Source organism: Pholcus phalangioides, unplaced genomic scaffold (assembly GCF_987345545.1).
Source record: "Pholcus phalangioides strain wild (caught in Gottingen) unplaced genomic scaffold, Ppha-v1.0 ptg000017l_1, whole genome shotgun sequence".
NCBI lineage: Eukaryota > Metazoa > Arthropoda > Arachnida > Araneae > Pholcidae > Pholcus > Pholcus phalangioides.
This window is the reverse complement of record NW_028301610.1, coordinates 53,407,958-53,480,046: the sequence shown is the minus strand read 5'-3', so window position 1 is coordinate 53,480,046 and position 72,089 is coordinate 53,407,958. Positions and strand designations below refer to the sequence as shown.

Genomic DNA, 72,089 nt, shown 5'->3' with positions numbered 1-72,089 from the left:
AGACCTTAAACTGTTGAAATCAGAAGCAAAGCGATGCACGTGATGGAAACCGAGTTTCGAGAAAATAAAGTTTACATTTATCCTTACATTAGGAATTCCATGTAGTACTCGGACTAGTAGCCGCTAGATAGCTGCCCTAGTATATACAGTAGAATGAGTCTGTCCCTCTGCCAGTAGTAGAGAGAGCGCTCCCCTCCCCAAATAAGAACTGCGGCGAAACAGCCGTTAATTGGTAGTCCCCTAGCAAACTCTCGTGGGTCTATTGGCCACGGGAAATTTAACGAGTAGGCGCGAGTTCACGCAATCGTATTTTTGTGAAAAAAATTATGTTTTTTAATGAAATAAATAATTCCATTCAAGAAAAAATGTACATTAATAACGCGGTTTGCATTGACATCGATTATTGTCGGTTTTTTGGTTTTCGTCTATTTTTTCCACGAAATTTTGTCTCGGTTTTAGGGGTTGAATTGGATTTTGTTGGTGTGCTCACGTGACCTCGCTACTAATTTTCGTTCTCTTGCTCATTGTGGCCATGTTTGTCACCATGTGAGCATCACCCTGAGCGTCTAGCCAAACAATTCCATGGGGCCAAAGAAAGATTTCAGAGCCAGCAACCCTTTGATGTTTGAAGAAAGTCAGGAACACACTTGGAGTTGAAGAATGAAATCATTGAAAAATACGAGAGCGGCATTAAGATAACTGAAATCTACTTACTTAAGATTACTGGCCTAATGTACGGAAAGTCGCAAAAAAAGAAACACTGAAGAAGGCTAATTCGGCGAAAGGTGTGAATGTGCTAACGAAACATGTCGAACAGTTATTTGGATCATTCAAAAACAGTTGGATGGCGATTCTGTTTCGGAGACTAGCATATGTGAAAACGCCATCATATGCGAAAACGAAAGACTGTAGTATGTCGATCTCATTAAGGAAATGCCTAGGACATGTGCTACTACTAAACCACACATGCACGTCATCAATATTCCTATTTGGAACTTCTAACGAATTGGCACATGTTGGAATGTGCGTGTATGTTTTGTGAACCTAACGTAAAGTACATTTCTGTGTGATGCTCGTTATGTGCTTTGTGCACTGCCATCTATTTTTCTAACGATGGTTGAAGTGTGATGATTGAATAATTGTATTTTTGTAGCCCTGTTGCTCTCTGTGGCGAGTTTCCAATGGGGAGATCGGGCCGCATTTGCGCCTCGAAGTTGGGAACCAACGAGCGCTAGTGTGGACCACTGGGACGAGTACTACTGTACTTGGCGATTCTAAGGTCAACAGAGGCTGGTTCGAAAAATTCAAGAGGCGCACTGGCATACACAGTGTTACAGGCACGGCGAAGGTGAGACTTTGGACAAGGCTGGGGCCGAAAAATTTGTGTCCGAATTCAAAGATCACGTACAGGCTGAAAGATTTATCCCCCAACAAGTTGCGATGAAACTGCCTTCTTTTGGAAAAAAATGCTAAAGAAGACGTTCAACACACTACAGGAAAAGACACAGCATGAATATGCCTATCAAAGCAAGCCTATCAAAGATAGGCTAATTCTTTTGTTGTATGGTAATGCTAGTGGTGAGTGAAGCTCTTACTGGCGCATCATTCAGAAAATAGTAGAGTGTTTACCAGAAACAATGCGATTGAAAGTAAATTGTCTGTAATACGGAGGGCAAACAAGAAACCCTGGGTCATGAGGCCAATTTAGGATGAATGAACTGCATAAAAAAATACAAACACAATGCTAAATGTGTGTTCACTTATTCTTTAGATTAGTTTATTCTTACATTTTTATATTAATTTTATATTCATTTCTTATTGTTTTTAGTATTAAACGCTGTATTTATTCTCTATAAAATGTGTTTTTGGTATTATTTTGGAGTGCCTAGATCGAGATATTGGATTTACATTGTCTCATATATGGAAATAATTGCCCCGGTTTTAGTCGGTTTCGAATTTCGCCGATTGTTTACGGATGAAATATCGTCGAAAAGCGAAGTATCCATCGAGCTTATATTACGACTTGGCAGTGCTGAGAACGCCCCCCCCCCCCAACATCTTTCGTCGGAAGATCACGTGACTCAGTGAAAACAAACACAATCCCCCGTTATTTTCTTATAGCACCTACAGGAATTTAAAACAATAAAATGAAAGAAGTAATTTCAGCATTGACGAATAATTCCAGAGTTAATGAAAGAAAATATTTTTCTCTCTCACTCACTCACTCTCTCTGGGTGCTTCCTTCAGTAATATAAGCTCAATGGAGGTATCACTATACTTTTAAAAGTTTAAAACTTTATTTATCTGGAATGGCAACACACTGACCCGGTGCTTGAAGCTGATTTCCATAACGAACGAGTTTCGCTACATCGAGGTTTTGTGTTTCAGCGAAGCTTGTTTCAGGGAAAATCGCAAGTGCGATTCCTCGACCCATGCAGCAGCGCCACTTTCTCGGAACTAGGTCGAGATGTTTCGCAATTCATTTTTGTTCTTCTTCAAAGGATATTGCTAATTTTTTACAGGGATCACAATGAATAAACATAACTACCGGATTTTCGACAGAGCCACTACATGTACGAAGACACGCAGTATATTGTGAAAGAACTGCATCGGCAATTTACAGGGTACATAGACAACAGGGCGCATGAAATTTTACTGACGAACCGTAGATCCTAGAGACGTACTTCCAATTAGAAAATGCATTTAAATAACGTGTAGTACTTGGACATGTCATTCATGTTGCAAAGAGCTGTACAGTTATCAAAATAAAAATTTTACACGGATAGCCTGTGCTCAAAAGTCGTATGAAAAACTTGTTGCCCTGTCTTCAATGAGGCCAACAAAAGAACTTCCGCGCAATATTGAGATATTTTTTTTGTTGGCATCAGGAGAGATAGGGAAACAACTTTCTAATCGGGTTTTTGAACACAGTCTGTGCCCGTTTAAAAGCTTAACACTTCCATACCAATAACTATACTACCCCTTACAAGATGGAAACATCTGGGTACTGCACGTTATTTTGGATACTTTACCTAATTGAAAGTATGCCTCCTCTGCATCAAAGGTTCGCCAGTAAAATGCCGCGCGCCTGTTTACCTATGCATGTATTACCTATGCTGTATAGTCCTCGTTTCTTGGAAGAACGATGCAAAACTGTACCGGGAAGGGGGAATGAAGACTTGCATAACGAAAGATCGCTATATACAGATGAATAATAATAAAGATATAATTCAAAATCGTTAAAAATTCGGAATCGATGAAAGAAATAATTCCGAATTCACATGAAATGAACGATTTGAATAATATAGGCCATATTGATTCGGGACCCGGAGCCTCTTTGGCCCACCTTTTCAGAGTGCGCTTGAAGCTGATTTTCATCAGGAACGAGTTTCGCTACATCGAGGTTTCGTGTTTTAGCAAAGCTTGTAACAGGGAAACTCGCAAGTGGGACTCCTCGACTCATGCAGCAGCGCCACTTTATGGGAACTCTGACGAGATTGTGAAAACTATATTGATTGAATTTTTTCATTCATCCCCACAAGGTTGCAAAGGAAAAATCCTTCACAATTCAAAATTTCCGTTGTTTTTCCACGGATAATAGTAAATTGAATTCATTATTTTTATGGCCCAGTTCAAAAATGGAAGATCTCAAAATTCTTTGTTTCGAAATATCTGCATTTTAAAGATTCTCATTGTATGGAACTGAGAATGGGAATCGCAAATCAGATTTAATTACACAAGGAGGCTAGCTTATATATATACAATCAGAATCGAAAGTTGTTGCTGTTCTCTCTATCTCTCTGCAATATTTAGAGGCATGTGTACATGGAGGCAAGGCCGTAGCGAGGGGTGGGGACTTGGGGGTCTGGTCCCCCCCGAAATGTGAGAAAATGACCGAAAAAAGGGGAAAAGATGGCCAAATCCATTGTTCTGTCACTTTGGTCCCCCCCCCCCCCCCGAACGAAATTTCTGGCTACGCCCCTGCATGGAGGTTCTGTGTTTCAGCAAAAAGTTAGGAGTACGATTTCTCAATTCATGCAGCAGCGCCACTTACTATGGACTACGAGACAGTTTGAAAAAAATATCGATGGAATTTTTTCACATTCCTCATCGCAAATATATTTTCAGAGGATAAATGTTTCTCAACTCAAAATTCTTGTTGTTTTTCAACGGATACTGCTACATTTTCTTCACGTATCAATTTATACTCATAACTGTGTCGGATTTGCGACAGAGTTGATACACACCGCTTGCATAGAAGACCTGCACTATATGTACCAAGACTCGCTGTATAGTGTGGATTCACAGTATCAGCAATAATATACGGGGTGCATAAACAATACATCCTAAAGACTTACTTCCAATTAGAAAAAGTATCCAAATATAACGAGTAATAATACTCAGATATGTCATTCATGTTGCAAGGGTTTGTGTAGTTATCAAAATTAAAATGGTAAGATTTCATACGAACACCCTGTGCTCAAAAACCCAATGAGAGTTGTTGCCCTGTCTTTAATGGGTCCAACAAAAATACTTCCACGTTTCTAAGTGTAATATTCACTGAGATATTTGATTTAAAAATCGGAGCAACGTTGGAAAAGAACAGCAAAAGCTACGTACAACGCTTCTTTTCCTTACTCTTATGCTGTTCTCTCCCACCCTTCCTCCAATTTTTAAAATCTAATGTCTCAGCAAATATTGCAATTAGAAACAAGGATTTTTTTTTTAATGGCATCAGGAGAGATAGGGAAACAACTTTCTAATCCGGTTTTTGAACACAGTCTGTGCCAGTTTAAAAGCTTAACACTTCCATACCAATAACTATACTACCCCTTACAAGATGGAAACATCTGGGTACTGCACGTTATTTGGATACTTTATCTAATTGAAAGTATGCCTCCTGCATCAACGGTTCGCCAGTAAAATGCCACGCGCCTGTTTACCTATGCACTCTGTCAGTGGCGTCGGAGCCGGGGGTGCTGTGGGTGCTCGAGCACCCACGGAAGTTTGTAGAACGGGTTCGAGCACCCACAGAATTGATTCAAAAATCGAAATTTCCTACATGAATCTCAAGACGGGCACCCACAGGTTCGAAACACTTCCGACGCCCCTGCACTCTGTATAGTCCTCGTTTCTTGGAAGAACGATCCAAAACTGTACTGGGAAGGGGGAATGAAGACTTGCATAACGAAAGATCGCTATATACAGATGAATAATAATAAAGATATAATTCCAAATCGATAAAAATTCGGAATCGATGAAAGAAAAAATTCCGAATTCACATAAAATTAAAGATTTGAATAATATAGGGCCTATTGATTCGGGACTTGGGGCCTCTTTGGCCCATCCTTTCAGATGCCAATGGCCGGAAACACAACTAAAAACAAAAACGCATTGTCAACCAGGGGCACACACTTATTTCCACCTATAGTCCGTTTCAGGTTAACTTTGCAGTGGAGAGAAAGGTAGAGAGTGTGTTCTTTCGTCGCAAAAAAAGTTCCCTTAAATCGTAGTATTATGATGATCATTTATACAGAATATTGAAGCTGAATGATTTTGAAAAAATAATGAAAAAATATCGTTTTGAACTGATGTTTCTTCGTTGGAAATTTTTAAATTAGAAGAAAATATTTTTTACCATTATCCAAAAATCTATAGCAACCACAACGACATTTTGGTGCGATACCCTAGAAATCGTCCATATCTTACTGAGTCCGCGCATCGATACATTGGTTAAAAGGCTTTTGTTGCCATAGCAACGAGTGATGAGGTTCCCTCGTAGCTTCCTCTTCACTGCAAAGTTAACTTGAAACGGACTATAGTTTGGATAAACGAAGTATGAAGTACGCATTCACGCAGCATTGGTGTTAGAGCGGTGCGACTTGTGAAATTGCACGGGGCACTAAATTATAGTAGTGCCGAAATAAGTTGGAAAATTTGAATACGCATAGCTGGAGAATAATTTTTCGAGGTATTGGAAAAAATTCAGCCGAGAGATGAGGAAAAAACGGTCAAGATTCCCGTATACTTTACAATGATTTTTTTCGGAAAAAGAATAGGTGAGCTTTGCAGCTACATACGTACGGCACATGGAGATTTCAGTGAAAATAGAAATACTGCGCGTACACATACGAGCTTTTGCTTTTTTTTTTACCATTCTGGAAGATACTGGGGCTGGGCTATCTATGTGGTCCTTGGCCGAAATCCGGTAGTTAAGCCCGTTTTAGTCCTTAGCTGGTAGGTAGTTAGACATTTAGGTACCATCTCTAAAGGATTGTTTTAAGGTAGTTACTTAGGACCATAATTTCAGAAATCTAAAACAAAGAGGCAAGTAATCAAAACTGCGCGTCGAGAAAGTGAAGTTCAAAATTATTGTGACATCAGAAATTCTATGCAGAAGTTAGACTAGTGGCCGCTCGATAGCAACCCTAGTATATAAAATGGCCAGTTCATTTCTGCCAGTAGTCAGATGTTGGGTAAAGGAGCCACTTCAAACATTTAACTCAATATTTAGCAGATTTTTTTCACTGGTTTCCCCTTGCTTCTCACACCCTCTTAATTAAGAACTGCAAAGAACTAGTCGTTTACCTGGTGGTTCAAGGCACCGATCTCACTAGTAGCTGCGAGTTCGCGCAATCGTATTTTGTGATATAACTTATGCTTTTTTTTAATGAGATAAATAACTCCATCCAAGAAAAAAATAAAATAAAATAAAAAGTTTACTTTTAAAAGTTCAAAAGCTTTTCTCGAATGGCAACAGACTGACCCGGCGCTTGAAGCTGATTTCCATCAGGAACGAGTTTCGCTACATCGAGGTTTCGTGTTTCAGCAAAGCTTGTAACAGGGAAACTCGTAAGTGGGACTCCTCGACTCATGCAGCAGCGCCACTTTATGGGAACTCTGACGAGATTGTGAAAACTATATTGATTGAATTTTTTCATTCATACCCACAAGGAATTTTGCAAAGGAAAAATCCTTCACAATTCAAAATTTCCGTTGTTTTTCCACGGATAATAGTAAATTGAATTCATTATTTTTATGGCCCAGTTCAAAAATGGAAGATCTCAAAATTCTTTGTTTCGAAATATCTGCATTTTAAAGATTCTCATTGTATGGAACTGAGAATGGGAATCGCAAATCAGATTTAATTACACAAGGAAGCTAGCTTATATATATATACAGGGTGATTATAAAAAAACTATCCCGACATATAGGCCCCTAACTATCATACCATTCACAGAAACTGAATGAAATTTTGGCATAAGGTACTTTGATGTATGCGCTCAAGAATGATATGGAAAACAGCAGTGTCACTCTAACAGTTACGGTTACAGTGAGAAAATTTCGAAAATATCAAATAGCAACACCAAGTTTTTTGTATTGGAATGTGATCTCCATTGTGAAAAACCCTAAATAGCGTTCGAACGGCAACTGTAGCATGAAAATAACCGGCGGTAGATAGGATAAAAGTGAGGAAAACCAATAAGGACAGAGAAGCAGCATAAAATAAAGCATTTTATTGTGTTTCACAAATTTTCCACATGACCTTGTGGAGAACTAATCAGGCTGGGATCTCAGCCGAAGAAACGGTGGGACAAATGAAACGAACATTAATGCTCTGGTGCAGGACAAAGTCCTTTTTACTTTTTCCTTGATTAGCTCCTGGGATTTTCGTGCTACAGGTGCCATTCCAACGCTATTTAGTGTTTTTCAGTATGGAGATCGCATTCCAATACAAAAAACTTGGTGTTGCTATTTGATATTTTCGAAATTTTCTCACTGTAACCATAACTGTTAGAGTGACACTGTTGTTTTCCATATCATTCTTGAGCGCATACCTCAAAATACCTTATGCCAAAATTTCATTCAGTTTCTGTGAATGGTATGATAGTTAGGGGCCCATACGTCGGGATAGTTTTTTTTATAATCACCCCGTATATAATTAGAATTTAAAGTTGTGGCTGTTCTCTGTCTACAAGATTCATTGAAAGACTGGTTATTTGTGGAGATGGCTACAGAAATTTCGAAAAAAAAACCCCATTTTAATTAGAAATTTATTCAATACGCATATTTTTAAAATTGGAAATATATCTGGGGAACACAAAGTTGGTGGTGATGTTTTTAAGCTGTTGCTAAAAAGGTTAAGAACATCTGATTAAAATTTGATAGTAAAAATTTGACTTCAACACACTACAAAAAAAAAATTAAAAGGGATTTAGGGTTGTGGAAAAAACTTCCATTATCTGAATGTCTGAAGGTTAACAATGGTGCTGTTTGAAAAGAAGCATCCTATTCATTATATCCAGCCAACTCTGCATTCATAGCAGGTGTTCAGTGGACAATGTGCTGTACTTTTCCATGATAAGATCACAAAAGATGTCCAAGGTCAAGTGATGTTCAAAATACCAAGTAAAAGGGATGTTTCATGTTAGGAAAGGGATGTTTCAAGATTATCCTGGATTTCATTTAAAACCAAAAACTATCCAATATCATGAATGATATCCAACTAAAAACGTATTGCTATTCGCAATTTTAATTTTATTGCTGTCATAGTATGACACACAACGGAATGTTGTTGTTAAAAATTTGAAAAAAATTATGCTTCAATTTATTTGTTATTTTTTGTATTGTTATGAACTGCTTATGCTCGACAATATTAAACTGAAATGATTTTTTAAGGATATGAATACAACCGAGAGAAATTTATCAAGAATTTCTTAAATATCTGAAATAAAGCCCTACAAAATAACACCATAATTTCAAAAAAGTGCAGTGAAACCTCGATATAACGATACTCAGCAGACCAAGGAAAAAGTATTGTTGTAGAGGGATTATCGTTATATCGGGAGGCAGAGGTTTAACATTAGAATATAAACATTTCCAAAAAAGATTTGAAGATATATCGTCGTAGAAGGATTTATCGTTATATCGAGAATCATTGTAGCGAGGTTTCAATTTAACAATTTTTATCTATTTTTCTGGCTGGTAGTATTAAAAAAAACATCGGCTACACACCGAGTCAATAATTGATGGAAGAAAATAAATCTGATTTTTTTCTTGTTTCGGTGAAATTATAATATTAAGTATATAAACAATTAAATTCAGAAAATGTAGTTGAGAGATAATTACAGCAATTAAAGTCAAAGGAACAAATGAAATAATATTCCATTTTAGACATATTTCTGTTTTATAAAGAAAGGTGCAAATAAAAGCACTAATCATTGAACAGACAATATTTTGATTCAGTTTTTAAGACAGGTTTCCATCTTATACAAGTTTCACTGTATATAATTCTTTATTTTTAGTTTGTAAATACTTTTTAAATTTTTTTAAATTAAAAAATAAGAATTTGGCATTTTTTATGTCTCTGCATGTCTGTGGGCATTAGTTTATGAAGTGCATGCTGCAATCACATTGGGGTTTCGGATAACAATAACGGATTTAAACCAAACCATTAAACCAAAGTTCAAAAACAAATACTATGTATGAACATACCTTCACTGTAATCGAACAGGTCAACTTTTTCCCACATAACAGCTGCCAAAAAATTTTCTATCTGCAGTTTTCTCTTTTTATAGTGTTCTAAAACAGGATATTTTTGTTTTAAGCTAAAATCTGGGGTTTATTGTTATTAGTCTTCCATTACAAGGAGTCTGAATGGAACTGTTTAATGTGCTTCAGGAATTACGATAATTTTTTTTATGTATGGTATGTTCGATATATCCCCTGAGAAAGTCTTTTGGCCAAGTAAATTTGAAACTGAAAGAAACTTACCAAGAACTGAAGGAAGGGCCTATTGTTTTGACATTACATTACTCTCCACAGAAACCACTGCCCTGTATCTCCTGATATTAACAAAAAAACTTTAATGTTTTCTGAGTGCATTATTAGTGCATTATTTTTCTAATTGGAGGTTACCCCCAGGATCATCAGTTCATCAATAAATTGACATACGCCTTGCTACCTATGCACCCTGTATGCATTAGGCCGGTATTACATTATAAAAGATAAAATAAAATCCCTCTTATAAACTTAAAAAATCCAACCAATAAAACTCATAGGTTACATTCGAGCAAATGCAACCGATAAGCTTATTGGTCGAATTTTTCATGTTTTATAAAATGAATTTTATCAAACTTTTACAGTGCAATACCGGCCTCACACATGTTCACTAACTGAAGGGGGAGGGGGACTGAAAGAGGCAAAATGGGCAAAGAAATCCAAAGAGGAATAAATAAGAAAATTATGTGAAATTTTATGGTGCATTACTAGTTGAGAGTGAATAATGGTTGACATTTTCTTACTTATAAGATATAAAATTGGTAACAAGTGTTGAAAAAACAAATGAATCTACCTGGTTCTTCAATGTTTAATGTAAGTAATATTAGAATAAATACATCATCGATAATTTGATTGTAATCGCAAGAAAAATCATTCAATTACCTTCAATTAACATTAATCAAAATAATAAATAGCATAATTAAAATTCAAAATCAATCACACATTTGAAATTACCAATAATTTTATTTTTAATTAAAAACAGCAATTTTATTTATAATTGTGATAAATTTTAAGAAAGCTGATATTCGGCCGCCGAACATTCGTCAAAATGCCGTCAAAAACATTTACCGAATATTGTTATTCGGCCAAATCACTATTCGTCCTTTATTCCTAGAACCAAGTATGGAAACAATTGTCCATAAGAAAAGGGTTCACCTTCTGACCTCATAATTACTCTTGCAAATTGACAATTTGTCCTATAAAAAGTCTGGTTCAACCTCAGTGTCGAAATGCGCAAAAATAAATTTCACGGAAAAAAAATTAATAATATAGATCAAAATCCCCCCTGGTAACAATAAACGAATTTTTTTTCCATGTTTATGATATTGATCGGTTCCGTATTTGACAAAAGTCATAACAATATCCAAGTAACATTATTCACGATTCTAATAAGTGACGTCTACTGTGTTATTCAAATGGTCTTTTTCAACTAACTTCCAGTATTCGATAATCCGGCACACCCTGGTCTGATATGTGCCGGATTAGTGAGAGCCTACTATACATCTCTACCAATAAGATCGATGTGGAAGAAATTGCGTGTAAAACCATGGCCTCAAGGTTCGAGAAATACAGCACTTCACAAATATCCCAGGTACGAGCAAAAGCTTCATGTTTAGAGATGCGACTGTACTCCAATTTACCTGGGACCCTGGTTATTGGCAAAACCTAGGTCTTTTTAGAATGAAAGTGGGTCCCTCCCGAAAAAAAAATTCCCCTCCCCCCCATCATTCATTGTTATATCTGAGTGAATTTTTTACAGAATGGCCCATGTCTTTGATCACCTGCTTATACCTCTTGGTTGAGACAGAGCGGCGGGCCAAGTTCTGGTTAGGAGGAAAAGGTATCTCTGAGAATCAAATACAGTAAAACCTCAATAAGTCATCACCTCAAGTTATCGAAAAATTATGACAGCTTAATCGGAGTGACGACTTAAGCAGAGTTCCATCAGTTTTAATGTGCAATGTTATGAAAATCGTATAAATTTAAAGTAATATGACATTTATTAAAGTATGAATCAAAATAACATTATTAATAAAATTTATAGATTGCGAAAGAAAAAATAATAGCAATTTTTTATCTTTTTCATCTCATTACTTTAATTATTGTGGTGAAATGTACTGTACACTTTGATTCAAACTAGTAATTTTTAATTTATAGACTAACAGAGCAACTGTTTGAATAAGTAGCTTTTCTTCATAACAGAACTCTCTATTGCACATTAATTTTACATATACATCAAATTTAATTTTAGTGTTTGAATTCTTCATCAGTAGTTCATGATGCAACTGCAAAGTAATCTCGAACACTTTTGACTTGGTGGAGGGGCCCTGCGCCAGGAAAAATTAAACAGAAGACCTCAACTTGGGAAAGAATGTCTAATTTTTTTCAACAAAGATATTTTGTTTAAATTTTAAGCCCTAAATTAGTAGAGTCCATGCTTTCTATGATCATTTATTATCCGTAGCCACGTTGCACTTTGACTTTAACTTGATTAATTTGATTCTTCGATTTACATAATTTTTGATTTCCTTGTACTATACGTAATCTTTGACATATCAATAAATTTTGGTTTCGCCGGAGATGCACGGGGAGGGAGTGAAGTGCTTACGTTGCTTCTTGTGACAGAGCCTGGGTGTCTTCCAGTTCCTCCAGTAGAGCCCAGGCAGAAATGAGATCCAGCTTGAACAGTCCCCAAAAACCTTAGTCGGCAAATGAACTTCCCCAGCGTAACTTTCGTTACTTAAATTATTCCCGTTTGGGTATATGGGATTTTATGGTGACTTTTAAGCATAGGGCAATGTTATAAATAAGCTCTTTTTTTAATGGGAACCCAAAAATAGTCTGTTCCTCTTTCTCAAACTTTTTCATGGTGACGACTTAACCGAAATTAGCGACGAGTAAAAGAGGGTTTAATAACATTGTGGTCTATGAGAGCTAGAAGAGCCTGAAGACAAATGACGACTTAACGAGGTTTTACTGTATTTCATTTCTAAAAACATGTTCTATCCAAAGGTTCATTGAAAAAAAAAATTAAAGCTTATAACTATGTTCGTTTACTTTCATCATCTGTAGAACAAGCTTGCGAAGAAGCCCATTAACACTGAGAATTGAACAGATGCAATTTAACACATGTGGTGATAAATTTAAAACTTTTTTTGTAATTTAAAAAATTTAAATAAAAAAATAAAGACAGTCTATATCCCACTCATATCGTTCTCATTTAGAGCGTTTTCCCACTTAGTAATCAGCTAGATGACAAAACTGAATATTCAAGGTTGTGTTTTGCAGATTCGGTTTTTTTTTTCAACGTTCTCGGAAAATGTTTTACAATTTTAACGGGAGTTCTAATCGTTCACAATTTTTCAAAAAATATGCATTCGCAATCTTGTAGGAACGAGACGGCAGATAGCCGCGAAAGTACCTCAGTTTCCGGTAACCGGAGGGGGAAAAAAACCCGCGGGGGAATTGAAAAGTCTGAAATTTGAAAATTCGGTATATGGACCCTCATTCAAGATAACGTAACTAGGTATCCGTCATCTTATTCTTACAACAACCCGCGTGTATATGAATACAAAACAGTATAGTAAAATGCTTCATTTGTACTTCAAAGTCGTAAAACAATTCTTTCAAGGTCGTGCGATCATGATAGACAATTAGAAAAGCAGGGAGGAAACGTTTTTCTACTTTTTTCTTGGAACTACTAGGAAAGAACGCATCCCGGGGGGATGCGAGAACCTAATTTTTATGCGTCCTTTTCCGAAATTCCGGGTATTTCCTCTGATGTTAGTGCAAAAACAACGAAAAACGTACTTACTTTCAAATGCGATGTCAGTTATTTTCTTAGTGTGCAACGCCTTGATCGAATCATCATCACAAAAAAGTCAAAGTATTTGCAGGCTCCATCTCAGTATGGTCAGCATCGTCGTCACATTAATATCTTAAAATCTATTTCTTCATCATACCATCCGGCACTAAAACAAAAACAAAAAAAAATTCATCTCGAATTTTTATACTATTCACAATTTTTTACTTTCAAAGTTTTAGCAATTTACAGTCAATTCGCGATAAGTCGAACCCCAATAGCCCGAATATCAGTTCAAGTCGAAGTTTTCACTCAGACACAGATTTTCTTCCGTATTTTAGTGTTAAAATTTTCTTTCAACTCGAATGCATTGTTTTGATTGGAAACATGATGTTTTTGGGAATGACAGGAGATTTAAAAAACTAGCAATTAGTAATCGAATTTAGCATTGAGGAAATAGAATACAGAATTTAGCAATAGAATGCAGAATTTAGCAATAGAATGCAGCATTTAGCAATGGAATTCGGCATTCATAAATAGAATTCGGCATTTAGCAATAGTTCACAATGTAGTGGAGATTTTAGCATTTAGCAATAGAATTTAGCAGATGAATTCATTTGTCTGCTTGCAAAAAATGAATGACTTTCTCGCGAAAAGGACAGAAAAAGTAAACATCGCATTGCATTTTTTGATAGAAAATAATCTCATATACACTTTGTTTACAATCCGTTTCATTTATACATGTGTGTGTCCGTGTATATAATAAAGTATGACGTCTAGTTTTAAATATTCTCATTGAATAACCGAATATTATTAAATTAGATTAACTTTGCCAATTTTTCCATCTCCAGTAGTCTGACATGTTTTGCTATTGCAATATTCGCAAATATAGTGCTGTTATTCAATATATTTTTCTTTTGCCACACTCTCAAATCAGAATTTCTGATAAGTCTAACTAACGATAACTCGAAGTTCTTTGTCGCCCGTTTTGCAAAGGCGTCTTAGCCGAAGATGGTTTGGGTGCTGAGCACCCCCCCCCCCGAAATTGATTCAGAAATAATAAATTTTTACACGAAACTCCAGAGGAGCACCCACATGTTTCAAGCACTTCCGACTCCCCTGCGTGTCAGGGCAACTCTTATCATTCGTAGGGCCCCCGGGCGTGACAATAATCGCGGGGCTCTACGCCCAGATTTTATATATATTTTGTGAGACAGCGATTCGGGTATCTAAAGATTCATGCATTATCACAAAATATACAGGATTGCTGAAAATATATATACTCACCAATGAAAATTCAGAATTAATGAGAGAAAAAAATTCCAGAATGGACGGAAAATGAGACTGAATGAAACAAATAATTCCAGAATTCATGAAAATTCAAAATTAAAGAGAGAAATAATCCTAAAATTGATTGATATTCAGAATTATTGACAAATAATCCCAGAATTGACGAAAGAAATAATTCCAGAATTGATGAAAAAAATAATTCCAGAATTGATGAAAATCCTAATAGAATCAAATCAGTAGATGAGCACTTGTCAACTACGAACAAAAATGTACTTGATTACTCACATGGTGTATATATATATATAATTTTTTTTTCGCACATCTATCACCGTAAATGAGGGGCCCCCAAATCTTGGGGTGCGGTGCGACCACACCTTTCGCACCTGTCTAAATAGGGTCTGCTCAACACTACCTATAGAAGATGGTCTACAGGTGGTGTTGCTCTGCTGCGTGTTTGTCTCGGGTCTCTAGCCCGAAATCCATTGGCCTATAGGCAGCTTTCTACTTTTCTTTTATTAGGCATAAAAAATATGATAAATTTGATAAAAAGATTATATTTGACTCACCAGGAAATGGGTTAGACGCGGCTTCCCTTTGTTTGGTACCTTGGTCTGACTACTGAGCTAATTGTCAGCAAGCTGCACACACACACACACAGTGATCGGGGAGGGGGGGGGGTTCTTTCTTTTTTCTGGCTCTTGTTCCGAATAAATCTTCAAATATGATCCTTTCTAATCTCCAAATATGATTCTTTGTCCCTGCCATCACGTTTTTTTTCAAGTTCATGGTCTAGGCTGAAACAGTTGATGCTGTCTGCTTTTTATATCGTAGAGATTCACGTTTTGTTACATGAGTGAATATCAGTACTCCACACAACATGACCCAACGTATGAGAGAAACCGAAATCACTCATCTCTTACCCAGGGAAAATCTGTTCTGCCTCCTATGGTAGATATTCTAGAAACCTTGTGGTAGAAGCTCCACCAGATATGAAAGCTAAGTTACCAAAGGAAATGCCCTGATGCTATCTTATTGGTTGACATTTAACCAAGTCTCGCCTATTCAGTTTTGGACCTGCCTCTCTCCTGCTGGGATAATGGTGGGAAACAGAGGAAAAAAACCTAGAAGGGGACACATTTTGTAGCCCCTTTCTCCCATGGAGGAAAGAATACATAACTATTCTTAAAGAATAGAGTTATTCTTTCCTCCATGCCTTTCTCCACAGCTGATGTCTTTTTTGGGGACTTGCCCTGCCTGAATTCTCAGAAGCAGCAATAAACTAAATCACTTTTTAGTGGCTTTCTCAATGATATTTTCTTCCCTGTCACCCGGAATTTTATGACTTGAGGGACAACAATCAAAGGAAGGAAGTTCCACCCACTATGTGCATAGGATCTTTCTGGCCACTTTTCCATAACTGGAGTGAACTCTTATAACGTTTTTTGATAAAAAATCTCTTTAGTGGAAAAAAAATGATAATGAAAAAAATGGGGGAAAATACATTTTTTAAATTTTGTGTGTGCGTGTGTCATTTTCTTTGAAAAAGTCATTTTTATGTAAGATTTTATAAGCAAAATTCATATACTATTCGAAACACGATTGCAAAACAATTTTCAGTACATTTAAGAGCTGGTGACGATGCAAGTTATGAACCAAAATCTAGAGGATCATATGCTTATAAGTTGCACCCAAATCTGTTGATTTTTTTGAAATTTCATTTAATTGCATATAAAACACTATAATATTAGACAAATACGAACGATAGATTTTAGATTTTGGTTAATTTAAAGCCTTAAAAATATACGGCATAATATCATATCAAAATTTTGTAATACAAACGATATATTTTTAGAAATCATTTTTCAAATTCAAAAGTAAAATGTCAAAAATAGCATTCTTCGTAAAACAGTTTAAAGTTTTTATGAACACATTACTTGTACGTAAAAAACGCAATAATAAAGTGGATGCAACTTCGGTTCTAAGCGTCACGTAAATTAAACAAGGCTTGTTCTGGAATCCCAAGAAATGAGGCTTTCATAAAAATAAAAATCAATATTTTCTCCCAAAATGACGTTTTCAGATACATTAACGGTTAAGGTTTATTTACCCTTAATTGCATAGCTTGCATACGTGCAAAGTCGGGGTTCTTGGTGGAGTCCCGATAACTGCACTTTTAATAAATGTAATTTTATCTCATCTAAATATGTTTTTGCACCACAAACACTATCGTGACGCTCTAAGGCAGTGGTTCTCAACCGGTGCTCCGCAGAGCTCCAAGGGCTCCGTGTGCACCTCCCAGGGGCTCAACGGCGACTCGAGGAAAATAAAATGAATCAGTAAATTTGATAGATAAGTAAATAAAAGAGGCCTACAAGGTTCTGCCATAAAATTATATACAAAAAAGGGTTCCTCGAGTCAAACAGGACTCCGCCATAGAAATTATATACTGAAAAGGGCTCCGCGAGTCAAAAAAGGTTGAGAACCGCTGTTCTAAGGCATGTATTTCCAACTGGTGTTCCATGAGAAATTTTTTGGGGTTCCGCGAAATCAAACGTCATGGATCCCTAAAACATTTTGGAACCCGGAGAGGTTGCAAATAAAAAAAGTTCTTGCTATACAGACGCTGCTCTTTATTTTGCAATTTGACAAAAAAGTGGCACATTTTAACAAATTTAGATGACCAATTCGGGTGACCAAACAACAGCGAATACGGTAATAGTAATTTTATCTCCTCCGACCCGCGTAGATTTTCCAGTGTAAGTATGTAAATATGTAAGCTGTTACTTCCAGCTAAGTATGGGGCCACAGAACATCTCTTTGCCCAGAGAACCAGGCCCGTCATTTAGGGAAGGGGCCCCCCCCCTGGCTTTTGAAAATACAATAAATAGGGTATATATATATATATATATATATATATATATATATATATATAAAGAAAACTCATTGAACTCTATATCAGGGTAGGCATGGACAGAGCCGCTATTAGGGGACGGCAGAGGAAGGGGCTCCCCAAAATAGTTTGTTAGATACTTTCTCATATAAAAGAACCACTTCAAAGCATAAATAGTGACAGAAACCAATATCACCAGCTTGCCGCTGCGGTGGTCGAGTGGTCATAGTGACGGACTCGCATCGCGAGGATCCGGGTTCAAACCCCACCATCGCCGCAGTGGTGGTCAGCTGAAGTTGGTTTTCTTATAAATAGAGAAATATTAAAAGTAGTTTTAATATTTCTATTATATTAATTAGCTTTTGCCATACTAATGTAGTAAAAGCGTCAAGATACATAGAAACGATGAATGAATTGAATAGCGCACGCCAATGAGCTTCTTCAAAAGTGCACCTTTGAGTGGTACAAAATGGGCACTGGAAAAATGCAAAACTATGATATATAACATATATTCTCTCAGTATTATTTCAATGTTCGCTTATGAAGACTGTTTAATTTAGATTTTTTTTGGTAATCATATTAATACACAATAGTCTATAGCGGTCATTCTCACCGCTACCGTTGTTATAGGTAGAGCTTCATCCAACTAAAGAACACAGAGCATTTGTATTCTATGTATTCAAAAACCTCAAGTAGATAACCAATTTGTGTATTCCCATGGTCGTAACTTTCCGGTCAAAACGACCGCTTCCGTCGTTTTAGTGTTAAAGTGGCTCATAAATGTTCAGATAAGTATGTGAAAAAGACAATTGCGAATAGAAAAATAAAAATATATACAAATACGACGCCACAACAGGCAAATTGCCCAACGAGGTGGCTGACTTAAGAACATCATGGATCCCCGAGCCATTTTTTTGGAGACCCTACCTACTACTGCTACACCACACATGCACCCCCCCCCCCCGCGGAACCCCCAACGAATCGGTACATGCGGGAATATGACACAATTACAAATTTATTTTCTTAAGATGTTAAATTAACTTTTCTTTTTCAGTTTACATGAATAAAAAATAAATGAAAATAGAAGTTATGAAGAAGTGCTTCAGAGAGAAGAAAGGGGCTTTTCCTGTGAGATAAATGTACCGTATTTTCCAGCGTAATTAAACAAAACGCAGATTCGAATTTTTGAGACAAGATTATAGTATTTCCTAATAATAATAATAAAATATTAATTTTATAAAGGTGTTATGGGTCACATTCTTGTTAAAAAAAAGTCAATTTTTCAACTTGAATTTATGCGCCATCTATTTATGTCTGAAAATTTATTTTTTGCTAGTCAATGTTTGAAAATACCCAATTAAATCAGGAGAAAAAGCTATAGATTACACGGGAAGTGTAAAATCTGCAGTAAAAATCAAGGTATGTTTTTTTTTTTAATTTATTTTTCAGCATGTGTATCTCGAGCGCATCCCTCTTTCCAAGCAAACTTCCCTTTCACTTTTTTAAAATGAATTTTTAAACTGATTTGAACACAAAATTTTGAACTTGATTTAGGCATTGTGATACCTACTGTGATTCATCCTTCATTTCCTGTTCTTGCTGAAAAGGGAAATTCCCAGATGGCCATAGGTCAAAAGTCAACACGAAAATGCCTGGGAACCAAAAGAGATGAGAGGACCTAGTTCCCCATCATCGTCTCTTTTAAACTAGTCACACAGGGCCGTGAGTGACCCACAGTTTCATTTCCCCATTATTTTCTGGTTAGTTGTGTGTATGTGACCGGGCTTTTCACTCGCAAATAAGACGGCTTCTTTTCACTTACACAAAAAAGATTTACCGGGCCGCGGACTTCCAAAGGTTGAGAACCACTGCCGTAGCTGCCCCCTGTGGTTTCGGTCGCAAACACTACGTTTTTCGATTCGGTCGCAAATAAGAAGACACGGCTGCACGTCTGGTTCTACAGAGAGGCGAACACGAGCCAAATAGTTGCTGTTATCTGAACAGTTTTTTCACCTTCAGAAAACAGCTTTCGGCCGGGCGTGTTTGTTATTTTAAGACATACATTTACAAATACAAATAAATACAAATACAACGCCACAACAGGCAAAATGCCCAACGAGGTGGCTGATAAAAAGATGCCCATAAAAATACGGTTGTCATATGTTTCAAAAATACAGCAACCCAATTAAAAATGCAATTAACACAAATTACAAACAATATATACACATGATAAAATATTATACAATGCCCATAAAGAATACTTATGGTTGTCTTTTTCTAAGAATGGATAGCTTCTCGATTTACCCCAACATGTTTATCGTATTTCTTTTTAAACGTGTCAATTGTGTTACAATTTACTACCTCCGGGGGTAAGCTATTCCATTTATTAACAACCCTATTGGAGAAAAATTCCCTGCGACACCATAACCTTGCATTGTCCCTCACCAATCGATACTGGTGTCCCCTTGTAAAAGCAGTCGATTGGCGGTGTACTAAAAGTTCATGGTCCATCCTATCCATCCCATTGAAAATTTTGAACACTTCGATCATATCTCCTCGACACCTGCGTTCATCCAATGTAAACATATTCAAAAAATGAAGTCTTTCTTCATAACTCAAGCCCCGTGTGCCAATAAGGACACGCGTAGCTCTTCTCTGCACCCCTTCAACCAAGTCTATGTCCCTCTGTAGGTATGGTCTCCAAAACCTTACAGCATACTCCAGTCCAGGACGAACTAAGCCTCGAAAAAGCGGAAGAATGACTTTAGGAGAACGCGAAGAGACCTTTTTGAAAATGAGACCAAGCATTCTATTCGCTTTTTTGACAACCGCTGAACAATGTTCAGAAAACTTAAGTCGCTCGTCAATCAGAATTCCCAAATCGGTGACTCTAGTTGCATCCGGGATAGTGACACCATTCAACTAAATAACTAAAACAACTAAATACCCACACATTCTATACTATATTCTGCATGTGAACCACGTTGATATTACCAATTGTAATTTTTGCTTATTTCAATTCCAGCACAAAAACTCGTTAAGAGAGAGAGTTTTTCCTCTCGAAATATTACATGACTTCTGTCCATTTCAAGAAAATATTCCACATCGACGGTAACCACTTTTTCTTTCCATTCGTCATATTCTGCTCCGAACCGAATAAATGAGAGAAATTCGTAGAACACTGGAAGAATTTTTCCTCCTCAAACAACTAACTCATTACAATTGTAGATGAGGAGCCGTAGCTCTAATGTGTGTGTGTATTTATACATGTGTGTCTATATATATATATCGGCCAGTGTGTTTTCTTAGCCGTTACCTCTTGTATTGTCGAAGAAGAAGAAGAAGAAGAGCCTGCCCTGCCTCCTTTGATGTGTTTGGCCTAGGGTAAAGTGAAATCCATTTACTTGTATCTCCTGCCATATAAGCCTGCTGTGAGCTAAATTCAGGAAGTCGGAACCCCGTGACCGGCATAGCAAAAAAGTTCGCGCGGGAACCAACGCACGAACTCGATGTGGCTCGCAAAGAACTAAGTAAACAAGGAAAGTGTTCTAAGTAAAATTTTTAGGCTATTGATACTGCCATGCCTATAGTACCGATCTGGACCTATGTTTTTATACTATGCGGTGCAGAGATATTAAAAAATGACTTGAATGAAGAAAAACAATACGCGAATGGGTATACAGACAATTTTCGTTTCTTTTTTACTACATCTTGCATGTATTTTCTTTTACAGAACAGGGTCATAGTAATAGGGCACATGGCATTTCACTGGTGAGCCACTGATCCTAGAGGCATACTTCCAATTATATCCAAATAACGTGTAGTACTCAGATGTGTCTTACTTTACAAGCAGCAGTATAGTAACTAAACTAAAAATATTAACTTTTTATACGGTCACCCTGTGCTCAAAATCCCAGTTAGAAAGGTGATGCCCTGTCTCTCCTGAGGCCAACAAAAACAAAATTCAACGTAAAATTAACTGAAATGTTCGAATTTCGAGTTACGGTAAACGTGATAAATCGACAGATAATAACTGAAAACTGTGCATAATCTCCAACCTATGCGTAAGTTTGATTTTCGTACATTTATCACTTTTACCGGTATTTTGCATAATTCCTACTTCAAGTTGGTAAGTATGATAAATATCAAAGAAATCATGCGGAAATATCACTTAAATTCAACCGCTTAATTTGTTTCCCAGTGTACGTCAGTGATATTTACCTATACGAGAGCTGGGGATAATACATAATCACCGATAAATTTCATAAATCCGCAAAATTCATCAGTTACCAACATGACATCCAGATAATTCAGTTTCTCAGTATATTTCGGGCCTAAAAAATACCATCTTTTAATACAAGAAATTTTGAGTTCTTCGAATAGCATTGAGAGTTTTTCTGACTTGCTTACAAGGTGAGGGGGGAGGGGTCCGAAAATAGCAAAAATTTGCTGACGTAATACTTGAACGGCCCCTAATAACCGGATTTATTAAATTTCCTGCTCGTAACATATACACACAAAGAAATATTTTAATTTTAAATTAAATTCGATATGAAAAACATCAAAATACATTACACGTACGTACAACAGTGCCGGATTCCCCTATAGCCGTTGACAGTGTTTCTCAAAGTGTGCGTCGCTAACCTTATTCCGGGGAATCGCGGTGAGCTGGAGAAATTGATTTGTGTGCCCATTTCTGGTTTGAAATGGTTTTTTTTATAAGGGTGAAAATAACGTATCTACTAAACCAGCGTTCCTCAACATTTCTAAAACAAGGACCAGTAAAATGTCTGAAACAATTTGGCGGACTGCTTATGTCCCGTATTACCGGACATGCCTGTAATTTTTGTTGCTCTGATTTTATTTATGTATTTGTCCAGTTTTTTCAACGCTACTTTATTTTAATTTCGAATTCTTAATAAAGTCGTAATACTGTATCAGCCTTTTCTCTATGCAGTAATTTACTCTCATGTAAATTTTTCTTAGCTCAGAGATGGGTCAATTGTAATGGAAGGTAGGTGTGGAACCCGAATTGCACCACTTCACTCTCGTTATCTCATGTCTGAATTACACTGGACTCCCCCCCCCCTCCCCACAAAGTACCGATTTTGTTGATAGGTATTTTTTTTCTAGCTTCCCACTATTTTCCTGTCACATTTCGCATATGCCTAAGGCTGGCCTACAGCGAATATAATGCTCGGTTTCATTCTTACAAAGGTCTCTCCTGTTGTTCTGAAGTCATTCTTCCACTTTTCGGAGGTTTGGTTCGCCCTGGACTGGAATATGCTATAGGGCAGTGGTTCCCAACCGGTGATCCGCGGAGCCCTTGGGGCTCCTTATGCCCTCTCCAGGGGCTCCGCGGCTGCTTGAGGAAAATATAAAAAAAGTAAAATTAAAAAAAAAATAATTATAAATATTTGCAAATAGTAAAAATAAATCAGTAACTTTGATGAATAATTAAAAAATTGGTATACGGGGCTCCGCCACAGAATTTTTTTACTTAAAAGGGCTCCGCGAGTCAAACAAGGTTGAGAACCGCTGGTATAAGGTTTTGGAGACCATACCAACCAGTGTTGCCAACTTAGTTATTTTCCAATTAAGACTGATCTTTATTTTCGGCCTTTAGTTGAAAAAAATGCCCATCTAGTTGTTTTTCTTAGTTTTTTCGAAAAAATTTCAGGTGTACTAGTATTCTATTATTAAATTACGTGAAAATACGGGGATGTACAGGGAACGGATGGTAAACTAAATAATGACTAAAATTAATTCTAGTTGTTTAAGTCCGGTTTCTATTTGATTTTGATGAAGAATCTAGTTGGAATATTTTCTGACTGTTGGCAACACGATACCTACAGAGGGACATAGACTTGGTTGATGGGGTGCAGTTAGGCCTGTCTTGTTGGCACACGGGGCTCGAGTTATGAAAAAAGGCTTCCCTTTTTTAATATGTTTACATTGGATGTGAACGTGGGTGTCGGGGGGTGCGGTAGCCCAGGTCGATAAGATACTCGCCTAAAGTACTGAAGAATGTTCAGAGGTGTCGCGAGTTCGATACCATTTCGTCCTTTTTCTGAAAAGGTCAGAAACTTTCCTGACACAAGGGTACAGCAGAAACATGACTACAGAAAAAGTTGCTACCGCAGGGAATCCCCCATCGAGGGGTTAGCGCACCAACCTCTCGATGAGTATAAAAACAAGCCTGCCGTTCGGAATCGGCAATAAATTGTAGGTCTCGGTTTAATTGGCCCTCGTGTGCAGAAAATGACTGTGGTGCGACAAAAATGACCGAATGAGCGATTGTCGGGTGAAATGAACGAAGTGTTCAAAAGGATGGATAGGATGGACCGAGCAGTATTTATACGGCGTCATTCGACTGCTTTGACAAGGAGGACACCAGTATTGATTGGTAAGGGACAAGTCTAGGTTGTGGTATTGCAGGGAATCTTCCTTTAATAGGGTTGTTAATAAATGAAATAGGTTACCCCCAAGGGTAGTAAATTCTAACACAATTGTGACACGTTTAAATGCAATAACCATGTTGGGTAAATCGAGAACATATCCATACTTAGAATAAGACAACCATAAATACTTCTTATGAGCATGGTATAATATTATATAATCGTGTATATGTATTGTTTTTAGTTCTTATAATTGCGTTGCTGTATTTTAGAAATATATGACATCCATATTTGTTATTCTCAGCAACCTCGTTGGGAATTTTGCCTTGTATTTGAATATTTTTTTTGAGGGTTGTACATTTTTGTAGATTTATAGATAACGACTTGTGGCAGCCCTTTATTTCCACACCCTTCAGCAATTTTAGTAGTAATTAGCCAATTGCATTTAAAGCAAAAGTTTCAATTATTGACACAACTGAGTGATATTTTAGATCACAATTTCCTGCATTCTACTCGATGATGTATGGTTAACTTAAGTATGAAGGTATAAATTATGGATATTACTAATATCAATTGCAACGGGTGAATAATTTTATCAAGTCTGCCTGCGGACCATCTATGCCATCATCGTGGATCACCTCTGGTCCTGGGACCATAGGTACAGAAAAGGCTTTCTAAACTATTGTGGGGAGCTGCAGATGCACCATGAATTGGGCAAGGGAGTGTCCAGTGACAAAATTTTGAGAACCACTGGCCCAGGGCCTCGAAATCTGCAAAGGGTCTCAAAAATCGGAAACCTATTTGTTGAAGAAATTGCTCTAAGATATATCAAACTTAACACCTTGAAGTAGGAAGTTCAGAATTTTGTTAATCCATTAATATTATGCATATTGTTAAAAAATGCTTTAGGTCCATATATTACCATATATTATATATTCAACACAAATAACAGTAACAATTTGTTGATGATAAAGGACAGCTGGAGTTGGTCATATAACGGGTCCAAATTACCTTCAATAGCCTAGAGCCCCCATCAAACCTAAATCCGGCCATGTATGTACACAATTACGATATATAACTGTATGAATTCAATAAAATATATATTTACCTCGGAATTTTTGAGTGTAGACACCGTGGTGAAATGATAACATTTTCTCTCTAAGGCGAACTATTCCGGCTTATAGACTTCGTTGGTAGTGCTGTCAGACTTTGAATCCGAATAACCTCTGGAAAACACGTGTGGAGGCAAGGTTCCTAATAATGAGAGCTTAATGTCAGGTTTACGTCATCGGATGACAATCAGGGGCGGCTTCAGATAAAATCTACCCTGCGTGACTCATTTTTGGCAACCCCCCCCCCCCACACACATCTAATTGATACTCATATCATGAGAATTCATAAAAAAAAACTTTTTCAATTAATTTTTTCGCCCTTTCACCTCGGATTTGGCGCCCCTTCTAAAGCGGAAAGAATTCATTTTTCTTTTTTTAATGAATAAAATTTTATTTCGCTTCTGTTTTTCGATTTGGCGCCCCTTCAGAGCGGCACCAGTGCGGCCTCGTGGGTTGTACGGTCCAAGAGCCCCATGGACACAATAGTTTACAGTGAAAATTGGCAGAGCTCGGTGTGGCCTTATTATGTAAGGTGTCATTCTATTTGTTTTAGCAAAAATGTTCTGCAAAAATGTAGCAAAATAAAAACCAATAAATAAGGTGCATTGATTCACTTTTACCACTTTTCATGGGTAAGTGAGTTGTGCCACAAATCTGAGTACTATCTAGTGTTGGGAGTGAAGTTAGCATGGCTATCTATATTTCCCATAATGAGATATCACTGAATTATTTTGAAACAAAGAAGACATATCGGAAAGGATAGGGTGACTTGTGAGTTTCAAAAAATCGAAAGACGCCAATGCTGACGACACTGAAAATGAAAAGCTTCAACACGAGGGTTTCAAAGACTTATACTTTATCAAAAACTCACTCTATCTCAGGATATTTTCAGTACAATTGCCTACCTTCAACGCCCCTTTGCAAATCTGAATACATGGTTTGGAACTGGTGCCATATATATAATCCCATCGACATTCATCCATCGTGGCCTGTCGTTGACTTGCCACGATACTGACGATAGCTCCGTCTTCTAACTGCTGGCAATCGTTGCCTCGAGAACATCTGAATAAAATGGTTAGCTGAAAATATTATTATCAAACGCAGCACCTGAATTAACTAGTAACCTCGGCATGATGCTATAACGCGATGGTTGATCGCTTCAATGGTGCCTATGACCAAGACCGGAACTAGGTACAGTACTTTGTCCGATGAGATAACAAGCAATATTGGCGATCCGATGAAATATAGAAAGGTCAGTAGAAATGTCAGTTAAAGAGTGAATTCAGTGCCCTTTCTGGTCAAGCACCCGGGGCACCAGATCCACCTGTTGTTCCTCTAATTGCGGCCCTGTATATGACAGCCATAACCATCATGCAGAGTTTTGGTCTATTTTTCCATTCTGTCTATGGGCATACTGCCTAAATACATCAATTCTTTGTGGGAGCCCAGATGAGAGTTACCTTAAACTTTGACGTGGATACGTCTTATAAATTAGGATGCCAGTTTGAAAAGTTGTCCGAAGAAAATAGATCGGCTTAAAATCAAAATAACTTCTGGACCACACGGGAAAAATCACATTGCAAAAAAGAAAATTCGCACACCGGAGCAATACGACAAGTGATACAGCCGCAACATCGAACGGGTTGTGTCGATATCGCGGGTCGTATCGATCCAGTGTGAATCCGGCAAAAAGTAAATGTATGCCATGATAATGTCACAGAAACATGAAGTATTAAAATTGTCTTACCACACTGGGAAACATCAGCATAGGCCCCTGTAATAAGATGTTCTGCCTTGTTTTTGAACTGGAGAAAAACAGTAGAAAAATATGCAGGTTCACCACATGATCACATCACCGTGAGAAAACAGATGGTTCATGCTTTTGGTTGGACTGAAAAATAGAGCAGCAAAAATATAATGGCTTTCTTTCACATGCTGCAAGGTTTACCCTTTTTTTTAACAAGTATACTGGAAAATAAGCAATTACTAGGGATTAAAGGAAGTCGTAAATGACCGTTGCCTCCAGTGCCGCACATCTGTGGTCCTTGCTGGACTTCAAAGATAAAAGCATAGACTGGCAATACCATTGCTCATCTAGTTTTTTTTCAAAACGCATCCATAAACCTGTCACTCTAACAATAAATTATTTAACTGATGCTACAAAGGGTCTGGATGGGGGAAAAAAAGGCCTTCATCTCCCGCCACTTCCAGGAAATGAGAGGACAGGTTTATGGTATTGTGTTGTCTGTTGAAGGAGAAAAGTGTGGTGCATTCAATTCATCCCATTGAATAATAGGGGGTGCAAAAAACTCCCAGACACAACAAAATAACCCAAAAGGTTTCTAGAAAATACAAACAAGGAAACCACATGGAAGATTCCATGAAATTTTGTTATGGAGGAGGTTCCTTACAATGGAGATAGACGTTTTCAAGATATTTTTTAAGGAAAAATATAATCAAATGATGTACATGGGGGGAATTCAAAGATTCCATTCTAGAGGCCCTGCCCCAGGATGTGGGGGCCATGACTACTCTATATATTTCGCCTATCCTAGTATGTGTTTCCATCTGATTCCACTGGAAATAATTCGGGACAAATTAAAATAAGTACAGTGGAACCTCGATATAACGAGAGAGAGATAGATCCCTCTAAAACGATACTTTTTCAAGTCTTGTTTGGAAGTGCCTATACTTCACTGTTGAACACCTGCCTCTCGATACAACGATAATCACTCTATAACGATATATTTCTTAGTTCCCAGAGAATCTTTGTATCGATGTTTCACTGTATATATAAATTTTGTTTTCATTACAAATATTCAGAGATTACTGAAAATTATTCTTTAAGGTATGCGACTACGTTGAAATGTCATTTTGGAAGAAAACATGGATTTTCATTTTTTCATTTTTTATAAAAGCCCTATGTGTTGTGATTCCAAAACGGGTCTTGTTTTGTGTATATGATGCTTAGAATCAAAGTTACGTTCACTTTAGTGTTGCGTTTTTACATACAAATAATACGCGAATAAAGAATTAAAAGGTGTTTTACGAAGAATGCTATTTTTGACATTTTACTTGACTTTGTGACATGATTTGTAAAAATTGATTCATTGCATCCTTACGAAATTTTAATGTGATATTTTGCTATATATTGTTGAGGTTATGAACCAAAATCTAAGGTCTATCACATATATTTTTTGAATTACAGTGTTTTATAGACAAAATGTAGGATGAAATTTCAAAAAAATTCACACGTACTTAAACATATTTTGGTGTAACTTATGAACATATCATGCAATCCTTTAAATTTCGATTCATAACCTGCAACATTACTAGCTAAATGCATTGTGAAAATCACAAAGCATTTCATTAATAAATTTTTTTGCAATCGTGTTTCGAATACCACATGAATTCTGCCTAAAATTTGACATAAAAACGACTTTTTCATAGAAAATATAATAGATAGACCAAAATTTTTCACTGTTTTCACCATTTCGAGACACTTTCTATCAAAAATGTATTTAAAGTTCACTCCAGAACTATTTTAAAGAAAAGTGACAAGAAAGGTAGTCGGATACCTTAATGCCTAAAATGTAAATCTGCATTTTTTGAAAGAGTTTATCTTTCTTAATACAGACAGTGCCGTCTAAACGTATTGTCCCACCCGGGCTCGGCCCGGTGGCCTCAAGAGAAGAGGGGGCCTTAAAGTGAGAAATAGTTGAATTTTTGTGATTTTGCCATGTTGGGACTCAGAAAAATCACTTGGCCCGGGGCCCATGATGCTCTTGAGACGGCACTGGAGTCAGATGTGTGAATAACTCATCTTTCAACTCTGATTTACAAAATATTTACCAATTTTTTCATGGCATTTACATGATATTTCGTCATCAAAAATTTCAGTAATCTCTGACCAGGGTATTTTCTTCCTTCATACTTGACTAAAATACAATCCCAACTCTGATTGGTTCTACTTTAACCTTCAATAAACTGTTCTGTACTAGGAGTTTTAGAAAGACATGTTCATCTTTCTTCTCTTGTGGTGCAGAAGCATTGATTTTAAAATCTTCTGGTATGAAATAAGATTATTTTTGTCCTATCACGGTCATTTTCTGCACACGACGCCTAATTAGCCCGAGACCTAAAATTTATTGCCGATTACGAGCGGCAGAATTTTTTTTCAATACTCACCCAGAGGCTGGTGTGCTAACCACCTCGGTGTCGACTACCTGCGGTAGCAAACTTTTTCGGTAGTCATGTCACCGTTTCTGCCGTATCCTTGTGTCAGGAAAGTTTCTGACAAGGACGAAATGGTATCGAACTCGCGACACCTCTGAACATTCTTCAGTACTTTAGGCGAGTATCTTATCGACCGCGCCCCGGCACGAAAAAGGTGTCTTCATTTTTTGGTCTCTCTCTTTACGTGGTTTATTTATTTTTTGTTTCTACAGTACTATGATTAGTACTGCTGGTTGAAGCCTCCTCAGTATAGACATCCGCACGGTGTATTTTCGCACATGGGGAATTTGGTGGCATTTAAGAATATATATCCAAGCTCTTTTTTAAATAATATTTCTTCTTTCTCTACCCCTACTTTCTTTTATTCCCTTCCTTAAGTAGATAGAAGTTGTATAGGGGGACTGAATCTACAGTCCAGTGTTACCAACAACTTTTTTTATCACTATGATGTCGAATGCTTTTGGAATATTTCAATACAAATTATTTTTTACCGGTAAATGTTATGAGAAAAGAGGTAAATCAGTGAATCGCATCAGTAAATTTCTCGAATTTTAATGTGTTTATCAGTTTCACCGGCGATTATCCATAATTCCTAATTGAAATCGGTAAATTTCATAAATATAAAAGAAAATTATTACCTCCGTTCTCTTTATTTAATCAGTTCATTAGTTTGCGATACGTTCACGGCACGCAAAGCATCGCTCGGCATGGTTTCTCCGGTCCAGGAAACAGATTTGATTATATGACATGTTGCTACAAAAATGCGAAGATTGCGGCAGCGGAAAACACCATGAACATCAATGTTCGTCAATATGATACGAAGCAAAAAGGTAGAGAAACAGATATTACATCGTACATATTCACATCAATTATAGATACTACGCGGAAATGACACGCCTATATGAGATGTAATACAGTTGGCAGTGGAAATCATTATGATTATCAGTGTCCATAAATACGATGCAATCACAGTGTTACACACATGGAGAATAACACGTGCTGCAAAGGAAAAGTATTCAGATCATAACAGTAAGAGTAGTATGGTCTGGTCCGACTCTGGACCACAGAGGTAGGGAAATGCATTTCGCGTTTTGATATTCCAAAAATTCTTCATCCGACTCCAGTGTCTGGGACTTTTTGTTTTCAAGTGAAGAGACTATCACATCATCACGTCTCAACCGTCTAAATCCTTTCAATGAAGAACCAGTTTTTGTAATTGAGGTTTACAAAGGAGATTTCATTTTTCTTTCATCCGTTACGACTTCGACTATATCAAGTTTCAATTAGTATAATATTTTCCTCTTCACGCGATGTCCATAACTAACATGATGTGAAATTTAAACACTCATCTCTCTCTCTCTCTCTCTACGATTATTCTTTGTGGCTGTTCACAATCGGGTAAAGCAACTCTAGCAAAGTCAATGATTCATAAAAATATGTTGGTGATAAATTGAAGAATGTATTATGGTGTTATTCAGAATTCCAAAGCCCCCTGGTTTTTAGAAGAAAAACTATCAAATTTGAAAAAGTAATTCCAGATTCATTAGAAAATTGGGATTTGATTGTAATCGATGATTTAATGTCTAAAATTGATGAGAAAATTTCTCAGTTATTCACGGCGAATTCTCATCACCATAAGATTAGAGTAATTTTGATTTTACAAAGCTTGTCTCCAAAAAATAAAATAATGCGAACAGTTAAACTTTCGAAATCAGCATATAGATTACAAACGGATGCTTCACCATTAACTTGAATTCTTTAAAATTTAACTGTGGATTGGCAGGAATTTTTATTGCTTGAGGTTTTTGGTTCAGTCACTAGAAAACAAAAAAAAAAAAAAAAAAAAACCAATTGAATGTATGTGCTTTTCATGTTTGTATTTGATATAAAATAAATTTGAAAGACTTGAATTCGAAAATGGGAGTTTTAGGAGAAAAAAAATTGTGTCACTACGTTTTTGCAAAATTATAATGAATTTTATAAGCGTGGTGATGCATATTGACTTTTCCATATCCTCATGATTACGAAACTAGTGGATTTCGACTATTCTTGGTGAATGGTAAGTAAAAAGAATATATTCAAGAAACATAGAAAATGTGATGACTAATAATACACAACAATTAATAATTTTTAATTGGAAAAAATGCATTAAGTGTCATCGTTTGAATAAAACATAACTGCAGGTATAAATTATTTTTTGAATACTTTTATCAATTCTTATAATATCATAATACAGTTGTTTTACATATAACAAAGAATAACCGTAGATGAATGTTTAAATTTAACATCTTCTTTAACTATGAACATCATGTAGAGAAAATATTATACCTCTTGGCACTTAGTGCACTCGAACTTGTGACGAGGGTCTATTTGCTTTACAGGAAAACAAAAAGTCGCTGACATTGGAGTCGGATAAAGAATTTGTTCATTGTGGTTCAGAGTCGAACCAGCCTATACCACTAACAGGAGCGTCGGAAATATTTTCGACCAGTGAGTGCTCGCATAGGCGTACGCCGGGGTAAGGGGGGTTATGAGAATTTTGCCTCGGGCTCGAGACATCCATGCAAAATTCTCATCTACACGAGACATTGGTTACGCGTTACTTTGACGTATAAGGCGCATCAATGAAGCGATCGTGAAAATTCGCAACCAATATACACAGACGCGGACTTGGGCATTTTTGCGGCCCGGTGAAAAAACAGCTTTGCGGCCCTGTAAAACGGGGATTCCCGATTACTCAGTGTGAATGAGAAACACCCTAATGCACACCAGGTTTACACTGGCAAACCGAGAATGAATGTCGAACACTTTTTTCATGGTCATGAAAAAAAAAACCATTCGGCAATAAATTTGGCCCCCAGACACCTAAAGGTTGGGGAGAGGCTGTCGGGGCTACTGAGTCGATTATCTACCCAGGGTCGAAACTAGATATTCTTTCAGCTGGGCAAGCATGCATTATGCTTCCTTCGTGTAGTTTTGAATAATTTTAAAAGAATTTAGCGACCCCACTGGTCCAACACCTGGGCACTAGATCTGCCTGCATCCTCCTTCTCTTGGCTTGGGAGGAGGGGGTCTGCGAAAACCTTAGGCCTGAGATTTCGATGTCTGGATTATAAAGGTCTTGGACGGAATTTTAAGCTTATTTGCTTTGTTAGCGTTAAGTCAAACGATAAAATCAAAATGTAATAAATAAAATTTTGCGGCTCCTAAAATTTAGCTGCCCGGTACGGCTGCACTTTTCGCACCTGCTTAAGTCCGGTCCTGGATATGCGGTAGTATGAGTTTTTTACAGACGAAACACGCTTTTTTCAGCTTTCCTGCAATTATTTTTTCATTACTCCTGATCTAGTACTTCTCCCCATAGCGGTGCCCCGTGCGGCGATACCGGTTGCACAGCATGACAGCCCCCAAGGACCGGCCTCAGTAATTTCACTGCTTGGTGAAAAAAAAAATTGCGATTCTCCGAAAAAAATTATTATAGCCGCTTTCCGTCTTACGAACATTTCGAGTTGCGGACAGATATACTTTGACAGTCGTAGTGAACATTGGATTCTTTGGCGAAAATTATTCAGGGATAGCGTGATGGAATACAAAATTAGAAAGTTGAAGGGAAGGGGGTTGTTCAAAAGAATTCATTTTCTGTTTCACTCTCTCACTCTTTTGTAATTTCAGGAAAACGTTGATGGGGTCGGTCGTAATCAAACACAATGTGTAATGATAAAAAATTATAGTTACGAGCAATAATTTTAAATAATTTATCGTTTTAATCATCGAGAAGTTTTTTTTTTTATTGCGAGACAAATATACGAAAATATTTTATTCATGCGAATCTGAAATTTATACAAAATGATTTTTGTATAAATGTACACAATGCATATATGATCACGGTATTTTTCTATATAATACATAATTATGACTAAGGTACACAGAGCCGCCGACATGAAGGGGGCCTGAAAATCAACACGCATCCCGTATATCCGAGACTCAAGAGGCTGAATGCGTTCCATTATATATTCATGAATTTTTGGGGTGGCTCAGTCTTCTCACAAAATTCATTCGGGTGGGTCGCTCAGATAGCCATGGCCCCAGGTTCCGGCACCTATAAAGTTAGATGAATACTTTCGGAATAGCATACAGAAATTAAAACCTGAAAAAACAGCCAAAAATAGGCGTTTTGCGCAAGTTGTTTAAGCTATTGAGACTGAACATTTTATTCCGACAAACACGGTCCGGCGCCCGGGAACCAGCCCCACCTGTTCACACTTAATTGTGGGCTCTGATTCAGCGGGTAACTTGAGTGATGTAGAACCGCACTGGGGGCCGCTTAAGTGCTCTAAAACTGCGCCACATGTTACTCAAGGAATCTTTAAATGCACCACGGATCGTTTAAGTGTTCCGGAACTATGTCGCGGGTTGTGAAGTGTAGCCTACTGCAGTGATCAGAAAATGTGCCACGGGCCACTTAAATGTTCTGGAATTGTGCCACGGGTCATTTAAGCGATTTGAAAATGTGCCGCTCAGTTCATTTTTACAAAATTAGATTTGAGGGGGAAGCCACATCAGATAACCTTCAGGACCACATTTGGTCTCCGGGTCAAGGGTTTACCATATATGGCTTAAATGGTGGGTCGCAATGAATTTCTTAAAGAGAAATTTTGAGTTCTTACCCTTCAAATAGCATTGAAATTAACAGAAATCAATTATAATAACATAGTATATAAAGGTATTTTCTTTCGAAATTAATTTTTTTTTTAAAAATGTTTTTACATTAAAAATTTTTTTTCTTCGTCTGGGGGGGGGGGATGCGCACGAGCCCCTTATGCCCCCCACCCTCCCGCGTACGTTTCTCATCCCGCCAATATGCGTTAGGAGGTAGGGGGCAGTGCTGACGAAATTTTGCTGACAAGGGGGAGGGGGTCAAAAATGGCTAAAAAATTTGCTTACGTAACACTTGAACGGCCCCTTATCAGAAGTTTCATCTAAACCATCTGAAGCTATAAATATGGACTTGATTAATAGTTTTACTGCATGATTTCATAATGTAAAGACCAAACTAAATGAACTGAGCACGACCAGGCTCTGTCGCACCAGTGCTCTGTACCCCGGAGGGTACGGTCGTGTCGAGATGACAATGTAAAGACTGCCTAAGAAGGGGTTTTTCGAAATTTGACACTAAAGTAGTCATGAGGGGGTTCAAATGTTATATGGGGCAATCATCGGCTGAGAAAAAACCGCTGAAGCTATAAATATGAAATTTGATCAGTATTTCATTTTGTAAGGTAGAGGCTCACTCTAAACAGGGATTTTTCTAAAATTCAACCTCTACAGAGGTCATAACAGGGGAGATCGTTCAAAGGTTATAGGGGGCAATCATATCGCTGAGCTGAAACCACTGAAGCGATAAATATGAAATTTGGTCAGTAATTTTATTTCATAATGTAGAGAGACACTAGGAGAGGATTTCTTAAAATTTTAAACCCACGAGGAGCTCATGAGGGGGTTCACGTGTTATATGGGGGAAATCACCACCGAGCAATTTTCAGATCACCAAATTTACACGAGCGAAGCCGTCGGTTACAGTTAGCATTATGTAACGAAAGAAAATCTCGAGCCGCATACACAAATCTCATAACAAGATTTCTCTATTATCGAAGAGATATCCCAAGAAAAAATATGAAGAATGATGAAGAATTTAGTCACTAAAAGTACGAATACATTTATCTTGGTCGCACAGAGCATGGGCGGAATGGGTCGGGGAATGCCCCCCCCCCCGTTACAGGTAAAGCCGACTGATCTAATGTATTTGCGTATATATGAATTGACATCATCATAATCACCAACCATCGTGCCCTCCCCCTCGCGCAGGCTTTCAAGTCTATCACCGCCTATAGCACAAAGCAAAACGCCAGTTTTTGCAGGCATCACATAGATATGGATCTGGGAAGTGGGAGCTACCCGTCTCCGACCCCACTGAAAAAAACTATTTGAAAAAAAAAAAGTTCTGCACTATAAACATAACATACAGGATGTATGGTTGCAGCCATGCCCCCCCCCCCCCAGTGTGGGGCTGACAGGGCTCTGAACGGTTCTCATCCTCTTTTGTTTTTCACGCTATAAATTCATCATAAAGGCACCTGTGAAAGTCTGGTCTGGGGGCCCAAAAAAGATCCTAGCCTGTGGAGGGGGGGGGGGTGTGCTCGAATATGTGGAGGCCATGGCTGCAGCATGACCTTTACCCTCCTCCCTCCCGGATCCGTACCCAGAAAATTTTGTAGAAATAAAATTCATTTGCTTACCTCTGTAACGTTGAGTAGTTTGATTCCAGTGTCTTTCTGTCCCAACTCCTTCCTCAAATTGTTACCCTTGATGCGTCTATATCCTTTCGTATCGACGTACCAGTGCTCCACTGATTATTTCGGATCGAAATCTTCCAAACTCTTGCGTCCCATTCATATTTATCATCATAAAAATATAGTTCAAGCTTTCTGTTTGTAGGAAGGACCTCAGAATATTTTTTATCAAATTCATGGCACTAAACCCCCGTTCACATGTTGTGGTTGAAGTGGTAGTTGAAGTTGGTAGAATAGCTATACAATGTTGATAAGTTTCCTGAGAAAAGAAAAAAAATCTTTCACCATAGATAAGGTAATCTTTCACCTCTTTTCAATAAGAGGTCACATCAAGAAGTTCTTCACACGTTGCGCATTTTTCACCGTTTGTTTGGAGGTTACAATCAAGCCAAGGGTCCTACCGGGCCATACAGGTGACCGAAACCTGGTCCGGCCGGCAAAAGAACAGCGAACTGGACAACGAAGTCTCAGTGGCGGTACCTGCTCCAGCCGATAAAGAAGACTGAGCTAAGGATCACTAGAGCCACCAAGCCTAGAAACAAGATGTGGTCCAGCACCTGGGCTGGCCGCAGCAACACGAAGGGCTCATCCGAGCCACCAAGCCGAGAGGAGTACTGTCCAGGATCTGGCCTTCCCATGGTAGAGGGGCTGACTAGAGCTACCGAGCCGTGAACAGCACACGTGAACCAGGACCTGGCTTGGCCACGGAAAACAACAAAGGACTCACTACTATAGAGTCCAGAGTTGCAAAGCCATGGACTCGAAACCTTTTTTTTTGCTATTTTTAATTTTTTCTTTAATTACTCTATTGTGAAATTTTACTACTTTGTAACTTTTTTTCATTAAACGTGTTTTATTGTCACGCATGTAATGCATTGTAATTTTTATATGCATAATAAAGCACCCGACACCGCCCAGCCTCCTCATCCAGAGCAATGGCTAAAATTGAGAAGTGTAGATAGAGCCGGGGTGGTGCATGGTATGAAATGAAATGAATGAAGATTTTGATCATCAAGACATGTTTTCCTGGAACACTTGTTGATGCAGTTGCAGTCGTCCTGGATGTTAGATCATTCTCAGAGTTTGCAGGTTTTGGAAAGCGTCAATCTCAATTATTTCGAGCTTCCAGAATATCACAACTATTACTACGTTTCAACTCTTCAAGTCACTTTCTACAAATTTTTAACTTAAAACTCTAAAAGTACTGTGGAAAATTACTTGATGCACAGTAAGTAAAGGAAAAAACCACAAGAAATGGTCTACCTAACATCAACTCTTGAACTTTCTAGATTTTGTGGATTTGACCACGCTTTATAAACACATATCAATTCTAAGAGAAGACTGTGCCATACTGCTGTAAGAAATGTTCCCAGGCAGTGTTGTCAACAGTCAAAAAAAAAATTCCAACTAGATTCTTGATCAAAAACAACTAGAAACCCCACGCTAAAACAACAAGAATTAATTTTAGTCATGATTTAGATGAACAAACGTCCCGTATTTTGCAGGATATTCTGGCAGTTTCACGTGATTTAATGAAAGACTACTAGTACACAGGAAAATTTTTGAAAAAGACTAAAAAACCACTAGCAACTAGACGGGTATCAACTAAAATGGCCGAAAAAAAGACCACATCTAGTTGGAAAATAATTGAGTTGGCAACAATGTTCCCAGGTGAAGTGTAAAAAGAAAAACGACAGAAACAGAGAGAGTAGAAAAAGTGTTAAATTTCCGTGGCGCCCAGACGGACAGTGTTACATTTTTGAAGCAAAGTCAACTGAAAGATTTACAGCAGAAGTCGTTTGATCGGCCGAAAACTTTTCCGATAATTTAGTACACAGACGATGTTGCCGACAAACAAGCCATTCTCCGACGTATGGGGAATATTTTTTTCATGGTCATGACAACAAAGAACGGGGAGGTCGACCTATAGAGAGCTGACTTTCAATACATTCACAACAACAATCGTTGAAGACATTTCATGAAGTATACAATGGGGAAGTAGCATCAATGGGTTCGATTCTCCAGGAAATCCTTACCACACAGAAGACCCTATGTAGGATAGAATAATTATCTATGATTTCTTCATATAAAACGTCACCTTGTTTTATAACCAGAACAAAAAAATATACGTTTTTATTCTTGCATTTCTATTGCCGCGATCGCTGGGTCGGTTGAAATAATTCCAGAATTTAACGTGGCTCAGAAATTTCGAAAACTAATTCAGATTGTACAAACATGAATTCACAACAACCGAAGTACAAATTTTATTATCCACACGCTGCGGTTATGAAATCACAACGAACTTGAAGCATTTCATTTCATAATTTCTTCAAATGCAAAACCTAGTTGAAAATTGGTCAAGAAAAAAAGTTCCAGAATGGTAAGTTCAGTGCGGATTAGATTACATACCGCAGCTTTTTGTTGAGAGGTTGGAAAATAAATAATGTGTACCCCACACTTATATACATGACATTCGGAGTTGGAACGTTTTCCGCTTAGTACGAATTATTTTCGTGGTCAGGGCCGCAATTAGATACTCTCTGCCGGGCAAACATGTATTTTGGCATCCCGGATAATGTAGAAAGAGCAGCAAAGTGTGGATTGCGCGCCCTATCTAGTTCAGCGCCGGAGGCGCTAGACCAGCCTGCTTCCTACTAGTTACGGCCCTGTTCTTGGTTCCATCTTTTTTTTCTATGCTGATAATACTCATCGAGATTTCCTGTTTTACCACGTACAACGTTTTTCATAATTTTTAAAAATAACGTTATATGCGGGATCAACTATATTTTACATATTAATTTTCAGTTATAAAAATACTTAATTTGAAAATGGCGTACAGATGCGAGTGTAAAAATATACACTGCTGGCCACCCAAATTGCAACACCAAGAAAGACAAGAGATATCGCAACAATATTTATTTTGTAGACAACATGTTGACCAAGCATCAAATGATTAAATTTATAGACTTCTGTGAAGTGTGGTTCCTGCCAAAATCAGTAGCCAGAGTAGCCGCCATTGTTGGAGATCACCGCTGCCACACGCCTCGGCATTGATTCAAAGAGACTTTGGATGTGTTCTTGGGGTACAGCAGACCAAGCAGCTTCCACGCGTTGCCAAAGTTGATCTGGTGTGGCAGCTGGGGATGTAATCTGGGTCAATCGTTGAACAACCATGGACCACATGTTTTCTATCGGCGAAAGAACCGGAGAGCGAGCTGGTCAGGGAAGCAATTCAATCTGGCGATTGACGAAGAACCTTTGGACAATGTGTGCCACGTGTGGTCGCGCATTATCCTGTGGAAATATGGCTATGGGCAAGCCCTGAAGGTAAGGAAGGACAACTGGCTCCAACACCTCGGAGATGTAGCGCTGGCTTTTTAAAGTACCGGCAATGCGTACTAGAGGAGTGCGAGAGTGATATCCAATACCGCCCCATACCATAATACCCGGTGCAGGACCAGTGTGGCGGTGCATAACGCAGCTGTTCAGCATCCTCTCTCCACGGTGTCTCCAGACTCGAATCCGACCATCGTGGTGTTGCAGACAGAAGCGTGACTCGTCAGTAAAGACAATTTCATTCCATTGTGCCGTCCACATCCTTCTTTCATCGCACCATTGGCGGCGGAGACGTCTGTGGTTCTGCGTCAAGGGTAGACGAAGCAATGGACGTCTTGCGGACAGACCACTCTGCTGTAAACGGCGTCGAATGGTACGCGCAGACACTGGATGATGCGGTACAGACTGAATGTGCTGTGCTATGTTTCGTGATGTGGCTGAGCGATCCGTCACTGCCATACGCACAATACGCCTGTCATCACGTGAAGTGGTGCACTGAGGTGGATGCGATCGAACACGTCGGTCCGTCGTACCCTCCTGCATCCAACGATCACATATCCGCATTACAGTTGTTTGGTTTCGTCCAACACGACTACCGATTTCCCTGAAAGATAATCCACAATCTCGGTAGGCCACTATCCTTCCTCTGTCGAACTCGGATACTTGATCAAAAGATGATCGCTGTTTTCTACGAGGCATAATTGATCGTTTTTTTGAAAAAACCACAAGAAAAACACAATTGCCGTACTGCAAATCGTCGAAATCTCCAAGCCTTAAATAGCGCTTTGAAGTGGCGCCACAGGCGCGCGTGATGTGCGTCTGCGCTGAAATTCTAATCATTTGCATATCTCACCTCCGCTAATTCATGTTGTAAATTTCATATTATTTGCATGCTTCCTTCAGGGTGTTGCATTTACGGTGGCCAGCAGTGTATATGCTTAATCAAGTTTGAAATTATTTTACCCAGGAATTTGTTGAACTTTGCTCAACATGTATATAAAATTTTTTATTGTGTCAACAACAATATTGCCCCGAAAGGCCGACATCATTGAACCATGATATCATAAATTGCTACTTCATTAAATATTTTTGAAGCAAAAGCGCATAATTTTTTGTTACTTTTGATTTGTCACTGGCAAAATTTTCACCCCCTCCCTTGACATCATCTTCCCCCACTAACAATAACTAACCAAATTTTCCTCCTATATATTCACCCACCTCCCACTTTTTCTTCTATTTCCTGAAACTGACCAGAAAAAAAAACTTGTCGAAGCTCGCATTAGTGAGTACATGATGGAAACTTTCTCCAATTGTCTTTTCGACACCTTTTTTTCTCCATTCTCTTCCAAGTGTAAACATTTTTAATAGAAGGTTGTGGAGCGTTTTATCTGCAAAATTGTGTTAAAAAGTGACAGTACCAGACAGTTACCCGGATTTGACAAAATTTTTCTCTTTTACACAACCGCACTCACATAATACACACACACACAAATACTCACTTGCCTTTCTCCTCACACGTAGTCTCCACGAGGCTACAATTTGTAAGCCCACAGTTGACCCGTAAGGGCCAGTACCAGGAGGCAAAATTTCATTCTGGTTAGGTCTGAAACGTTTGGAACGATCCCACAGAAAATATTCTCCATCGCAGTTTTTTTCAACCTTCCTGAAAAGAAGGACCAGTAAAATGTCCGAAACAAATTTACGGACCAATTCTGTCCCGTATTACACACACACAGTGTTTTCATTATATTACACTACATTACGATAATTATGGAAAAAACTTGTAAATATTTATCTGGCATATTTGTCAGGTTTATACATAAAAGGCCAGTATTACACTATAAAAGTTTTGTCAAAGTGCTTGTATAAAACTTGAAAAATGCGACCAAGAAACTGATCGATTGCATTTGCTCGAATGTAATCGATCAGCTTATTCGTTGTATTTTTCGAGTTCTATACAAGCACTTTTACAAAACGTTTATAGTGTAATGCCGACATAAATCAGGTTAAATTTTTTGTAGCAATTTTTTTGGAATTTTAATTACGATCGATGATTGTGCCTACTTCGAACAATGTTTCTGATGGCAATTGATGATGTCCCGTTTTGTACAGATTATTATTTAAGATGCCAGTTTATACCGAATTTTATTTTTCTCAATGAAATATGATCATCAGGTCATATTTGAATATTTTTTTCGTGAAATACATTTTTGTTTACTGTGATTTGCAATAGCCCTTTATTTCCACACCATTCAGCAATTTTAGCAGTAATTAGCAAATTACACTTGAAGCAATGAATTGCGACTTTCGACTAAATGTAGTGATATCTCGTGTTCATGATTGCAATTTTGTTGCATTCCCCCTCGATGATGTGGGGAACCTCGGTACAAAGGTATAATTTTATTTGAAGCCGTATTGTAATTATTAACGTCTATTTCAAAGGGTGAATAATTTTATCGAGTGTCCATGCTGACTACTTATGCCATCGTCGCGGACCAGAGGTTGAGAAATACTGCTATATTGTATTCGTAGCTATGAACGCCCCACTAATACGTTTCATAACCCCCCCCCCCCCGTCACTTCATGGGAAGGGGATATCACCCACTCATGGAGAAACTGGTCAAAAATGCCAACAAAAATAAGAATATAAAAACATAGAATGAATCTGCGGAAAAATTCCTGAATAAAAAAATGCAGTCGATCCCGCTTATAACATTCCAACTTACAATTTTCTACCGCTTCGTACGACTTATTTTCGTGGTATCAACATTAAGTAATTCTCGTGAAGATTTTTCCTGTTTAAAGCGTTTCTTCACTTACAACGTTTTCTCATGACAATTTTTTGAAAAACGTTATAAGCGGGATCGACTGTAAAAACAAATTCTGAATGATTTGACGACTTGTAAAATGGAGTAAAATTCAAGTTATGAGGGAAATTTCAATAGAAAAAAACAAATATGTGAGATATTGTAGGGGTGAAATGGGATATTGTGTAAAACTGTAATTTTAAAAATTTAAAAATTGTGAGTGAAATATAAGTATAATTAAGCATGAAACTTGAAGACGACAGAAATTTCAATGAAAATTATATGTGGAATTGTGACTAAAAAAATTATGAGTATGAAATTATAATACAAATTCTGGTAAAAATATATATGCATGTGAAATTTCAATTTAAAAAAAATCACGATTAAAATTTCAATTAAAAAATCACGATTAAAATTTCAATTAAAAATTATGCAAGGGCCGCTGGGTTGCACAACCGTACGACCACAGGAGGCGCCGCTGTAAGAGGACGCCAAATCAGAGGTGAGAGAGCGAAAAAATATTTATATTGATCAAGAGAAAAATTAGGGAAAACGATTTCTGTCAGCTCTCTAAGAGGGGCAATAAATCCGAGGTGAAGAGCAGGGCCGTTTTGAGAGCATCTTGGTACTCCCACCCCAATGCAGAGCAGTAACTAGATACCTTTTGAGCCGGGACAAGCTTACATTTCTGTGCCTCCGTGTAATGTGGAAGGAGCAGTTAAAAGGTGGATTCGGCTTCCCCACTAATCTAGCACCCGGGTACCGCACCCGCCTACTCCCCCTCCCCTTTGTTGCGGCCCTTCTCCATCTGGCTAAAAATTTAGGCTTACCTCTTGCCTACGCCTACTATTAAAAAATGTAACATCTAATTTTCATGAGACTTCCTCTGAGGGACCTCACGAACACCCCCCCCCCCCCCCGGGGACGTTCCCGGGTAGGCCCGTGCGTAAGACAAATAATAATAAGGAAAAAGATTTCGTGTCCCCTCCAAAAGGCGCACCATATCCAAGGTGAAAGAGGGAATATTTAAAAAAAAACAAAAAAGAAGAAAATGATCTCTAGGAGGGGCGCCGAAATCGTGAAGAAAGAGCAAAAAAAAGTTTATTGACTGCAAAAAAAATTAGGGAAAATTGTTTCTGTTCGCTTAGGAGGGGCACCAAATCCGAGGTGCAAGGGTGCAATTTTAAAGAACGACGCAAAAAATTTTGGAAATGATTTCTGTCCGCTGTAAGGGGGGGGGGGGGAGACAAAACCGAGGTGGAAGAATGGAAAAAAAATTAAAGAACCACAAAAAATGAAGGAAAACGATTTCTGTCTGTTCTTAGGAAAGGCATCAAATCCGAAGTGAAAAAGTCGAAAAAAATTAGGGAAATGATTTTTTGAGGGGCGAAAAATCCGTGATGAGAGATAGAGCAAAATAAAGAAAATCTTATTATTCAAAGAAAAGTTAGAGAAAATGGATTCACTCCGCTCTAGGAGAAAGTCCACATCTCTCCGAGGTGAGAAGGCGAGAAAAGGAATTTTAAATTACCAAAGAAAGAGAAATTTAAAGAAAATTATTTCTATCCTTTCGAGGAGGGGCGCCAAATCCGAGGTGGAAGAGCTAAAAAAAATTAATATCGATCAAAAGGAAGAAAAATTGGGTAAAATGATTTCTATCAGCTCAAGAAGGGTAACAAATCCGAGGTGAACAGCAGGGCCGTATTGACAGCAATCCTGGGACCCCCCCCCCCCCACAATCCAGGGACGCAATTAGAACTTTTTGAGCCGGGTCAAGCTCGCATTTCTGCGCCCCCGTGTAATGTAGAAGGAGCAGTTAAAAGGGTGCATCCACCTCCCTCACTAGTCCAGCACCCGGGCACCAGACCCACCTACTTCCCCCCCCCCCCTTCCGCCTAGTTGCGGCCCGGCTCTATCGGGCTAAAAATTCCGCAAAACTTTTGCAAATTTTATTATCTCATTCTCACGAGGCCTCTACATCTGAGATCCTCCGGGGATCGCCTCATAAGACTGCACTGGTTAACAATTAAAATAACAATAATAATAAGGAAAATAATTCCGTCCCCTCTCCAACAGGTGCACCCAGTCCGAGGTGAAAGAGCAAAAAAAAGAAAAACGTAAAAAAGTAAAAATATATGTAACAAGCAAAAGGGGAGGGGGAGAAAGAGTGGCCAACGCGTTCTTACTTCTTAGAGGGGAAGGTGTGGGGCATGGGAAGAAACCAGTTCTAACAATCACAGAAGGCCTTTTAACAAGATACAGCTCATTTGAATTTCCACGGTTCATTTGTAGCCAATAGGAGCAGGCAACACAAGTGAAAAAAGAAGCGATTCACGGCTCATTTTCGACCAATTACAGGAGGCGTTTTAACAGGCAACGGTTCACTTTCATTTCTGCGGCTCACGGCTCTTCACGGTTCATCTGTAGCCAATAGGAGCAGGCAACACAAACGAAAAAAAAAGCGATTCACGGGTCATTTCTGACCAATTACAAGAAGCGTTTCAACAGGAAACGGTTCACTTTCATTTCTGCGGCTCTCGGCTTGTCACGGTTCGTTTGTAGCCAATAGGAGTCGGCAATATGAGCCGTCTACCCAAGGTTTCTAGAATATATACGTCTACCGTCACGGTTCTTTTCACAACGTTTTCAAAAGCCTGCTTGTTCTTGGTAGTTTCTTGTATGCGATGGAAGTGTAAGAGCCGCGGTTCTTTTTTCAAGAACCGTGGCTCACTCACTCTTTGAAAAGAGCCGCTCTTCTAGACGGTTCATGAGCGGATCGCCCATCACTATCACTGTGTAATCGGTTTTAGGCAAGGAGGTGAGAATAGGGTGGCCAGATGAGGTGTCTGCAAAATCGGGACAAATTCCTGCAATCGTTGTTAAACACCGGGACATCCATTCATAATAACCGGAACATTTTCAAAACTCGCATTTGGTGGGCATCACAGTGTAAAATTGCAAACTAATAATGTATTACGAAAATATTATCACACTACATATTTCTCTACACAGAGGCGCAAAAACGAGTAAAACATTAGAATGGGAGCTATGGTTGTCAGACGTCCCGTGTATACGTGATCGAAAGACGTACGCAATGAAGGGTGAGATGCGTTACTTATAAATTACTAGGGGGGGGGGGAGAGAATTAAGTACTGTTAGTCTCATATCATAATGTCTGCTTCGAGGAACAGTTGACTCTCGGTTTATTAACTTACTACATGCAATTCGTTCCGGAAGTCTGTTCGTGAACCGAATTGTTCGGAAACCGAAATAGTTCCACCTCCCATAGGAATCAATGTAGAATTGATTAATTTCTTACAAGGACACTCTGAATTTTTTTAAGTGTGAACTTTCACAGCAGTGTTTTGCGCTCAAGTGCATAACGTAAAACCGATTGAAATCATTAGACTGATACTGAAAACGCTTTTGCCTGGAAGAGACGATCCCAACTTAAGAAATAACGGGCTTATATCCCATATCGGAGCAAAAGTGGGGCCATGTCTCGTTTCTTTTATACAGTCTCTCTCTTTTGTCGACATTAGCAGAACAAAAAAGTTTGTCCGTAAAAAAGGGGGTGTCCGGTAAAAATGGTTTTACTGCATCATCTATACTCTCAGTGTCAAAGTTCTCGAAATTTCTGCCTGCAAAGCAATCCGGCCACAATTTCTTCAAAAGTCAATTCATATTTCTGTAAGTAACTTGCTCCTGATCAGTATAATCAATATAATCAATAAGTATACTGCCATACCTCAATAAGAGCTATCAGCAATGTAGTAGGCACAAACATAACAGTGAAATCACAAATTCCTAGCATAATATCTAACGTAGCTAAAAGTCGAATTGGAAAAAATGGTGAAAATAATTTTATGTCGTTGAGTAAGCAAAAACCATGAAAAACAAGCGTCCCGACAGACTTTTCCGGGACAGGGCGAAAATTAGCGAGAACCGGGACATCTGGCCACCCTAGGTAAGAAGAGTACAGTAATACAGTAGTAGTGCAGTCGATCCCACTTATAACGTTCGCACTTGGAACGTTTTCCCGCTTATGACAACTTATTTTCACAGTCCGAACTCTGACAATTGTCATTAAAATTTCCCATTTAAAACGTTTTCCCGCTTACAACGTTTTTTATGGTGGATTCCAAAACGCCTTTGTTACATTTGCCACCAGCGGCGTCAGATCCGGGTAGCTGTGGGTGCATTCCACGGTATTTTTTTATCACCCATCAGAGAAGCCCCAGATTTGATTCAAAGCGTAAAACTCGATTCGTGCACCCACACCCACAGGTCTAAAACCCTTCCGACGTCCCAGTTTGCTTCTTTTCTTTTGCTGGATTCGGACGTTGGTTTTGGTAGTGTTATTGTGTGTATAGATTTTGAGAATGTCCAAGCGCAAGCGCTTTCGAAGCCAAAAAACGGACAAAAAGTGAGGTATCAAAGAAATTCGGGTTTACTCGAAGTTCGTTAGTCAAGATTTTGAAGATCAAAGAGAAATTGGAGAGAAATTCCAATTGAAAGAGAAGAAGAATCCAATAGTGATATCTGAACATCTGTAAGAAGAGATTCAGAGAAGGAGCACACACACACTGATATACATAGGCAGCTCCTGCATCGTTCGAAAAAAGTGAGAAGGAAATACTTAACGTATTTTCCATTGACCAGGGCCCTCTGACAGGGAAGGGGGGTCCAAATGGGAAGAAATTCATTTTCAAATCCCATTTGGCATGCCTAGTAGGCAAATATGTTTTTAAAACAAAACATTCAAAGTCCGAAATCATATCCAGGAAGTGGTAACGATTACCATAATAAACCATAATAAAGTAGTAACGATTACCATATTTTTGTTCACGCATTCAATTTAAAAAAATGAAATTTGATTGAAATTTTACATAAGATACAGAATTAATTATTAAAAATGGCATGTGCTTATAAATTGTTTCATTTTGCTTAATCGTGCCATTTTCCAAGCCAGTACGGATGTAACGAAGTTCGCAAAAAACGGAAAAAATTCGCAGTTTTCCCGACTTCGTTATAAGCGCGCGGGTGCGATTGTATTAATACTTTATCTGTTATTAAATTCCTCTGAATTTATGTGAATTGCTCACATGTTTACGATAACCGATTCCCTCCCGGGATTGAGGAAAAACCCAGGAAACGTTAATCCCCCAGTTCTCTTTTAAAGTTTTTACAGCTAATAGCGTGTAAGAGCACATATGTTAAAGGAGTTTTAAATCAAATCAATAGTGGTCACAAACATTGGCGTATACAAAGAGGGGGGGGGGGTTCTAACACCCCTACCCCAAGCCAAGATTATAGTGTTATTTTGCAGGAAAAATCATAAACCCCCCCCCCCCTCCCCGAGAAGAAAAAAAAAATTGAAAACCACCTCTTGTGAGAAAATTCTGCGTACGCCCATAGTCACAAGGTTCCTAGAATATATAGGTCGCATCCAAAGTTTATAGAATATATAAGGTTAGCCATTGCAAGCGCGCGCTTAGGCCCCTTTCACACGGAGCGGATGCGGATGCAGGTCCGGAAGAAGTTTTAACAATTGGAATATACTGCGCCTTTCAGACGAGCCGAAAAATCTCCGCACCTAGGAAATGTTCATGCGGGCCCGGACGTAGTCCGCATGTGTCAAAACCTAAGTGCGGGCTCCGCATCCGCACATAGAAGTTTTGACAATAGGTTTATCCGGAGCTATTCAGACGATGCGGATGCGGAGCGAATTCGTCCGCATCTTTGGCTACTTTTTGAAGGTGATTTTTCACGGAATTTTTCTAATTATTTGCCATAAATACCCTTAAAAACACCATATGATGGTCCCTGCTCATTAATATAATGTACCTACATACGTCTGTCCCTCCGTTTCCTTCTGAGATGGAGATATAGCAACTTCAACTGCCTTTTGTCCATATTTCACAATTTTATACAATAAAACCTGCCAACAACGGCCACTGACGGGACCAAAATTATAAGCCGTTCTGTTCATTACGAATATTTAATTGACTACATACTTTAATAACTTTTGAATTTAATTTAAAAATTTTAATTTTTTTCTTTTTAAATTTTTAAAATTATTTAAAAATACAAATATCTGAAATATTATTTTAAATATTTGTTATTTTTTTAAATTTTTTAACTGTTAATTTTTTTAAACTTTAAAAAAAATACTTTTATTAAACAACGTTATCCACGTACGGTGTTCACTCAGGGCCGGATTAAGACGTTTGAAGACCCTAGCACTTGAATATTTTTGGTGGTTCCCCCGATACCTACAAGTTTATTTTACTCAATATTCAGTCTATAAACTTAAAAAAATGAAATTTTATATTTCAGAAGTGACTAATCTAAGGATGGGATTTCACTCTAAAAGGTTTATGAAAGTTATTTTATAAAACTTGAAAAATGTAACCAATAAACACATCTGTTACATTGGAGAGAACTTAACTGATCCGCCTATTGGTTGCATTTTTCAAGTTTTATAAACGAACTTTTATAGTGTAATCCCGGGCTAAGACAGAATTGTGATGTGAATATTTCTAAGCACAGGCATTTTGAAAGTCTCTACCCCTCCCCTTTTTTACTACTTGCAAATTCTTTGATATCTCCTGAATTTCTTTTTCTTTTTTTTTGGAACATCGAATGTTTTGGATCTTTTTGGATTTGACTTTTTGAACATTGGATCTTTTTGGAATTTTCTTCCATATTTTTCCGTAAAGACGGATTTTTTTTTTTTCAAAATATTTTGAAAATATTTGAAGACATTTTCTCCCATCGACTACTTGTGACGGTCGGAATGAAGACATCTTTATTCCCATATTCTATGTGGCTCTAGATTAAACCACCAAAGAATGCCTCTAGGCTGCCTATGGCCACTGAATCAGGGGTGAAGGAGAAAAATAATCACAAAAATTGCGAAAAAACAGTTTTTATGCACGAATTTCGAACTAAAGATGTGGGCGATTCGTCCGCATTTTCAGTGCTCGTTTGAAAGGGTATGCGGACCCGCGTCCGCATCCGCTCCGTGTGAAAGGGGCCTAAAGTATGAAACTCGTTTTAACGTCACCCGATTCATCATGTGACCCCCTCCCCCCTCAAATGGGAGCATAATGTAAAGCTATTGGTTTTCAATGAATTTTTCCTCATATTGTTAATGCTCAAAACTTTGTCATTTTTTCTGAGCAGATGCCATGAAAACCGCTTATTGTCAATATATATATATTTTTTTTTTTAATTTATTGATGATTCATTGATTTATTTTTAAGATGATTTTTTTTCCCAAACTCATGTATGGAATGTTAAGTCAATGGAAGCAGCTTCGCTCTTCCACGAGAGGGAAATTATCAGAAACGCGTCTTTACGGGAAAAAAAACCATACAGGGAAAGAGAGAGAAAAATATTGGGTACACATACATTTAAAGATTGCTTAACCATTTTGAATTGAAGAAAAAAATGCTCTTTTTCTTGGTTATATATACAGTATTTGTGTGTTTATTAGTTTTGAACTCGGCTACACCTAAACTAGATCAATGTGCGCTTGCCGATTTTTTTCACAATGCAAACACGCGATAATGAAATTGATTCTCAAATAGGAAGCCGCGGCAAAATGTGGGGAGGGGGAGAGAGGTTCGATCGTTTTCTACCTTCCCGGGGGTTTTCTTTCGTTTTTTACTGCACTAGAAAAGAAATTCATCTCGCTTCTTTCCCAGTGCCGTTTTAACGCATGGGCCGATTCGCACACGGCCCGGGGGACCATGATAACGAGATCTCATTAACATTTTTGAAATTAAGCAAACAAATTGGTAAGCAATCCCAGGGCCGTAACTAGGAGCGAGCAGGCAGGTCTGGTGCCCTGGGCGCCGGACAAGAGGGAGGGGAGCGAATTTCACCCACTAACCTCTCCTTCAATATTAGAAGGAGGCACTGAAGTGCGTGTTTGCCCCGGCTAACCAATCATCTAGTTGCGACTCTGAGCAATCATAGATTCTATTGAAGTGAAGGGGGGAGGGGTTTGAAAAATCAATTTGTCTGAGGCCCAAGATGCTCTTAGGACGGACTTGTTCTTCCCTCCGAGTATGCCAGTGCCGCGAGATATGTTAGGAATTATGTTGAAGACAGTGGAGGGCTGTGATTCCCGAATGATGAACCACAGCATCTTGGGTTGCCGTTGCTATTTGTGCTGCAAATATTCTGATATTCTGCTGATGGTTTTATTGAACACCGGCTTATTGGTAAATACAATATAATGTAATACTACGAATATCACGGCACCTCAGTGAGCAGAGGCACGCAGTTTGGTTCCAGAATAGTAAAGGGACTGCCATTAAGGAACGGTGTGCCGCACTACACTAATACAGCGGTTCTCAACCTATAATAGTCGTATAATAGGCGCGGATTTATGAAGGGGGGGTGATCGGGGTCACAGCCCTCCCACCCAAGCGAAACATGCAATATTGCCCTCAATGCGATAATTCATGAAACTTCTATATGATAATATTGTATGCAATCAATCTGTTGAAAATTACCTGTATCAACGTCTCTTTGATTAAAAAAAAAATTTAATAAAAAAGTGGGAAAAGTCGGGACGGAGAAAAAATGGGAATGTGCCGGAAAATACGGGACGTATGGTCACCCGAAATGCAAAACACTCCTTCCTAAGAACGAGCTTTATATCCGCCCCTGATCATATGGCCCCTTGCTATCCTAGGAGTACCCACGGGAGAAAATCAGGTGAAAGGGAAGTCACAAAAAGTGGTAAAGAGGGCCACAGGGAGAGCTGTGATGAAATAAAGTTTTCACGTGAAATATGTAGGGGTAAAATGTGATTATTCGTTTAGGAACCAGCAAGCCAATCTGATCCATTCGATAATTTTATTCGACTCGCTGTTCAATTTAGAAAAACAAAATATCTACAAATACATCTGAAGACGTTTGGTTAAATCAAGGGTACAAAACTTACGGCCCCTAGGTCTGAGAGTGCTTAAGAGCCCCCCCCCCCCGATAATCAATGAACATATAATGCAACGCACCACTCTCCACTCCCGTATAACGGCTAAAGTCCCGTACATACGGGGCAACCAAGAGTGGGCCAACATGAGAATCCCCCCGGTTCGTGGAAAAATGTTAAGAAAGCACCCAGTGCTTACAGCACGATAATTGTATCAGTTTGTGGCCCGCAAGCTGTTTCCAACTCTCATATCCAGCCCGTAGACTGAAAAAAGTGCACGCCTGAGTAAAACGTAAACGATATCGGATTATATAATAATTCACTATTGATTGTGGTGCAGTAGTAACTATGCACAAATCATTCCAGCATCAATTGAACATTTTTAAATTAATTTTATCCTTGTGTTTTGATTGCCATATGGCCCGCAAGCCGAAAAGTTTAAACATCTATGTCGGGGGGGGGGGGGAATCAGACATCGGGAGGGGCGTATCCATGACCGGGATCGAAGGCGTTTACTGAATACTGAATCATTGAATGCATGTTGTTTAAATGTCAACCCCCCTCACGAGCAGGACCGCAAGTAAGAGGAAATAGGTGGGTCTAGTTCTCCGGACCGCGGAGGGGGGGGGGGGGAGCATATTTCATCATCTAACCCAGTGTTTCCCAAAGTGGGCGATGGAATTGTCCAAGGGGGCGATAGAACCTACTGATTTAACATAGGATCCTATGGGTTTACTTGAGTTGGGGGGCGATGAGAGGAAAAAATTTCTGATGAAGGGGGCGATGGAACAAAAAGTTTGGGAGACTGATCTAACCTCTACTTCGGCAATACAAGGACGCCAGAATTTGTGATTGTTCCGTCTGACCAAGCATATATCTCAGCCCTGGCCGAACACTTCACTTTCCCATGGAAATAGGACCCTGGTTCAACAAGTAATGTACGCAGGGCCGTAATTAAATGCTTGGTTAACCGGCTGGAGGAGAGAGGTTGTTGAAGCAGAGTTGAAAGGGTGAAATTCGCCCCCACCCCCTCGCCCGGGCACCAGAACCGACTGCTCCCCTCCCCCAGTTTCAGCCCTGTTCGTACGGTCGACTTGTAAGAAAAAATATTAAATCATAACTTATTCCAATTAATTCATTCCCACTGGACGTTAAATATCACAAAAGGTATGGGGAAAATTTTTTTCCCCCGTGAAAAGGAAACATTTCTGATTATTCCCTTTTCGATTTTACAAAAGGAGATACTTCCCTTGATTTATGCACGGGTCGAAAAAAAATTTCAAAAATAAAATAACTTTAAAAAAAAAAATATTTTAATAATCAGCAGTGTTTGTGGCATTTACTCAGAAAAAAAATGATAAAGTTTTGTAAGTTAGAAAACTATGCAAAAAAATTAATTAAAAAACTAATTTCATACGTTGTGTTTCAACACAGTAGACGGTCACGTGCTGAATCTCGGGTGACGTCACTTGATTTTCCGAAAAGTAGAACTCCTTAATACACGTATATGAATATATATTCTAGAAACCTTGGTATATGAAGGCCTCTTACCGAAAAGAGCAGCTAGAAAACCGGATACAGGGCTCCCCCTGGGTGACGTCATTGTGAAGTGGCAACTGCGATAGGGAAAGGGTCAATAAACAGGTCTCCGCCCATCTCCTTGCACGTCACACAAAGTAAACCAATCAAAAGCTTCACACGAGAATACCCCGCCTCCATACAGCAACACGCTCATTTCTATGGTCAGGGCAAATTGGTCAGGGCTCTCTCTCTTTCTTGCTTTCCTTTCTATTTTTTTCTTCCCTCGCGGGAGGAGGATCAACGGATTTGACAATGGCTTTCCTGCTAGCAGGGGTGGAAAATGAAAATTTGATTTTAGTAGCCGGAAAAATTATTTTCGCGCAGCAGCAAAAATGCTGTTTTTGTAGCGGCATGTATCAGTTACGAAGCACTTGAAAATTCTGGCAGTAAATAAAATACAGTTTTTATATACATATATGCAGTAGCATACACAGGATTACTTTTTACTTCAAAAAAACTCAGCTCAGAAGGAGCGCAACCCTTCCCCCCCCCCCCGGCACAAAATACATTTCCTCTAGAAGAAATATTTTTTAATTTTTAAATCATAAAAACTTTTTGAGAGGCTTCTTGATATTTATCTTTTTACATTTTCTACAATATAAATAAATGAGAGTCTATAACATAGTATTTAGGATTTGCAAAAATAATTTGAAAATGAGTGCTTTTGGATTTAGCTTGTAGAAACTTGATAATCACTAATTTAAAGAAAAGATCACTAATAGACTTGAAACAATCAGAAAAGAAATTATTGTTTTCTTGTTTTTACCGCTAATGCAAGTCTAAGTTCAGCTTTTGTTCTCTTCAGTTTCAAGCATTTTTGAACGTTTGACGTTGCTTCTTTTAAAAAAATTTACTCATTTCATGTTTGAAATGATAAGTGTATCTTTTTGAGTTCTCTCTTGATCATTACTTCGGTTTGATTCAACATACTTTGAGATGACTTTTTCTGCTGGGTCATTCTTAGAATATTTATTAGAAATTCTCAGAAATTTAATTTAGTGATTAAAAACTATTGACTTTTCAATTATTTGTAACTTAAACTATAGTAATTTACATTGCACAATTCAATTATTTTTAATTTAAACTATACAATAATGATTAAACTATTAGAAATTTGATAGAATGATTCCATTTTCACAAAAAATTCAATCCGAGTACAACTGTTTTCACCCACTATTTTTAACTGATTTGTGATTGCTCCATGTATTTCATTCTCCAGCATCACAGATTTTCAGTCTCCCGTTTTGCTTCCAAGTTTTCTATTATTCACTTTCTACTATTCTTTCTCTTGATATGCCATTTCCTTCTATGTCATTCACCAGCATTTTTAGTGTTCAATGGAAAATGGTTCCAGATGAGCAATAATTAAAATCGTTTTGTCTAGACCAGTGGTTCTCAACCTTTTTGGAACCGCGGCCCGGTGAGTCGAATTTCTATGAATCTACGGCCCTGCCTGGAATAGCTTACTCGTTCATAAGTTAATAATTAATAAACAACCAATTACCTTTTGATTGCGAGCTAATTCATTAATTAAAAACCCATTTAATCAATTAATTAAACCCTTCAATTGAATACTAAATTTAAACCCTTTTAATCAGTTGATTAATTAATTTCAACCATTTTAATCAATTAAAGCCCGTTTAATGAACTGAATCCATTATTATCTTGTGGAGTGATGCAACATTTTTTTTTTCGGCAATGTATTAATAACGTGCAGAAGTCAAAACATAAACGAAGCGTTTCATCAGCAACTGCAGTAAACATCCTCATTGCATAGGCGCCGGAACCTGGGTACTGAGGCTGTTGAGCGCCCCAATATATTTACGAGGTGGCTGAGCCACCAATATGCAATGCAACGCTCCACTCCCACTCCTGCATAAGGGCCTGCACCCGCATATACGGGACAAATGGCAACTTTCAGCCCCCCTCAATGTTTTCTTCATTTCCGCGCCTCTACCTCATTAAAAAATTCAATTGATCACAAATCAATCGAAACGTCGAAATATTCAATTTTATAGACTAATTTCTCATAGTGGGAAATGGAATTTTTTTGTGCTGACATCAACGCATCATTTATTTATTAGTTTTTTTTAATAACTTAATTAGTGTAAAATATATTTTACGATCAAACTTGTTATTTAATCTTAGCTAAATAGAAGGTAATAATATTAAAAAAAAGTCGGCTGAAGAGCAGAAAATTGTTCATTTCTTTGGGCGAAACACTTTTCGGTATATTCACGATAAATGCTTATGTTAAACTGTGTAACTTGATAAATTTCGAAACTTTGATCGCGATTTTTTATACTCTAAAACTTAACTTCTCTATTTTATAAGAAATCAAATCGAAAACTCTCTCAACGTAATTAATTCATTGCGTTTTTGCAAAGAAAACAGTATTCGAGTTATCACAAGTAGTTATGTGGACCTTGATGACCGGTTCAAAACACACTATTTTCTATATACAGCAGGTGCTTCACTGATTAGTCGCTGACATTTGCCACACATAACCTCGTTCGTTTCTGAGAACACATACTAAATCGTTATAATAAGACTGCTAGAGGGGTATTTACCGCTGGCCATAAATAACGGGTCCAAGGTGGTTTTCTATTGCCCGCAAATTCCTAATCACTCACAATTATTCCCCTTTGAAGTTATGCGGCTTGGTCACTGGCGAGTAGCACAGATGTTTTTCCAGTCTCCAAGGAACGTGGGATACCGAGTTTTCTCATGGCATATTTTCTGCGGTGCCGACAATGGGAAACCACGCAAACAACAGGGTAATGTGGTTGTCAACATAGAGCCCTGAAGCAGAAGGATATTATCGAAGAAAAGGGATGGAGAGTATGGAAACATATTCCCCACCCCTGCTGTATTGTTTGGGTCTCATGAAAACGGATACTCAAAAATACGAAAATGAGAAAAAAATACAATTAAAAATACTAGTTTCGAGGGGCGAGGGAGACACGTTTTCCTTCCTTTGGGCCTTGCAACAAAACGAAGGATTTTAAGTGTGATAAGGGGAAGAGGGATCCTTTAAATTCTTATAATTCACAATTGCGTCTGAAAGCCTTTGTTCTGGAACTATAGGAGGGTTTTTCATCTTTAATTTTGTATGATTTTTAGACTGGAAAATTGAAGTAATATGCACCATAATAGTGAAATAAACCAATTAGTTATTCGTGGAAATGCTTGAAAAATGAAAGGGTAATGAATATATTCTGGCGGCCCGGTACGATTGATGTCACGGCCCGGAGGTTGAGAAACACTTTCTAGTTTCCCAAACTTTTTATTCCATCGCCCCCTTCTTCAGAAATTTTTTCTCCCATCGCCCTCAACGGAATCTAACCCATAGGATCCCATGTTATACTCGTTGCTTCTATCGCCCCCCTGGACCATTCCATCACCCACCAGGGGGCGATATCACCCACTTTGGGAAAAACTGGGATAGACCATAGTTTCCCAAACTTTTTGTGTTTCATCACTCCTTCTTCAGAGAAATTTTTTTTCTCATCGTCCCCCAATTCAAGCAAACCCATAGGATCCCATGTTATACTCGTAGCTTCTATCGCCCCCGGATTTTTCCATCACCCATCAGGGGGCGAAACTGCCCACTTTGTGAAACACTAGTCTAGACCAGCGGTTCTCAACCGGTGCTCCGCGGAGGCCTTGGGGCTCCTTGTACACTCTCCAGGGGCTGCGCGGACATTCGAGGAAAATAAAAAAAAGCTGTAAAGTAAAAAAAATTATTATAAATATTTTTAAAAGTAAAAATAAAATCAGTAACTTTGATGAATAATTAAAAAATTGGCCTATACGGGGCTCCGCCATAGAATTTTTTTACTAAAAAGGCGAGTCAGAAAAGGTTGAGAACCGCTGGTCTAGACAATGGTCGTGGGTGGTTTCAAAGGAACGAAAATATAATCCATGTATTGTTGCGCTTGTTATGTGTTCAAGTGTTGCATCTATATTCCAAATCAAAAATAAGAATGAAAATGAACATTTTTTCAGCAAATTTCAAACTATGACTGTATTGGATGGAATAATTTGCATAAACCATTGCAATTTCTGATTCATTTCATCTAACATATCATCATCATCATCTATATATATATATATCACAGGGGCTATTATATATATTTTTAATAAAGGGACCCGTGAAAAATTGTGACCCGGGTGTCCATAGAAAATAACGACCTAGGCAAACCAAAATTCCAGATGTGGAAGTCTCTAGCTGTCGGTATAACTGCTCTATCTCAAAGCACTGTAGCCTGCGTGGGGATGACCATTAAAAAAATGACAGATCCTGGGGGATTTATTTCATAGGTTTGTTAGATCTCGTATTTTATGATACAGACGAATGTTTCTCGCAGTATTCAGATCTTGGAAGGGGCGATCGATCACTGTCCTCTGGAACTGTTTGTTTTGGAATCGGCTATAAACTGTAGATCCCAAAACAACTAGCCTTGGTATGCAGAATATGACAATGATGTCACGAAAATGGTCCCTGTAGCTGTGAGGGATGCTAGCTTTTTACCGTATTATTTTCATTATCCGAGTCTACCACATACCAAATGAAAGGTTTTGTGAATTTTTGTTCACCTCTGCTTGTCTGCCTACAACAGCGGTTCTCAACCGGTGCTCCGTGTGCACTTCCCAGGGACTCCGTGGCGACTCGAGGAAAATAAAATAAATCAGTAAATTTGATAGATAAATAAAAAAAAAGAGGTCTACAGGGGTCCGCCATAAAAATTGTACACAAGAAGGGCTCCTCTAGTCAAACAGGGATCCGTCATAGAAATTATACACTGAAAAGAACTCGCGAGTCAAAAAAGGTTGAGAACCACTGGTCTAGAAAAAGTAATTTTAATTAATGCGCAGCTGGAAACCATTTTCCATTGAACACTAAACATGCTGGTGAATAGCGTTAAAGGAAATGACAAATCAAGAGAAAGAATAGTAGAAAATGAATAATGGAAAACTTGGAAGAAAAACGGAAGACCTGATGCTGGAAAATAAAATGCACGGAGCATTCACAAATCAGTTAAAAATAGGGAGTGAAAACAGATGGGATTGAATTTTTTGTTGAAATAAATCAGGAGTCGACTTTTTTGTTGGAAAAAAATAGCTGGAAACAGCGATTGTGAAGGTGTTTTTTTTTTTGTTCTGTGGATAAGCGTCAATTCAAGTAGTTTGACCCCTATTTTATACGTTGTCTGAAGCCTAGGTGCCGAATCCTGAAAAGGGGCGCCTCAAGCTAATTCAATTTGCGGCCCCAAGAAATAAAATTATGGAGAGGACAAATGACATCAATAATCAGCTTCTATTGTGACTTAACTTCAGTTTCTTAAGGGAAAATTTTGTTTTTGGTGCTAGATGGCTCAGAATTGAAGAATTTTGGCGTTTTTGTAGCAGAATGTAGCAAAAGAGGGGAAATTGTCAAAATTGTAGCGGAGTGTAGCATACGTTGGAAATTGCAGCAGTTTGTAGCAGATATTTCACCCCCTGTGCTTGTGAGAGAGATTCGGATCTCAGGAATACCTAGCTGTAAGTGAGTTTGTAGGACTCATCTCGAAAGCCCCCGCAAAACAAGTTTGGGTCGTGACCCCCCCCCCCCCCAACTTAAAAATATATATTCCATACTTTTATATTGTTCTCACATAAAACCCACGCCCTTAAATTTTTCCGCCTCATGCAGTTGCCCTCCCCCCTCCCCGACTCCCTCTAGTTCCGGTCCCTGGCTGTAAGTGAATTTGAAGGTGGCGTTGCGACCGGGACGTTTGCGACCGAATCAAAAAACCTAGTGTTTGCGACCGAAACCGCAGGGGACAGCTAAGGGACGATGATGGGGATCTAGGTCCCCTCATCTCTTTCCGTTCTCAGGCATTTTCGTGTTGACCTTTGACCTATGGCCATCTGCGAATTTCCCTTTTCAGCAAGAACAGGAAATGAAGAGTGAACTACAGTACGTGTAACAGCACCCAAGTTCAAAATTTTGTGTTTCAAATCAGTTTAAAAATGCATTTAAAAAAAGTGCAAAGGGAAGTTTGCTTGGAAAGAGGAATGGGCTCGAGATACACATGCTAAAAAGTAAATTAAAAAAAAAACCTATCTTGATTTTTTACTGCAGATTTTACACTTTTCGTGTAACTTTTTTAGCCTTTTTTTCCTGATTTAATTGGATATTTCCAAAAATGACGAGTAAAAATAAATTTTCAAACATATATATATAGATGGCGCATAAATTCGAGTTGAAAAATCGGTTTTTTTTTTAAACGCAAGAATGACCCATAAAACCTTCAAAAAATTAATATTTCATTATTGGTGCATAAAACTTGCAAATGTGGATTAGGAAATAATTAGGAAATACTTTAATCTTTTCTCAAAGTAGTGAAATTCGTATCTGCGTATTATAATACGCTGGAAAATACGGTACCTTTATCTCACAAGGAAAAGTCCATTTCTGCTCTAAAGCAGTGGTTCTCAACCTTTTTTTGTCCATGGCCCCCTTTCAACCATTTCTCCTTTCTGTGGCCCCCTTGCGAAAGTGAATAATTTTCTAAACCCCCCCCCCCCCTCCCGTTTTCCCATTAGAAGATATTCAAAAATTGTCTGAAGTATAAATATTTTTGAATTTAATTTGATTAATTTTTAATTTATGAAAATAACGAAAAAGCAGAATAAACATAATAGAATAAATCCCTTGGGGTCACAAAGGGTCTGTATCATCGTAATGTTACTTTTTGTGAAGTTTATTGTTTTGTGTTTTTCTCAGTTTGATTTGTATGTTTTATGTGTTGTGTCAGTCCAATTAAAAAAAAAATATTTGTAATCAATATAATCTCTGCGATTGAAGACGGCACAATGTCATCAAGTTACTCTTTACTGAATGAAATTGTTTTATTTCCAAATTAGTTTTTTTTGTGTAAAAGATGGTTTCATTGAGGAATGTCAGTTGTAGCTTCCAAAATACGCATTCTTATAATGATAAAAATTGCAAAAAGTGGTAGCAAGCAGTTTTATTAATTTTATTCTCTTCATGCGGATAAAAGTAGTAATGAGGGAGTAGCCACACAAATGAATCACAATTGAAAAGTTCAACCTTCAACATCGTTTTCAACAATAATACATGTATCAAGGATATAGGTTCATGTTGTAGCCCTACTATGAATTTTTAAAAAAAACTAAAATGCATGTGAAAATTTTTTTAAATATTTATTTGAACCATTCATTCCAGAGAAATAATGTACGCAGTGACAAAACTGTTCTTGTGAACATAATAATGATTCATTATCAGGATTATCATCGGAAAATATAAATAATCAGATTTTCAAATAAGAAAATTATCAGTTTGTTGACTTCAATTTCGATACGTGAAAATCTGATATTTCATTGGATGATAAGCTACCTCCAAGTGGCTTTTTGGTTCATAATGTGAACGCTCTCTCGCAGGCGAACGAAGCAACGTGCGTGTTGGCTTAAACACAACACAATATTTCACATAACAGTCCGTACTATATTTCACATACAGGGCGCATAGGTAACGGGGCATATGGCATTTTACTGGCGAACCATTGGTCCTAGAGGCATACTTCCAGTTGGAAAAAGTACCCGAATAATGTGTAGTACTCAGATATTTGATTCATGTTGCCAGGGGTTACAGAGTTATTAAAATAAAAATGTCAACTTTTTATGCGGACACCCTGTGCCCCAAAACCCAATTGGAAAGTTTTGTTTCCTGGTCTCCGACTAAAAAATTCAACGTGTCAAAGTTCAAATTTTCACTGAGATATTCCAAGAAAGTTGGAAAAAAACAGCATTAAATAAGGGGAAACCATTCTACCCACATTGAATGCTGTTTTTTTCCAAATTTCTTCAAGTTTTTGAATTCGCATATCTCGGTGAATATTGCACTTAGAAACGTGAAATGATTTTAGTTGGCATCGGGAAAGACAGAGCAACAACTTCTTTATTGGGTTCTTTGGCACACGGGGACGGTATAAAGAGTTGTTGTTTTTTATTTTATAGCTATACAACCCCTTTCAACATGAATGACATATCTGAGTTGGACACGTGATTTGCATACTTTTCTAGTTGGGTATGTCTCTAAGATTAATGGCTCACCAGTAAAGTGTCATACGCCCTGTTAGCCATGCAGCCTCCAAATACACGTAAAAAAATAACTTGAGACGAAATACAGTCTCATTGTAACAAATACCATTACAACGGGAAAAATATCGTTTTAACGTAAACTTTTCTAATCCCTCGAATAGGTTTACATAGGAACAACATAAAAATCTGGAATTCCTTTGTAACGAAATTTCGTTATTACGAAGTGATTTCTCGGGTCTCTTGGAGTTCCGGTCTTATGGGGTTTGACCAAAACGTATTAATAATGGGTCTTTAATACGCTTTGGGTTTGACTGTATTTCCCCACAAAAAAATCTGACATTTTTGCAGTAAAGTAATTGAACTTCGGCAATTTGATCTGAAAACAGTCCTTTTTGTAATGATTATGTCCTTTTTACTTTTATAAATTCAGGAAGGAAACAAAAGGAAGAAAGGGTGGAGAGAAAAAAAGGAAAATGGTCAAGAGGAGTTCGGTTGTGCGTAAATGCTTCGAAATTCCACTTGTGCCTCACTCTCAGTTTTATGACAAAATTTCACATTTATGACACGTATGACTACGGGCACGATTAATCTATATATATATATAGCTCTTTCAATATTAAAATACACTGCTGGCCACCCAAATTGCAACACCAAGAAAGACAAGAGATATCGCAACAATATTTATTTTGTAGATAGCATGTTGACCAAGCATCAAATGATTAAATTTATAGACTTCTGTGAAGTGTGGTTCCTACCAAAATCAGTAGCCAGAGTAGCCGCCATTGTTGGAGATCACCGCTGCCACACGCCTCGGCATTGATTCAAAGAGACTTTGGATGTGTTCTTGGGGTACAGCAGACCAAGCAGCTTCCACGCGTTGCCAAAGTTGATCTGGTGTGGCAGCTGGGGATATAATCTGGGTCAGTCGTTGAGCAACCACGGACCACATGTTTTCTATCGGCGAAAGATCCGGAGAGCGAGCTGGCCAGGGAAGCAATTCAATCTGGCGATTGACGAAGAACCTTTGGACAATGCGTGCCACGTGTGGTCGCGCATTATCCTGTTGAAATATGGCTGTGGGCAAGCCCTGAAGGTAAGGAAGGACAACTGGCTCCAACACCTCGGAGATGTAGCGCTGGCTTTTTAAAGTACCGGCAATGCGTACTAGAGGAGTGCGAGAGTGATATCCAATACCGCCCCATACCATAATACCCGGTGCAGGACCAGTGTGGCGGTGCATAACGCAGCTGTTCAGCATCCTCTCTCCACGGTGTCTCCAGACTCGAATCCGACCATCGTGGTGTTGCAGACAGAAGCGTGACTCGTCAGTAAAGACAATTTCATTCCATTGTGCCGTCCACATCCTTCTTTCATCGCACCATTGGCGGCGGAGACGTCTGTGGTTCTGCGTCAAGGGTAGACGAAGCAATGGACGTCTTGCGGACAGACCACTCTGCTGTAAACGGCGTCGAATGGTACGCGCAGACACTGGATGATGCGGTACAGACTGAATGTGCTGTGCTATGTTTCGTGATGTGGCTGAGCGATCCGTCACTGCCATACGCACAATACGCCTGTCATCACGTGAAGTGGTGCACTGAGGTGGATGCGATCGAACACGTCGGTCCGTCGTACCCTCCTGCATCCAACGATCACATATTCGCATTACAGTTGTTTGGTTTCGTCCAACACGACTACCGATTTCCCTGAAAGATAATCCACAATCTCGGTAGGCCACTATCCTTCCTCTGTCGAACTCGGATACTTGATCAAAAGATGATCGCTGTTTTCTACGAGGCATAATTGATCGTTTTTTTGAAAAAACCACAAGAAAAACACAATTGCCGTACTTCAAATCGTCGAAATCTCCAAGCCTTAAATAGCGCTTTGAAGTGGCGCCACAGGCGCGCGTGATGTGCGTTTGCGCTGAAATTCTAATCATTTACATATCTCACCTCCGCTAATGCATGTTGTAAATTTCATATTATTTGCATGCTTCCTTCAGGGTGTTGCATTTACGGTGGCCAGCAGTGTATTTCATTTATACGAAGCACAATTTCAATTATTTGACATTTTCATTTTGATTCGAACTCCACATCTTTGGCATTTAGACATTTCCAACTATCAAATGCAAGCAGTTTTTGCAGATTGTGAAAACGCATCGCTGAATTGGTTTTGCATGCGTACTATCAACACTAAAAACCATAAATTTTAGGTTGACAGACACAAAGAGACGCATTGAGCCGGTTATGGACATTTCAAAGTGAAGACTTACGTGAGAATTTATTGCACTTTTTTTAGAAATCAGCAGACGCAGTGTGTCTCTAATAAACGGATTTAAATTGCTTTAAATGTAGTCATACGCCTTTTTAGAATTTTTTTTCTAATGTCCACAACATTGTTCTTGCAGGATAGGAAAGTTGCATTGAAATTATTTAGGATGCTGCAGGCCAGTAGTAGGGCAGTTAAGAGGAAGCATTACAGTATCGATTAAAAAAACGTTAAAGATGTGATGTCAATTTTGGAGGAAGTCCCATTACAGGGGCGGCTCGAGCTTACCTGCCGCCGGGTGCGAAGCCTCATGTGCCGCCCCTACTGGCGACCCTGCCAGGAGGCTGATAGGGATTCGGTGACGAGCACCAGGAGATAAACCTGGTTTTTTTTCAGAAGAAAGCCGCACATAATTGTTTACCATGCAAAACGTGTGTGACCATACGTCCTGCTTTCGAAGTAGAAAATTTGTTTGTTCTAGAATTATTTTACCATTCTTAATAAATGCCAGATAACTTAATCCTTGAAAGAGCACTTATTTTTGTGAGCCATCATCACTTATCTTGTAAAGATGATATTTAACGGGGTAATTTTCATTAAGAAAATTTTTTCAAAAGTGTTTCTGGTATTCCAGGCGCCGGACAAGTGAAAAACCAAAATTTTTCTTTGCCTTCATTTGACTATTGTGGATCAAATTCTGAGTGAGGGTATGGGCCCCTAGGCTGGGATCTTTCGCAGGCCCCCTCCCAGTCAGATTTCTCACGGCCCCTTCTATAGTTAATTTATAGCCTGAAAAAGCCAAAAAAGTATGAGAACTATCCCGGGCTCTTGTGGGGGCCATGGGTGAGGGAACCAAAATGGCCCTTGTAATAGAGTGCATGGGTGGCGCTTGGTCACGCGACCCATTACGGCCACACGGAGCACCGTTTGCTAAATCCGGGGTGAATGGGTAAAAAAAAAATTCAATTTGCAAAAAAAAACCAAACCAGGCTCTGGCGGGGCACAAAATCGGAAATGAAGGGCCGAAAAAATGTTTTGTTAGGAATTGTTTGGATAAATTGTTAGGGAGGGGCATGACCTTCTGAGGGTAGGGCTGACAGGGCTCCAGCTTGAGGCCCGGGACTAAATCCTTATAATTTTTCTTTTTTCACTCTATAAATTAACAGTAGAAGGGGCCCCGTAGAAAATCGGGCATGGGCCCTACGAAAGATTCCCTGACGCAGGAGGTAGGGGCTATGGAGGGGCATGACCTTCTGAGGGTAGGGCTGACAGGGCTCCAGCTTGAGGCCCGGGATTAAATCCTTATAATTTTTCTTTTTTCACTCTATAAATTAACTGTAGAAGGGGCCCCGTAGAAAATCGGGCATGGGCCCTACGAAAGATTCCCTGACGCAGGAGGTAGGGGCTATGGAGAAAATAAGTCCCACACGGGTACATATTTTGTCTCGAGCCGCCCAGATAGCTTTCTGGTATTACGATCAGAGGTCTTGTCTATTTTCTCAACGTTTCCGTTGTCGAGGTATAGTAGGACTCAAAAGCGTGATGTCGTGAATTTTTACTGTGTTAAATTTTGTTGTCTTAAGTAAAGTCTACGCTACCGCCCCTTACACAGTGCCGTCTTAAGTCATGGGCCCACCCGGGCACGACCCGGGGGCCTCACAAAAATGAAATTTGGTTGAAATTTTCGAGAATTTGTTTGGTAGGGCCTCTGAAAAATCAATTGGCCCGGGGGCCCATGATACTCTTAAGACGGCCCTGCCCTTACAACTTGCCGCCCGGGTGCGCCGCACCCCTTGCACCCTCGCTTAAGCCGCCTCTGTCCCAATACATTATCACAGCAATGTAGTTTTAAAAAATTTTAAATTTCGCGGGTATTTTTGCCCATGTATGATTTGATCTGTTGGAGTTCGTTATAACTGAATTCGACTTTATTTCTTTTCAGCAGAGGCAATGGATTGGCACCCCCTTTCAAAATTCATAAAAAATACCCCAGAGCAATCATTCTTTATTCAATTTTTATAAATATATTCCCCATCAGACCACTCAGTGCTGGCTGAAGATAGCTTTGTGCTAAACTAGATGGCTATCCGTCTGTAATTGCATGAAAACGATGGGTTTTTTACAAGCTTTCATTTTCCACCCATCTACTTCTTGGATTACATTTACTACCAGCACTCAAAAGAATGTCAATGAATGGTCAACAAAGCTTTGTCTGCTTCTCTGCTATGGCAGCCCTCTTTGAATGAAAAGTCTTTGAACACACACAATTTCCTGTCTTTACAGTTATTCCATTTTACTTAAACCTCTTCTATAGTTTGTGTCAGGGCCTATTGTCACCCCCAAGTCGTAAAACCACCGAGATTACATGAACCACTTTCTTTTATTTCCTTCTTCCTCATGTTAATGTTACTTGAATGGGGAAAAATTACGAAAAAGATATTCTATGCATTTTGTTTGAAATTAAATTTTTTTAGTCTGACTAAAAAAATTTAATGTCACAAATTTCTTCGTGGCCCCCGTATCAGTAGCCGTGGCTCCCCTTTTGCAAGATTTTCATCCGTGGCCCCCCTGGAACCTGGGCCTACCGAAATAAAAAGCATCAAATTAGGCGAGATATCTCGTCAAATTGCTGCTGTAAGAGTTAAATTTGAGCTGGGCCTATTCGACTTTCCCTCACCCTACTGAACATTGTACCGCGATCACTTACCCATGGCTCTCACAAGGGCGGGGCTGACAGGACCCGTTACAGTTCTCGTATTTTTTGCTTTTTCACGCTATAAATTAACTATAGAAGGGTCCGTAAAAAATTGACCCGGGAGAGTTGCAAAAGATCTTAGCCTAGGGGCCCTGCTCTAGGATGTGGGGGCTATGCACTTACCCGAGGCTCCCTCTGTTGTGTTGACAATACTCACCCGCAGCTCTCTTGCTAGTGGTTTCCTACCACATTTTTCAGGATCCCAGGGAAGATGAAAAAGATAAAATTTTTAAGTAATGGGCCTTATTGGACACACCTAGGGGCCCCCGGTTGAGAACCACTGCTCTGAAGCACTTCATAACTTTTATTTTTTTTTTAAATTCATTTAATTTGAAGAAAAAATACCTCATATGCAACTTGGTTTACTAAGAAATTTTATCACTCTTTCCTCCATTCCTTTTTTTAGTGTAACATTGAATTAAGCACATTCAACAACTACGCCAGTCAAGTTAACCTCTTCACCCATGAGCCAAAACTGGCTATTAAAAAAAATTGATTTTTGTTTATTGTATGACAAAATGCCCTTAAAAAAGTTTCTTTTTTTAAAAACCGAATTAATTAATTGGGGTCGATATCCTTACTAGGACCATTGGAGTTATGTACACATATGTGTACCTGAGGTCTTCACTTGAAAAAAGAATAATTATAAACCAATTAAAACAGAGAATTCTTAAAACTCTGGAGTGAAAAGGTTGAATTATTGAACTATTAACTAGAAATAATATGAATGATGTTCTACCCTAGTGCATATACACTAGATGGGATTCAATGTTTCAGGGTTGGGTTTCGGCCAGTGGCAAAAAAGGGGTAAAAATTGCAAGAATGACAGTTAAATAATGGATAATACCTAACTGATCAAATATTGGTGTCATATTCCGGTTAGTTAAGATTTCCATCATATACATATATATATTCCTTTGGTTATCTTACCACAAATATATTATTGAGGAGGTAATTTGCTTTTCGAATAGAATGCTTTTATCATGGACATATATACCAATCCTAACGTAGTATTTTTAAGAACCTTATTTTCCAGAACAGAAAAGTTAATTTAACATCTCAAGAATAAAACTTTGTAATTGTTTCATATATTTTTTCCATTCGCAATTGTCTTTTTCACATACTTATCTGAACATTTATGCGCCAGTTTAACACTAAAACGACGGAAACGGTCGTTTTGACCGCAAAGCTATGCGACAATGCGAATACACCGAGATTGGTCTTCTATTTGAGGTTTCTGAATACCTAGAATACAAATGCTCTGTGTTTCTTAGTTGGACGAAGCTCTACCTATAACAACGGTAGCGGTGAAAATGACCGCTATAGAGATTGTGTACTAATATGATTACAAAAAAAATTTGAACTAAACAGTCTTCATAAGCGAACATTGAAATAATACTGAAAGAATAGATGTTATATTCATAGTGTTTGCATTTTTCCAGTGCCCATTTCATACCATTCAAAGGTGTTTCTATGTATCTTGACGCTTTTACTATATTAGTATGTATGCTAATTAATGAACTACAACTATTAAAGAGAAATATTAAAGCTACTTTTAATATTTCTCTAACATTCAGGGTGTGCCGTTCACTCAAGTTTTGTAGTTCAAGAATCCTTACTCCTAGCAAAGAGAAAATTTCCAAAAAACAATCCTTTTTTTTACGACTTATTCAAATTCAAGTTCATTCACCTACATCATAAACATGCATATTCATACAGAAAAAAAGTAAATTAAACATTGTATAATAAAATCACTAAATGCCCATAAAGACTAGTTATGTGGTCAGCCTGTTGATTTCCAGATACAATCGGAATATCGCTTATTATGGCGTCTTACCGTCTCATGGAGTTGGAACCAGCATCTGGTTTTAAAATTCAATTTTAAAAAAAATCCAACAGATTTAAACATTGAACAAAAGAAGGGTTTGAAGAAAAAAAAATTGCAAAGCAATGTCATTCTTGAATTCTCTCCATTATTAAAATTTTCACAGTTTTGACAGACGAGCTACTGGAATTACTGCTTCTCAGTTGTTAGGTCATCCAAATGGTTTGTTCACATGACACTATTCCATCAAAATTAAAAATAAATAATCGCTGTAACATCGGTAACTAAAAAAAATGATTTTATTTCTAAGCTGCTACATCTCCGAATTCCGGATTTTTTTAGGGTTTCCGTGACGTTTGATTCTGCGGTACAGCAAAAAAGTTCTCGCGGAACCCCAGTTGGAAATTTATGCCGTAGAACAGGGGTTTCCACCGTAGAAGCATTCGCGGAACCCTTGATGGGGGTATGAGACTTTTCCGTGGAACCCTTGATGGTACTGTTTCGCAAAGTGTGCGTCGCGGCTCCTAGGGCCGTCGCCAAACTTAGTCAGAGGCATTACGGCAAGCTGGAGATATTGGTTTCTGTCCCTATTTATGCTTTGAAGTGGTACTTTCATATGGGAAAATATCGAACACAAACTATTCTCGGGAGCCCCTTCCTCTGCCGTCCTCTAGTTGCGGCTCTGTCCATGCTTACCCTGGGATAGAGTTGGAATTGCTGAAGTCAAGAACTGTTGTTTTCCCAAACAACAGTTGGAAATCTGTGCCGTAGAGTGCCACGATATTGTTTTGGGTGCAAAAACATATTGCAGGGATAAAATTACATTTATTGAAAGTACAGTGACTGTAGTTATCCGGATCGCTTCGACTCAACTGAAACAATTGAAGGCAGCGGAACAACTGACTGAACCGATATGTTCAGGCAATGAAACATTTTAATACAGTAAGCCTACGCAAGTACAAAATGTGAACAAAATTGTTTTAATAGTCATCAAGTTACATTACATACTAAAGCAAAATTCGTTTTTCGCTAAGAAATAACATTCATTTCGTGAATTATTCAATCATCTAGATGGGGACTGGTCCCAACTGATTCGGATAATTGAGTGCTACTGTATTAATATACTGTGCGATTTTCAACCATTGTTCCCGGGAATTTTCGAGTACTTCCACAATCGGATAGGAACGCTTTGGGATACGACAGTTCTGATCTCATTCCCAAGTATGGGCATGTGCCATAAATTCGCTAATCTCTACAGCCTGATGATAATTTTAAGAATTGTTCAAGGTGACGGATCTTTCTGACGAAGTCGGTTGATACTAGTACTCAACTGTGTATACACCTCGTACACATTCCTCTACGGAATTTATAACGAATCGGTATATGCTGGAACACGAGGCAGGCCAAAGTGTAAGTGTGGCCCCTGACGTATTTATGTTGTGCCGAAATTTGCTGCTGTCATACGTAAGCATTAGTGGGAAATTAATATTTGTTCTGAAACATTTCAATTTTCTTCAAAAATTCAACCTTCCACACAAGACTCATTCATTTATTGATAAAAAACTGTGTCCAATAAGGCCCATTACTTAAAAATTTTATCTTTTTCATCTTCCCTGGGATCCTGAAAAATGTGGTAGGAAACCACTAGCAAGAGAGCTGCGGGTGAGTATTGTCAACACAACAGAGGGAGCCTCGGGTAAGTGCATAGCCCCCACATCCTAGAGCAGGGCCCCTAGGCTAAGATCTTTTGCAACTCTCCCGGGTCAATTTTTTACGGACCCTTCTATAGTTAATTTATAGCGTGAAAAAGCAAAAAATACGAGAACTGTAACGGGTCCTGTCAGCCCCGCCCTTGTGAGAGCCATGGGTAAGTGATCGCGGTACAATGTTCAGTAGGGTGAGGGAAAGTCGAATAGGCCCAGCTCAAATTTAACTCTTACAGCAGCAATTTGACGAGATATCTCGCCTAATTTGATGCTTTTTATTTCGGTAGGCCCAGGTACCATTGCGTCCTTAAAACCCTCTTATTTCGGTAATGCCAAGCCCAGATACCGTTGTAAGTTTTTTTCTCCTGATAACATTTCCCTTTACCCCAACCTGTCAGATCAACTGCCAGTGGCAGCGTTTGTTCAAAATTTGACAACAGAAAGAGAAAGACAGTGTGTTTAACTTTCTTTCCCTTTGGGATAGTATAGGAATATGCGTACAGTATAAATTATAGAAAAAGCTAGACAATATATTTTCGTTTCCGTGCATGCAATATGTAATCGAGAAACAATTATTTTATTAAGATTAGGGTGACCATATTTGATCGTGAGGAAACGGGAAATTGTCTTAAATATGATATATCACCAATTCTCTCGCCAAAAATATTACCAATCGTATAGAAATTGCCAAACATTGCCAATGAATTAACCCTTGCGGTGAAACCTCTTTCTTGCCGCGAGCACACTGCCATCATCAAAAGAAGAGCACCCTTAGGGCAAGTTTGACATACCTCTGCATGAAATTTGTACCAGGTGTTTAATTGTAACGGTGATCAAGTGCTCGTGAGCACGAAATCAGACACGAGCATCGAGCACATTCAGTACTTCAAAGAGCACTGCGCGGTGCTCGCGAGCAACAGGTTTAAGATGCTTGTACTAGAAAATACATGTGATTAAACACTGAAAATACATGCAGTGATTTAAAATGTAATTTCACGGGAGGAGGGGGTTGACATGGCAAATAAGTGAAATGAATATTAATAGTCATATTCATTTTTACACAATTTATAAATTATGCAAAATACATCTCTGATTCTCTAGTAATGGTAAATAATTACAGCAATTTTTTCGTCCAAAAAGACCAGCGGAAAACGGGACATTTTTGTTCCTGAATAAGTCGGAAAGGGCGAAGTTGCGGGAAAATACAGGATGTCCCGCATACGAGTCTTGTTAATTAGGAACACGTCGAAGTCCCAATTTGCATAAAAATCCATTTTTCCATCGTTAAGTGTTAAAAAATCGCCATAAAACGACAAAAAATATGTCGTTATATCCAGGTTTGTGGCATTTTCATCGAGGTTACAAGCAAGGTTCATAAACATTATTTTCTATGGCAGCGTTCGTCAAATTGTGGTCCACGACGATGGCATTGGTGGTCCGCAGTCAGACTAGATAAAATTCTTCACCCGTTGTAATTGATATATTAGTAATATTCATATGAGTTGAAATAAAAAATTATACCTTCATACTTAGGTTTACCATACATCATCGAGAATGCGGAAAATGTCGATATTAAAAACGGTATATCACTAGATTTTGCCAAAAATTGCAATTTATTACTGTAAATCCAATTTGATAATTACTGCCAAAATTGCTGAAGTGTGTGGAAATAAAGGGCTGTTACAGATCGCAGTTAACAAAAATGTACAGTATTTCAGAAAAAAATACTCAAATGATCTGATGACCATATCTGATTGAGAAAAATACGGTAAACTGGGATATTTCTTAAATAATAATCCGTAAAATACTAGACATCGCCAATTGTCATCAACAAACATTACCAAAAGTAGTGAGTCACCGACCGTCATTAAAATGGCGGAAAATTTCGGAAAAACGTTAAACCTGACAAATATATGAGATGAATATTAATAATTTTTGCCATAATTATCATATAATTTATATTATGAAAACGCTTTCTGTGTGTGTGTGTATTATGACTTTGGTAACAATTACAAATAAATATCGTTGAAAAAACCGGACAAATGTATAAAAAAATTGGAACAATGAAAATTACAGTGAATGCCCCGTAATATGGGACACAAGTGGCCGGTCAAATTGTTTCAGGCATTTTACTGGTCCTTGTTTTCAGAAAGGTTGAGAAACACTGATCCAGAGCATGTTAGTGATCAAAACAGTATGTACGCATATGAGTGACTAAAAGAATGGCTTAGAGAATGTGTGAGCATGGGAATGACCAAAAGAGACTCAGGGGTGCTTGTAGGAATGGAGGAGGCCAAACATGTCATAGCACAGGGTGGCGAATTCGATGAAGGAGTAGTCGAGGAAATGAGAACAGAATGTGGAAGAAGGGTGGTAAAATTCGTGTAGCCCACAGGCGGCAAAACCCCATGAATGCGTCTCTGTAAATATGAATATTCATTCCATATAACTATGTTTTATGTTTAACGCTTTTTCGTTAACCACAAACTGTGCTTTGTATTCTGTTTTTTTTTATTTTAGCCACCATAGAACAATGCTCAAAAACATGAACCGGCCATAAATAAAAATTCCCAAAGCAGTATCTTCATCGGATCCTGGTGATTTCCTTCCCCTTAATTTGCAAGTTTGAACAACGAAGTATTTTTGTCACACATCAGCTAACACTTGAGGGTTGATTACTAAAATTATTTTATTGAGATGTTTTTTTTCCTCCAAGCGATAACGGAAACGAATTTTATTAAATATCTGGCTGAGGCCATTTTCAAAATGGTATTTTGAATTTGAAAAGCGAGAAGGAAATGAAAGCCGGTTTTTTGTTCAGTTAAAAAACATCAATTAAAGCCATATTCCCATGACGAGTGGTTTGAATCTCCCTTCATCCTTTTTTGTGTGAGTGTGTGTGTTTATGCTCCCCATGCCCACGCTTTGTTTTTAAGGGAATGTTCCTTTATTTCACGATATTGCTGTTTTTTTAGCTTTTTTTTCTCTCAAGAACAACCAGTTTTATCAAGAAAGGCAATTATTTCAAAACTTTTCGCAGCAGCTCCAACCCGATCTCGAGGGGAATTTTGCTACGCCCTTAATTTCCCCAGAACTCATTTGGTGTGGGG

At 38.4% G+C, this 72,089-nt stretch overlaps 1 long non-coding RNA gene across 1 annotated transcript; it reads right to left on the bottom strand.

The window, feature by feature from the left end:
* Positions 1 to 13,381: 13,381 nt before the first annotated feature.
* Positions 13,382 to 35,672, bottom strand: LOC149074115 (uncharacterized). Its single transcript, XR_016194511.1, has 4 exons — positions 35,586 to 35,672; positions 26,801 to 26,944; positions 25,050 to 25,195; positions 13,382 to 13,532 (listed from the first exon to the last, which is right to left on the bottom strand). It is a non-coding gene; the product is annotated as an uncharacterized LOC149074115 (long non-coding RNA).
* Between the last annotated feature and the right edge of the window lie 36,417 nt (positions 35,673 to 72,089).